The sequence below is a fragment of the Amphiura filiformis genome, chromosome 19 (assembly GCF_039555335.1).
Source record: "Amphiura filiformis chromosome 19, Afil_fr2py, whole genome shotgun sequence".
NCBI lineage: Eukaryota > Metazoa > Echinodermata > Ophiuroidea > Amphilepidida > Amphiuridae > Amphiura > Amphiura filiformis.
In genome coordinates, this window is record NC_092646.1 from 14,390,696 (window position 1) to 14,462,784 (window position 72,089).

At 36.9% G+C, this 72,089-nt stretch overlaps 1 protein-coding gene across 1 annotated transcript; it reads left to right on the plus strand.

The window, feature by feature from the left end:
* The first annotated feature begins 21,378 nt into the window (after positions 1–21,378).
* On the plus strand, positions 21,379–43,822 carry LOC140140961 (AFG1-like ATPase). The gene is made up of 10 exons (XM_072162728.1): positions 21,379–21,550; positions 30,181–30,437; positions 30,712–30,871; positions 32,371–32,501; positions 33,332–33,490; positions 35,388–35,541; positions 36,159–36,259; positions 36,728–36,868; positions 40,423–40,539; positions 42,783–43,822. The coding sequence occupies exons 1-10, from the start codon at positions 21,385–21,387 to the stop codon at positions 42,936–42,938; spliced, it is 1,542 nt and encodes a 513-aa protein (XP_072018829.1). The 5' UTR covers positions 21,379–21,384; the 3' UTR covers positions 42,939–43,822.
* Positions 43,823–72,089: the final 28,267 nt, after the last annotated feature.

Here is a 72,089-nt window from a genome sequence, read left to right on the forward strand (position 1 = left end):
TGGAGGGTTTTGGTAAATTGATCATAGCGATTCATCCTTTGGACATTCACTGCATGGGTTGGTTCTCACAGAATGAAGACTTCTTAGGGATACATTAGACTATTCATATCATTTTTTATGTGTGCCGAATATGTTTTGATGACCTGAATAATATTATTTACAAAGTTATACCCATACTTATTCTTTATGTTCAAGTTTTACTATTTTTGCAATTTAAGGGAAAATGGGTCAAACATGCAACTTTGCACGTTTTCTTTAGATATAATCAGGTGCATGGTGATGGATGCCAAACCCAGGGTGCATTACATAGTGATGGATGTTGATCGCAAATTGATCAAAAAAAGGGTATTGGGTAAACGTTGAGTAGGTAAATGGTATTGGGAATAGATTGCCATTAATGTTCAGCAATTCGCGTGTCTATTAAAAGTAGACCCTTGAAATATATTTTCAAAGCGTTAAAACGAAGTAAAATCGTACATCTCATGTAATAGATTGCCAAAGTTATCCGTCACTATGTCTTGCGCAATTATTTTTAGAGCTCAACATCCGTCACTATGGATTTTACCGTAAAATGTAGATCCGTCACTATGCATCCGACGATAGGTTATGAGAAAACTGCGAACAACAGATAATTTGGACATTCCACTGGAGGAAGGGAGATGATTTGACATCCTGGGTTCATCTGAGACTCTGTGTCTGAGACTCATCTGACTGGTTTTGGAACAAAGATGAGACCGAGTCCCGCCAAGTGAAAGGCCTCACTCGCAGAGGATGTTCACGAGGCCTGTCATCATGGTCATCAAAGACGGAAGGCGCCATGCTTAACAACCCATCATCGCGTAATAAAAACACATATGGCGCACTAAATAAAATAGTTAAGTACTAAGTACAGAGGTGAAAGAAGATGCTACTTGAACGACAAGTAGCTCATGCAAAAAAACCAAGTCATGATCTCTTTTTAGGTGAAAAAAGCTAGCAAAAGAGACCAATAATCAGGTGGCAGCTAATGCAATGCAGATAAGGCATTCCCTGGGAGGAATATTTCATAGTGGAAGAAGTTGTTTTTCTGAGTAGTAATATGCCCACAGTAGATGGATGTTGAACGACGCATCAGCTGTGCATTTGGAAGCAAGATATCTCAAGGTCACTCAAAGTGACGATCCACAGAGCACTTACTCTCCCTATTACCACCTATCGCCACTTAGCCGAATCGTGGGCATTGCGTAAATCAGACCAAAGCAAGATCGGAGTATTTGAGATGAAATATCCTCGGTCTATCCTGGTCACGGTTCGACTAATGGACAAGATAAGTAATGCGGATATTAATCAATTCCGCCACGTATTTAAAAAACATCTTATGCAAAGTTACTATTAATTCTTATTGTATCTGGTTTATATGATTACATTGGATATTTATATTTTATATTACTTATTTGTGTTGTGCATTTTCTTATTTACTATTGTTTACTGTTATTTTTCATGTATTTAGGTTAATTCATATCAAGATATGACAGCTTACTGTTACTTGTTCATTGAAATGACAATCTGCTGCGATGTCAAATGCTGAATTAACCAATCAAGGGATCACAGACTTTCAGGCCTCTTCTTGGCCTTTCCTGTGATTCCTTCACTCTGTATATGATTTTGTATGTTTTCTAGTTTTTTGCTATTTGATGAGTGAAAATAATAAATGAATGAATGAATGAATGAAAAAAAGAAGAAAAAAAATGAGGCGCAGGCAGAACATAACAAAGACCATATCTGAATAAATATCAGAACGACGGATGGTTTGGTCATGTTCTCCGGATGCCCAACCACCGTCTTCCTCTATACAAAAGTAGAAGCTTATTATTCTCTTCAACATTAGGATTAATGATTGGTTTAAAAGGTGTTTGACTGACACTAGCAAAATGAGAAACACTTAGCACCAACTTGAGGTACATAACCTTTATGCGCATTTTCCCCTGTAACTCAGAATACAATTTGCCGACTTTACGAGCGGTTTGTGTTGGACGGTCACATATAGGGATACCACTACAAGATACTGAATAGCGGACATACATCAGACATGTCTTCTGCAGAAGTGGAGAAGGCTAACTCAGAATACAATTTGCCGACTTTACGAGCGGTTTGTGTTGGACGGTCACATATAGGGATACCACTACAAGATACTGAACAGCGGACATACATCAGACATGTCTTCTGCAGAAGTGGAGAAGGCTATCTCGTTTGAGGTCTATGGGCCACACCTGCAGCCTAAGGACATTAGCCAATTTAAGAGATTCATCATTATATTCATCATCATTCTGTCAGAACATTGCTTGTTCTATAAGTTTATTATTACCGTGATTTTTTTATGTTACCGAAAATATAGTTAATTGAACAACTTCAATTTAAGAGGAAATTCATTTTTTTTGTGGCAGAAGTGATGGGTATGATAAAAGAATGTCCGGATTCAAGTTCTCTTTTACATACGACAGTTTTCAGGCAAAACGATATTTGCTTCTGTCTCTAAACTCTAATTACTTTTCAAAATAGTGAATGACCAGCCCAGCGGGTCAGTTGCCTGCTGAAGTGTGTTGGTCTCAGACGCAACGCAGCAAGTTGCAAAAAATGTAAGTTCCAGTATTTGATTTAGTTCAAAACTTTGTGATTCTAATCACTTTTCCCACTTCTTCAAACATTGTTTCTTGGATTTATTTAGACAATGTAAGAAGCAAACACTTCATTCAAAGATTAGCAATTATATTCTGTGTGAATTAATTACGGATGGTACCTTTACGCCTTTACACAATTCGCTCTATAAATGTTGTTTAGTTTTAAAACTTTCAGCCTGGGTGGGAAATAGTGTTAATCACATAAATCAACTAAGCTTCTCTTTGTAAGAGAGATTTAAATATTGTTCACCCTTTTGATTGTTGATGGAACCTTACGGCAAAAGTCATTGGTGCTTAAGGATTTACATTATTTACTTGTACAAAAACAATTTCCCTTATCTACTTAATTGATCAGAATCTCTTCCTTAGCTGTACCTCGTTTAATCGTATTCACAGAGGAATTAATGCGCAAAATAAACGTTTTGTTTTTAAACAATTGCATTAAAACAATGAATGTTGAATTAAAATATATTACACTTATGAAATTTATCTTACAAGCGTTGTACATAAATTTGTTTTACAATAATTGGCTTAGTAAAATAATAATGTTATTAAAAGTACATTTAAATGCTATCATTAATTTATAGTTTTTAGGGATGCATAATGCTTGCAGGTTTATTTGATTATTTAATGACATATTTTTATTTATCGAGGGTAACCTTGATTCAGTGCACACATTGCACTGCTTTTCACAGAGGCCCAACAAATGGTCAAACAAATGCCCAACTATACAACAAAAACAAAATCAGACACCAAAATGGCACCACACAGTACTGTATGTAAAGCCAAATTAAAGCTTTCAAAACTGTAATTTCTTTATAATACCTCGCGGCAAAGTCATTGAGTTGTTTGTTTTCAAATTTAATCATAAACTTTCTATAGCATATAAATTTCAGCCTTTTTGTTTCAGTTGATTAAAGTACATGAATAACCTTTCGCCTTTTGGACAAGAGTCATGTTTATTTAATACTTTCCTATACGATTTGAGGTGTAAGCATATACCGCGGGTATGGGAAGTAGGCTACATATTGGGTCTATTGTGTTTTGATTATTGTAGCTATTGTTGTAGTTAAATTATTATCCTATAAATTAATTGCAGTTAAATAAACAGCCTTTGGCTGTTATAAATTTCACATTGTTTTAAACTTTCTCAATTTTATGGGAACATAATTTCCATGTTTAATGAAGGATCAATCAGAAGCCGATTTGGTTTATCTCTTTTACAGACCAGTAACGTAAGCATTTCACTTATTTCTTTCACAAGGGGGAGGGCACGCACTAAAAATTGGTGACGGGGATGTGGGCCATATTGACCCTCATTTTCCAACTCCCTCTCACTGAATGACCCTCTTTTTGTTTCACTCAGTTTAGTGTCACCAAAAGCCCCCTCTAAGAATTTTAAACAAATTTCTGATAATCTCTCACCGAATAACCCGTTTTTTCTCTAAAATTGTCAAAATTTGATTATTTTTCTTCAAACTGTTCAAAACTGTTTTCATGACTTTTTGAAAATTTAATTTTAAATTTGGTCAACTTTCATATTTTGTCACAAATTTTTCCCAGACTCATGGAATGACTTCGTTTTTTGGTCAAATTTCCACAGTCTCACGTAAAGACACCCTGTTTTGGTAAAATTTTCCCCGGTGTGACGGAAAATCCCCCTTTTCGGGGTCTTCGCACCAACTGACCCCTGGTGTAAAGTCTCTGACTGTAACACCCCTACATATCCATGTCACTTCCAAAGTCGAGTTCCCCCGGTCTTTCACCTTTCTATGTTCAACTTTCAATGAATTCAATAATTAATCCATGTACCTTTGCTAAATACCGTATAACTAAAGATTTTCATTGTTATAAACCTGTTGCTAGGGGCTTTACATCAAAATATATGATTGTTGTGGGTCATTCCTTTTAATTTTATCTTTAAATAAACATAATTATCAACTCATGAAATCTCGCCATGTTTTCAGAACATTATGACTTTTATCTGTGTCCGTAGGCCTTCTTTCGCTACGTATAATTCCTTCTATTAGCAGTTCTATTGGTCCAATGTCACTTATATTTACATAATGCGCTCAGTTGAAGAAATGTTCCATTTATTTTATTCCAGCTGCACGTTTTTCAAACCAATACTTGATATTCATCTCTATCCCTCAGGATCTTCCGTTTGGATATACATTTAATGCAAGGATTTGCCGATTTCTGACCCTTTCTGACCAACAGATCTTGCGGCAAAATATCCGTCAGAATTTATGACATTGGTTCCACCACAAATACAATTTGATTTGTATTATATCGCGAATTTCAAAAAATCTAAATTATTTGATATCAGAAGGACATTCCTCGTATTCAGAATGCAATTGGGTATATGTCTGATGTGCTCTCGGGTCCCGCAAAAATACTGTACAAATCGAAACAAAAGAAAACCATGCATCCCTAAACTTTTCCACATTTATCGACTTTATGAAGGCTTTTGATTCAATCGACAGCAGTGTCGTGTTTTAATACTTCGTTGCAGTTATGGAGCATGGCAACATCTCAGAACCATTCAGGTATCCACTCGGCTATTCCATTTGTAATCCATACACACCCTATGGACAAATGATGAAAGACATCACCTAAACCTTCCACACAGGGGGTGTAAACTTCAAATGGAGTCACTCATCAGATAACCCATATGACATTCACACTCCCTGTGTAGAAGATTAATGTCATACATGTCTTCCATAGGGGGTGCGTGGATTTCAATTGGGGTACTGCATGGGGATGTTTTGGCCCATTAACTGTTCACCGTTAAAATGCAACTGACTCAGGTGTAATATTTACTATAAATTATCTGGATTTTGCTGACGACACAGCTTTGCTTGAATCTTCCATCTCACGAGCACAGAGCCAGGCACAACTGACCAGAACAGCAGGTGCAGCCAAACATCTACATGATATATCTATGTCTCATGCGTCCCAAAAACTGAGAACATGGCAGTCAACTGCAACATAAAAACAAGTACCGAGTATAATAAATGGTTAGTTTATATTTTCAGTTCGTCTTATCTTTGGCCAAAATTTTTCCGTCCCCATTTTTTCTCTGCCCACCGTCCCTTACTATCAAGAACATCATTTGTTGCTTGAAAATAACTTAAGTTAGCTTTACTAGTATATAATTAGTTCGATCTTAAAGTATATACAGCTGCCGCAGAAGCAGCACACATTGGTTCGGTTTGTTCGTTTCCCATGGTGACTTAAGAATCACTCGAGTCAACTTGGAAAGTGATATATCCGACACAGATTCAAGAATGCATCGATGCACTTAAGTGTTATGTGTAATTATGTTTATCTGTAAACTTGCCATACGTTTATGATATAGCAAAAGGTAAATCTATATAATATAATAAATCTACTATTAATATTATCATTCTTCATTGAAGGTATATTTTGAAACTGTTCAACAACACTCACTTTTTGAAGAGAAACCGTCATCAGCGGTGTGCTGTTGGTAGACTGACTGATGATTCGCAAGTGTTTCTAGATGTTGTTGACAATGTCCTTTTTGTCCTTTATTCAAAAAGTGTCAGTATTGTTGACCAGTTTAAAATATACCTTTGATGTCTATTCCCAACACGTATTCTCTTGTATATAACGATAAAATGTCTAAAAATACAAAAGAAAATCGTAGATCATTGGGAGTGATATATTAAAAGTAAGCATTTTAGTCATTTTCTGACAATAAATATGCCCGCTCCTGTCATGAAGTCCCACGGATGTGGTGATGAAATATCAAAGTAAGTCACTATTTTGTTGAGAGAACTGTTTAAAACATTCAGTTTACCAACTATACCTGGTGCTAGAGCCAGGGAAGTGCCACTCCGAAATGTTCTCTTATTCTTCTTCAAAAAGTCTATGACTCACACAAAAATGAATGAGTGATAGGTTGAAGTGATGTTTCATCTACCTTGTGTAGATCGCAATTAGATACTGTATATTTTGCCATGCATAGTTTTAGATAAATTATATAATTGTCACTTCAAACCCAACTGCTCGGAGTACGGTGATACAAGTTGAATGCATGGGTTCGAGCCCTAACTATGCTAACGATACCTCTCGTTTTTGTTTTTGTGGGTTATTTTAGTTCAATGGCTAAAAGTCAAAAAAATATGGCTCTTGTCATCCCACTCACCTTAAACGGAATAAAATGCATATTCATATATTTAGAGTTAATGATATGTTACAGACAGCCTGTCATCCACATTAATTTTTATAAAGCATTGAAACATCTGCATTGTCATACAGTTGTAATGTGACTTTTCATATCTCACATGACCCATAATTAAAGATTATTAAAAATGTGTCTCAATTCAAATTAAGATTGATCGATTAACAATTAAAAGAAATAATATAATCATTTCGCACTAAAACGTACTACATTCAGTTCGCATTTTAGCATTGGTATAATTTCAAACTTTATAATACGTTTCTCTCTTTGTCATGAAGTATATTGCATAAATTGTTTGCTTTGCCATGGCGTAGTTGGGTGAGTTTTTAAGTGTGCAATCCTTCCCCTATCATTTAGCGTGACAACATACATACACCTATAGTCCATGACCCAGAAAAACGCGTCTGTGGCCGAAGTGAACAGAAACTTGTGTATAAAAAAGAAACTTGGGAAAAGCCAAGCAAGTCAAAGAAGAGAAAGAACAATTGAATGCGATTGGGTTACCTTTTAAAATTTAAACCTATGCACACTGTATAAACTAATGAATTTACATCAAAGATATCAAAAAAAGTTACAGAAATCAATTTTTGGGCGGTTTCAAGAACCGCTGAGCCAATACCAGGCGTGTTGGTGCATTTGAATGCATTTTGCATTTAGAGATCAAATATGTGATTTTTGGTGTGAATATTTATTATTTTTACTAGGCTACCACATTCGACACCTAAGCAGACGACGGAAGGATAATGTCTCCCGCTTTTTAGTGGTGTAAAGTTTGACAGAATAAGCAAGTCCCTGTGAAGCTTTGCCCGGGGAGGACACTCGCTAAAATGGGTGAAGGGGATGTGCGGTCACATTGACCATGTTGACCCCCATTTTTCAACTCCATCTCATCCAATGATCCCCTTTTTTTGTTTGACTGAACTCACTCTCACAAAAATATGCACCCCCTTTTTTCTGTCACCAAAAGACCTCCCCTTTTCAAGAATTTTGGACAAATTTCTGGTAATCTCTCACCGAATGACCCCGGGTTGCTTTTTTTTCTTCATCACAACAAAAAAAAAATCAAAATTTGATGACCTTTTGAAAATTTGTATCAACTTTTATATTTTGACCCAAAATTTTACGCAGTCTTACCGAAAGACCCCCTTTTTGAGAGCCTTCTCACCAAAAGACCCGTGTCTCGTCTTTCACTGAAAGACCCCAAATTCGAACTGGTGTCTGCACATCGTCACTTCCAAAGTCGAGCGCACCCCCGGAAAGCTTTGCTGTGACACAAAAACTGTGAAGAGAGAGCAAGCGAGCGTTTGACATGAACACAACAGGGAGACCAAAGTGAAGCCATACAATCGGCTAGTTTACTTTCCATAAAGCAGTTGAAAAGGTGCGCAAATGACCACCTTAGGCTTTGTGACTTTACCGGGATTTTCAATGCAAAATGCCAGTACGTTTAATGCAGGTATTTCGATGTGACATAAGGTAGCATGTAATGATAAGAAAATTGATATCATGCTGTAAGTGTGGGAAAAACTAGTTGAGTCAGTCTGGTTGATTCATACGTGATGACGCATAAACAACTCGCGTGCTTGCAATGGGTTTTCACCTGCATTGGGCTATTCCATGTAAAATCCACACTACCCCTGTGGAAGATTTTGGAAATGGAATGAACCCCGGGAATTAACACATTGGCAGCTCCATTTAAATCTACCCCTCCCTCTGTGGAAGATTCATATTCATATTGAATCTTTCTCAGAGGGTGTATGAAATTCAAATGGAGCTGCCTAATGTATTCATTCCATTTGAAATTTAAACTACCCCTATGGAAGATATACCGGTATTCAAAATCTTCCAGAGGTGAGTGTGCATTTTAAATGGAATGGCCCATTGCTACGTTTTTCGATTTCGACTGACATGCCCTTTTGCGCAAGATTAGATTTTTAAACATTTGACAGGTTGACTCCAATCACTCCATATTCTGATAAATCATTATTTGTTCTACCACTCAATGTGACATTCCTTTGTCTTTTAGTAACCAACGCTCTAGAGGTATGTTTTATTTGCCTAGATTATTAATGACTAATTTGGGGTATAGATCGTTGACATCCGTCATAAAACTGCTTTGGTGTAGCAGTCTCAATTTTAAAAATGGAAGACCAAAGTTACTGATCAAACTATCAGTCAAATTGTATCAGGTAAGGTACCTGAGATAAATTATACCACATTAGCACCAGCTGCCATCTGATGTCCTCTGAGACCAACTACCCAATCCTGGATTTCATTAGTATAATGGTCGCATTTTGATGTGCTGTCAATTCAACAAATTGGCTTAATGAAATAAATCAATTCAATTTGTTAAAATCCAGTGTCTTTCTTGGCATTTATTGTTGTCGTTATCGGCGTCGTTGTTATTGTTGTTGTTGTTGTTATTGCTGCCGAAGTGCCCAGATATTGATATTTTAACTTTACCTCAAAAGACAAACCAAGGTCTCTTGCAATGTCAGATTTTAGACTTCAGAAGACAAACCAAGGTCTCTTGCAATGTCAGATTTCAACACGCAATGGGCTTCAGAAGACAAACCAAGGTCTCATGCAATGTCAGAATTTAACACGCAATAGGCTTCAAAAGACAAACCAAGGTCTCATGCAATGTCAGATTTCAACCCGGGATTTCAACACGCAATAGTCTTCAGAAGACAAAGCAGGGTCTCGTACAATGTCAGATTTCAACACGCAATAGGCCTCAGAAGACAAACCAAGGTCTCATGCAATGTCAGATTTCGACACGCAATAGGCTTCAGAAGACAAACCACGGTCTCATGCAATGTCAGATTTTAACACACAATTGGATTCAGAAGACAAACCAAGGTCTCGTGCAATGTCAGATTTCAACACCCAATTGGCTTCAGAAGACAAACCAAGGTCACATGCAATGTCCGATTTCAACACACAATAGGATTCAGAAGACAAACCAAGGTCTCAAGCAATGTCAGATTCAACACACAATAGGATTCAGAAGACAAACCAAGGACAAGGTCTCATGCAATGTCAGATTTCAACACGCAATAGGCCTCAGAAGACAAACCAAGGTCTCATGCAATGTCAGATTTCAACACAATAGGATTCAGAAGACAACCCAAGGTCTCATGCAATGTCAGATTTCAACACACAATAGGCTTCAGAAACTAAACTTGACATGAACAAGATTCTAGGCAACTGAATAACATTAATTAATGTTGTTATCTGTATGTGTGAGAATAATTGTAGAAAAAGAAAACGAAAACATTTCTAAAAGTACCCAGAGTCTTGTTCACGTCAACTTTAGCTTCTAAAGCATATTTCGGGTTGAAATCTGACATTAATATTTAATTTGATAACATCTTTCTGGGCATTTACTGTTGTTTTTATCATCGTCGTATAGAGTTGTTGTCGAGGTGCTGACAATGACGAGACCTTGGTTTGTCTTTTGCGTGTTGAAATTTGACATTGCATGAGACCTTGGGTTGTCTTCTGAAGCCTATTTCGTGTTGAAATCTGACATTGCCTGAGACCTTGGCTCCTTAACAGTCAAGGAGATGAGTGACATACGTGGAACATGAGTATTACGTAATACTACCGTCCTGGGACAATGGTTACGCTGGGTTAATCTCATTATCTCCCCATGGCTGGACCATGAAAGCAAAAAGTTCAGCAGTATGCACATATATCCAGTACATGTGCCCTATCCTTTGCTGTGGGAGATAAATTTCTTGTTTGTTCAATTTCAAATGGATACGATCAAAGAGTAGAACTAACTCTAGTCATGTATGTGGTCGTTGCCTTTCTGAAAGAAAATTTGATTTCTTGATCGTTACACTCAGTCTACTCTGAAGTATAAAGTACAGACGCGGACGCACACGTTGTGCCGACTTTGAAGGCACGCATACCTGCAGCAGAGATGCATCACTACGCACTGTTAACGCGTTGTATACGCGAGCGTTGTCACTTTGTACTTCAGAGTGGATAAACTGTAGGCTACAGTTTCCCATTAGATCACCTGACCACAGAGTATGGTCAAAGTTTCCATATTTGGCGTGATTGTGGCCAACGCAAAAAAAAAATGGTATAGTCCATGGGATGAGGAGGAGGAGCAGGAGGAGGAGGAGCAGGTAATATGTGTGGTTAATCTAGGATGCCAAATTTATCGATAAACAAACTTTATCTCACATTTTGCAACCCGGGAATATTATGTCAATCAATACAGCTCTCGATCTCCAAGATTGTGCCGACATTTGGCGCATTGCCTTCATTTGTGTGTTTAGATTTGAGTTAAGGTTGAATGTCGTTTATGATCACCTATATAGACATTTTATAATCCTTTCAAATATCGTTTTTGGATTTTGAACTCCTGACCGAGAACCCTGGGACGGGGATTGAGTATACAAAGCTCCTAAACCAAAACATTATTGAAAAATCAAATTCAGCTGTGTTTGTTTACGCTGAAAACCCACAAAATTCATACCATAAATAATTTATTTGCCAAGTTTCAAACAAACTGGAAAGTGATATCTACTTATTTTGTTGTATAAACATTAGAAGGAAAGAAAATTTCTTGTGCGGCTGGCAGGGTTTACCTTATTCACCGATCACAGTCCCCACGACATGATTTTATTCTGCTTTACAAATTTGAAAATAAGTCAATAACCGAGTTGGCATGAATGCCGCGAGTTGCGCCGAATCGACCGTTGCATGAACTCGAAGTAACAAAAGACTCAGTCTAAAAATGAGGTCAATTGGTTCTAAATTATAGACTATTGAAGATCATTGACAAGTGGTGTGTATGAAGTAATAGTAGTTATTGGTTTGAAAACCCACCCATATAGTTGATGAATTTAGAAGAAGTGTAAAATTGAGCGGAAAATGAGTCAAGTTCAGAATTGCTGCCCTGAGTCAGTGAGTCTTCAAGTATGAATTGGCGAGTTTTTCATCAAGCTTCACCATATCAGAACACACCATATCTCAGAACCTGAGAAAAAAAAAACCGAGAGAAAACGGAAAGATGTAAACAAAAGAGAAAGAGGTAGAACGAACGAAAGAAGGGGGAAGGAAAAAAAGAAAACGGAGATAGATAGGTGGGACATAGACATAAACAAATTGACTCTGGTCACGACGTCGGCATTCAGGACCACATTTTCTGAAGAAAAGACACACACTACTCATCAGATGTGTTTGAAGACTAAGTAGTAAATTGAGAAAAACTACGGGGTCCCAATCCCATTGAACTGTTATGTTAGCTTCCCAGTCTTTTAGTGTGGGTTACAGATATCATGGATATGGTGAAGTTTTATGACATTTTCAATAATTTGAAATGGAGCTTTCTAATTAAAAAGCGAATACTATGGGAACACATTTGTTATTCTTTTACCCCAGTTTGCATTTTCAATCCACTTGCTGATGTCAGTAACATGTAGGGTACGAGCAAAATTTAGGAATCATCACTGCGTGACTAGAATCTTTCAATCAAGTTTGGTTTGTGATGTACTCTGAGTATTTTACTTTAACCATTTACTTTGTTTACGTTTAAAACTATTTCAGAGATGGGAAGTCCATCTCATGTCACCAAGTGGATACAATAGCAAAGTCAGTCAGATCTGTTTTTATCTTGGGATTTCCCAGATAACACAACTTAGTCATTGCATTGCATCATATGGAAAACCTTGTTGCTAAATGTAATTGCAAAAGAAGAAGGTATCTATTATAAGATGTGACTTCACTGTTTACTATAAAGCGCTACAGCGAAGAAGAGAAGTATGAGATTGTCGGGGCAGATATATAAACATGATGAAAGTGCGTGTTGTACTAGGCTGTTAAATGTGATTACAGCTACGTGCCTGCAAAGAAGGATACTTGCGAACTGTTCATTTGTTTTGCATAACCAATGTGCTATGAATCCAACTGGAATGAAAGAGTTTTGGAGTATGCCAAAGTGCGCATCTTTTCCTAAAAGGGGATATACTATAATTGAATACCGAATTAAAAAAGACTAGTTTGCGTCCGACGTCAGGGCAAAGGCGCGGCGTGATTGGTTGTTGACTTGCGCAGTATAGTACGGCATTTTTGATCTAGTAGACAGGACGTCACACGCAAACATGACAAACTATAGTCTTTTTAATTCGATCTTCAATTATATTCGGTCGACATACTGAAGTCTGGTTTATGACACAACGTCTGTCAATGTAGTTAGAACAGAGAGGATGAATAACTGTTCCTGAAAAAGTTGAATGAATGGAAATTGTCATATGTGTAAGGATTTTGTATGCAAAGGATAATGAAAGTGTACAGTGGTCTTCGTGGACTTAAGTTGCATTAGTTTGGATAATGCTTCAGAGAAACTGATCAGCAACAGGAACAAGAAGTTGGAATTAGGATCATTATAAATATTTCCACCAGACATTTGACAAGTGTTCTTGTTCAGTCATACTATCACCAGATTTTCTGGTGAAATTGTTGCGAGTGTAGATCATCAGTAAAATACATTTGGTGGGTATTGTATTATTTTACAAGTTAAACACAAACAAGTCGGTGATAATGTTAATAAAGCACCCTGCGCTTAGCTGAAAATTTATAAATTATATGCATAATACAAAAACCCGTTCTATCTAACATTTAAGTAAACGTCATAAAGCAGCTATCTACCAAATTTCTATATCAATTAATACCAAAACCCGTGACAACTTGACTTGATCGATGATCCATGACGACATTCTGATAGATGAGTAGCCCTGGGCATTTCGATACAGAATACGCTAGAAAACTCCTTGAGTCATTCTAAAGAAAATCTTAACTTTGCAGAACAACCGGTGGTTCACAAACACGTGTGTTTTTAGTCATGGTTTGCTGGTTTTCTTACAAATTGTGCATAGAGTCAACGACCAATCAATTCTGACCAGCTCGTGCATTTTATATGACTGTAGAAATCAATTTAAATTGAAATGAAATAATTATTTTATTTGAGTTGGGTTTAAGTGGTTTTCGTAAAAAAAGCTGAACTAGAATGAACACGAATTCGTTTGTTTGGCCCATTTCAATTATTTTGCAGCGTGTATCATGCGGTTGATAAAGAAAACCCGATTTTGTTCCTCCAAACAAAAGCAGTTGATTTTCCCACAAGTAATTAGTAAAACCAGTAAGAAACACAGTGTGGAAGATTTTGGAAAATAACTTCCACAGGGGGAGTACGACTTCCAAATGGAATGAACACATTTTTAGCTCCATCTGAAATGCACCCTCCCTCAGTGGAAGATTCAGGTTGAATCTTTCTCAGAGGGTGTATGAAATTCAAATGAAGCTTCAAATGTGTTCATTCCATTTGAAATTCATACCCCTCCTGTGGAAAATATTTCTAAAATCTTCCACAGGGGCAGTGTGGATTTTAAATGGAATAGCCCAATAGTCGAAAAAACACCACACGCTTGAAAAGCAGAGAAGTTGGAGGTAAACCCATCCATCTACCAATTTTCCAAAAAATTTAGACCCATCGCTATTGCAAAAGTCACAATATTCGGCCAATTTAATGCAAATTACCAAAGTTTTTACAACATTTTACCGACAGTTTTGGCAAATTTTGAACATTTTTGTTACGTTGGGCAAGATCTGGCAATATTTTTGGAAGAAATGAGAAAATATTGAAAAATATTGAAAAAATTATCCATTCATCTATAATAATTGGCTTAGAAAAGGGGGTCATTGATAAACAAAGTGGCCGTAAATGCGACCCATATTTGCGGTACATCCCATGGTCGTTTGCCTGACATACGTACCTGTAGCGTCCCTTGGTGTATCGAGTTACCTCATAATGGTATGCTAAATACACCCTAATGCTAAATACACTGTTTGACCTCTTTCAATTTCCCCGTTTTGACATCTTTAAATTTGAGAAATAATCCATTAATATTTTTATGATTTCTAAAGAGACTACAAAATAGCATTATTACACCTTTTCGGCAAGACTATTATTAGGTATTATTGTAACAAATTGGTTAATTTGTTACGGGATAAACCGTGGTAAAATAGAGGTCAAAAGAATCAATGAAAGTATCTTAATTTCGTATCCAGGCAAAGATTAGAAATAAGACGGTCATGAGAATTTACATCCATGCACACCTGCAAAAACTGATGAGGACCATAGGATCATTGAGGATTCGGGCAAGATTATAAAAACCTGCCTTAAGGTGATAGCCGACATTGATGGTACTGAGATGATTCTGGTTCATGTCATGAGTTATCACTGATCAATGAAATCAAAAGCTTTTTGCAATTCTAACATTTCGAAGTTACTTTATTACTCTTTTCAGCGACAATGGTGCTTCAGTTGAACACCTAATTATAATCAGGAGAGGGGTATAAAATGTTTTAATCCGCGAGCACTTCACTAGTAAAAGTTTGGTTAGCCCAGCAATTGTGCGTTGCATTCATGGTACGCAATCCCATCACTTTTGAGCGCAGTCCTTATTTACGTTACGGTAATATACGCACACATCGTTACAAACACGCAGCTTGTTTTCACCGACACCCGAATTGTTTTCACCGGCGTTCGGAAGTTGAGACGTTGTTCCACGCAGTTGTTGAATAAATAGTGAGTTACATCATGCAATTAAGAAATACTTTCAACTGATGAAATACCGGTTCACTGACTAATGTAAGATAATATGTTTTAGTTTTGACTATTTTTTTTGTACAAAAACCAACTTAAGGTCAAAAGTTTGAACTAAAATTATAGGAGTTATTAGACTTTACATTGAAATGAGATCATTAAGCTTTATGGATGAAGATTGATCATGGAATCCAAACGAATACACCTGAAGACATGCTATCAAGTGTGTATGCACAGATTGAATTGTAGTGGTCAACAATGGTCAAGATGACCACTAGCGACTTCTAAACATCCGATACTTGAATACCCTCTTGACAGAACGTGAAGTGGCTGACCAGAGCACCATCGGGAAAGAAACTCTATTATCGTCACACTTTTTGTGTTCTTCATACTCTTGAAAAAGTTGATAATCGATTGGTTTTAAATCTGTCATAAATTGCCTCAAGCACATTATGGTGTATGTGGGAAGAGTTTAACCATGGAAGAAAGAGATTCTTCCATGGTTTAACTTATAGCTGTATACATAATGCCCGCTATGTCAAAGGTCCGCTATGTTGGTATTTTCCTACACACCGGAGGGCTCGTTCCGTTGTGTTGTGCAGTTGGGCAAGGCGCTTTACCTCACTTACCCCTCTCTACTCAGGGTTGAAATGGGGAGCTGTTATGAATTTTTTCTATTAAGCGCCACCCAAGTGTATAAGCATGCTTTGGACATTGTATGGCAGCTGATATATTCTAACGACAGCGGATAAAGCTTTGATACACGTGAGACTGAGGCGCTGTATATGACAACATTTATTTATATTGTCTAATTATTATTATTTTTTTAAATTTCATCATACCGTGTACAGTTTTTTGGATTGTAAGAATTAAACAAGACATACACACTAGGATCCACAACGTGCTCATCTATCAGGGGCACAGTTCGTAAACCCCAAATACATTTGTACATTCATTGAATGACCTTTGAAAATTTGGGCACAAAACTCATACTCTGCAATTTGAGGTCAAATGTCGCACTATGATTATGTAATTGAGGTTATTGGAATATGTCATTGGGATGAGGCTATTGTGGTCCATAGTGACATTCGTCACTCAATCACAACCACCCCTACTGTACAATGGTCAATTGATTGTGTGCATTTGCATAACTGTCACTTATTCACTTTAAAGGGCTTTTTTGCTCTAAATTATAGATCTATTTGCTAAAACATCTTGAACGCAACTCGCGGATCATACTCAACTGGCACACCTGACACATAATCGAGAATTTACAAATCCGTGCAAGTACTTCATAATATATTGACACACTCATGATTACGCTTTTAATTGTTCAAGATATGTTACAGCCACGAAAGTGACAACTCCTTCAGATGTTCCGTATTTGACAAATGACATACTTAATCATGTAAAGTAGCTTTCTCTTTTCTTCGAGTGTACACCCGACAAGAAATGACAAAAATATTGGGGTGTCACTTATGGTATTCAATAATAAGATTGGTAAATATGCCTTAGTGATTGGGTGAAATCGCTTCAAGAAGTGTGTACCTCACTCCCTCTCGAAGTTTGGACCATTCAAGGGTGAGTTGTAGCCGGTAATTGATCAACGCGGAGTGTATCGATAAGAGTATTTCACGACGTATTGCTAACATGGCGGTGTAAACACTTGAGTGTTTGACTCTCTTGAAACTCACTATAGAGTCAGTCCGTTAGGTAAATACAGGTGTTTAACTCGGTTTACACATTTCAGATTCATTATTGGCATAATTGCACAGGCTTACAACCCGGCTTACAACTCTACATGTACTATGTCTATGTATCATCTTGTAGTGACATCCGTGTGTGTGCTTTTGTAATAACATCATGAATAATATGAAAACTTTAAAATTTTGGAAAATTCATAAAAATAGCAAGTTTATTTTTCAGCTCAACGATTAAACTATTGAAGTATTGTCTGATTGGTATACCGTAGTACATAAACCCCTATATGGAAGACATGCATGATCTTAATCTACCAGACAAGGAGTGTGCATTTCAAATGGAAGCCCCCCATTTAGGTAACCCAATTACCTACAAAGTGACGAGATATGTATGTAAGCATGGTAAGACTGATGCTTTTTTACCGAATATTCTGCTTAATGGGCTATTCCATTTAAAATCCACACTACCCCTGTGGAAGATTTTGGCGGGGATTTTTGGAAATATCTTCTACAGGAGATCGAGAGGAGGAGTATGAATTTCAAATTGAATAAACATAATAAGGCACCTCCATTTGTATATCCTGTGTGTGTGCGCAACGGATGGGTCTACAATTAGCTTAGGATATTTGGCATGTGCGCGCCCTACACCAAATGATCTGAGTTAATCGTAGATCCATCTTTTGCGCATATTTAAATAATAAAAATTGCAGGGTGAAAACCCTTTATTAATCATTTTGACGCAGCCTGTATTAGATGATATGGACACATGACATAACTATAACTTATTAAAGTTCAAGTTGAGTTTATTGCTGACAATCTATTGCTATTGGTTTGCTTCGTATTATCAGTTAAAGTCTACAACATAACCAAAACACTTGTATTATAACACCATCTCGTAGAGTGGCGCGTATAGGATAATTTAATAGAGAAACAAAATAGTTTCACGCAAGAGAGAGGGAATGCTTAATGCAATCTCAACTGTCATGCATAGGCAAATCGTCGTATGTGAACTCTTAAAGAAAATGAAATTACTGAAAGTATCATAAAATAATATTTGGCCGTAATGGAAATTCATTGATGAAAACAAGATTTGACCAGTTCCAAAAATATAACGTTGAATTTCATGTTAAAACATTGCAGGAACCATGAATGCATGTTTTTCTTTAACCGGCCATCGTGACTATGTGTTGCCTTAAGCATCATTCAAAAGCACAATACAAACTTTTCTTTAACAAGAAAGAAAAAAGCGAAACTAAGCTTAGGGCACTTCAAAGACTTCTTAACACTTGGAATACGTTGTGTGGAATAGTTGCTTAAAGAAGCGATGAGGTTACAGCATGGATTATTAAGCTGCGGGGAACCCTTTGACGCGATCACAATCGCGTCCATACAGTCTAGCCACGTCAAACTTCGCGCCTTTGAAAATCCCACATCATTTTCATGGTTACTATGGTAACCCTGTGAAAAGGTCGTCTGCCAGAGTTTCCCAAGGGTCAAACTTTGGAGATTTGATTTCTTGCGTGGAGTAACTTTACGCCGGTGAGACCAGTAAAATTAGGTCGCAAGCCAAAAAGTTTTGAAGGCATGTGACTGAGTTGACAATAGTTTACCCCCTTCACAATACTTTTACCCCCTTAGGTGTTAGACTAGAGTTATCCAAAACCTACAGCTGGCGAACCGGTAAACAAAACAGCAACGTTTTGAAATCTCCGCCCCAAGTTTGCTTCTCTTTCTTGTGTACTGTTATCATGAGCACAGCATACTACACAAACTTTTCATACAAATATAATACAAGCTAATGCTTCTCATGAGTTGTTAGTTTTGTCATAAAACAACAAGTAAAGGTTAAAATCATCCAGGTTTATCTCGTATTAAGAACCACTGGACATATACTAGTCATGTTTACACTCACTTAATGTAATTAAAATAAATGTAAAATTCTCCCTTCAAAATGTAAAATCCTGAAGTTTCGTAAGTTTTTGCAACTTTTAAGCCATTATATTAGTGGTTGATCTCGGTGCTGACAGGGTTAGATACAAAGAACTAATTGAATTGGCGAATAACATGAATAAGGACGAAAGTAAAGTTAGAACAAGGTTGTTTTGAAAAGGTTGGTAACAGAGGTGTATTTATCACGAGGCCCACACAAGGGTATCATGTACATCACAGAGCCACCTGGTCACTCAATGGTCACGTATGTACACCTTGGGAGTGGGAAAAAGTGGACCGTATTCATGGTATACAGTCTCTGTTAAGTTACTATTCTGTAATTGGCCGCCGGCCTTTTCTGTTTGAAGTTAATTGGCCTATCACAGATTAGTTTCTAGGCATACAATGCCTAAACTTTGGTTCACCTCAAGTTTGGTAATGACGTAGATGCGTATTGCGCTGGTCACAGCCTAAATCTCGCGCGTCAAGTAAATCTCGCAAGCGTACTAGTGGCACTCAAGTATCACTACAATTAAGATTCCGCCTGCACAGGTATACCAAGGTACCAGGCTGGTAAGCCTACACACAGAGTACTTACACAGTACCAATGTAGCACTTACTCAGTGCGTACGGTATAAGAGACCATGACATTACCATGACAAGCCCTCTCTGACATTACAAAATATTTCGGCTCTAAAGCGCTTCATTGGCCTTTGCGCGCTTCACGAACACCCCACATCCCCCCTATATATTCTCCACATGCCCCACCAGCAGTGGTACTGCACTCAGTACTCCCCTGGTATTGCACAGTACCAGCCAAGTACCATAGCACAGGTGTAGTAATTGGCTGAGTTATATTTTAGGCTGTCAACCACTTCTGCAACTTTTGGTCCTTCGAGGCTGATCGACTTCGAATTAAAGGACGCATTGAAATTTGAATTATACACCATCTGATTAGCACATTGGGGCAACTATCGTTCTTCGTTTTACTATGTCGCCCTTATGTACGATGGCAGTTCATATTTGATGGAAATGAAATTGATATGAAATTGGTAAAGCCTGAAGTATGAAAGTTTCTAGGGATGGACATTCAATTCTGGGTGAGAAGTAGGCATTGGACGGTCATTGGATGAGAACATAATTTTTACACGAAAAATATCAGGGAGTTCATCAATGAACAACGCTGCTACCGATGTCATGCAATTTGTCAGTGCTCATGCACTGAATCAATTTGATCAGGTATAGCTCGTCAATGCTCACATCTAGTATAATTTTAAACTAGAAACTTGTCAAATTATATAATGCTATCTACTGAAGATAGCATGCCATGTGTGTTGATTACAATCATACACTACCAACTGAATATAGTACGACACATACATTGATTATAGTGCTACTGAAGGTAGCATTTCACGTGTGTTGATTATAATCATGCACTACCAACTAAATATCGGTGAAAATATATCACAGCAGTACAGCACACATAGGCCTATATTGATTATATAATGCTATCTACTGAAGATAGCATTATGTCATTATGTTAGTTGATCTATACTATTAGGCCCTATACAATATACATGCACTCTCAACTGAATATAGTATCATTGGCGCACGCATTGGATGACATTTAACGATTGGAATGGATATTTTTGGTAACTCTAGCTTATTTTTTAAAACTATTTGAACAAATAAATGGCTACAATTGGATTTAGCTCCTTTTGGAACACAAAAATAAATAATAGTATTTTATATTTATTATTTTAATTCTTCTTCGCACGCGGGTGATTTAAGAGATTATTTTTTTTAAAGATTAACATATTTATTGTTAAAGCCATAATGTTCGACCTTATAATGCATGTAACATTTTGCCACGAGCATAAGAAACACGCAGATTCTAAGTGAGGACAAATTATTACAGATATAATGCGGGAACGCGGGAGTCGTGTTTTAGGCAAATCATGATTTGAACACAGAATTGGCAAGAAAGAAAATCATTTGATCGAACTCTCAGGCAGGCACCCTTTTTACATAAATCGTTCAAGGCCATGACTGTTCCCTAGTACAGTAAGTCATAGGCCTACAATGTACATAGAATATTTTCTCAATACCACCCAAATATAAAAATCGTATAGATCCCTGTTGTAACTGTTCCCGCTATCTTCAGTAGATAGCATTTTGTAATCCATGCGTGGCTGGATGGTGCTCCTGTAGAAAAGTGGGATTTACAATAATACCTCTTATATGACGTCACAGGGAATTCCTAAAATGGCGACTTGCAGGTTATTTCGAGCTGGAACCTGGGCACAGAAGCCAACTTTTGGCTCATTCTGCCGCTGTAGATTCGCAAATGACCACGTGCTTCATGCTCAGTATATATTAGGGGTAGCTGGCTCAGGTGGACGATTTGAATCAACCGTACCTCAAAAGGATCGTAAGTAATAACAGTAAATTTGTTGGCCTAAAAATGATCGAGGAGCAGAATTCGGAAGGCTCGGTACAATATGTACAGCTCTTGTCGAGATACTTGTGCTTCTGCTTGTATTTACTTGTGCTTTTACTCCTCAACGCTACAATTGTAAACAGCCGTAGCTAGGGAGCTCTAAGGGTGGGCGACTCACCCACCCTGGGAAAAAATCTGGGGGGAAATTTTGGAGGGACAAGTTGAAAAAACAAGTCAAAGGCAAAGGACGCCCGGGCGCCCGCACCAAGGCAAGGAAAGGAAAGGGGAAAGATAAAAGAAAAGAAGGGAAAAAGAAAGGAAAAAAGAAAGAAGGGTAAAGGAAAGTAGAGAAAAGGAAGATGTTACGTTCACTGCCGGCTTATCTTCTTAATAAAACTATGAAATCACACCATCAGGCTAAGTTTTACTATAATTCTTAGACTTGGGAGTCCTTTTATTCCTCTCTCCATCCTCTCTCTCTCTTTTCTTCCCATTCCATAGTTTTACGACATCGCGGTCGGACATTACATTCAAAAGTGAATTACAATAATAAAATACATTACGCAATCATGGCGCTTCACGCAAATCTCTGCGGACATATAGCGCGCCACGCCAGGCATACTAGTTTGAGCGCATATTGCAATTAATCGCGCATTGATAACATTACCACATGACACTCCCGAACTCCTATATGATTGTGTCAATCATCTCAAAAATGCACATTTAAATCGCGTTAAATTTACATCTTTTTATGTGAATAAATATAATTTCATGCAATTTGTTTTTAATCCACTTTCTAATTCATTATATAAAATATTCTCCAAACGTACATTTGCCATAAATACAAATAAAATTTATGTGATAAATTTCTTCTCCAATGATAATCTCACACAAGTTTCCATTTCTCCAGAACATAATGAATTAAGTTATACATGTCCATGTTTATATGGAAATGTCGCTTGACTAATTGTGCACTAGCTGCAATACCAAACGCTTGTCCAGAAATTTAAATTCATCATGAAATCCTGATCAATACGCACATTTTGTGATAAAATCTTATTTTAAACACAACAGTTTTTTGACGACCATATTATAATACTTTATCCCTTCATTTCAATTTTTAAAGAAATGTCGACTCGATTGACTTGCGCACTACTGCTGCAATCCCAAACGCTTCGTCGCTTATTACAACAATCCAATAAAAATCTTACACACATTTTTGTACTCTGGCTGGAGTTTTTGCATGTGAAATAATGCACACATTTGTCCATGTGCATGATAATACTAAATTAAAACAATATAATGTTTCATTGCTGTTTATCTTTGTTTTTAAACGCAATTATGCTTTACACAACAAAACATTTTTGAATGCCACAAAGATTGACGTGCATTATGTAAGCTTAGGTTAGGCCTACATTTCTACTACGCATGATGTATACAACATTTAATTTTGATATGTGCATACACATTTCGTTGTAATGCATTACCTTTCATTTGTGCACGTACATTTGCAATATTTATAATACTTACTTCACTATCGCACAATCCTCGTTTAAATTTTATAATATATTACTGATCATTTTCATCTGTGAAAATATAAACATCTCTTGATTTGTCTTCAAGTAAAAAGGCCAACAGTCAAAATATCATACCAAATGTCTGGTCATTTAGCAAGGAATCCAAGCAGGCTAGAACCTGAAGACAGCCTCTCGTAATCCATTTTCCACATCAATCTGCCACACCGATGCGTAGATCATGTAGACAACACTGCCACTGATGAAAACACGATTCACCTGTCTTTTTCCAGAAGAACACAAATCAGCAATATATTCCAACGATGAAAATGCATCAAATCTCACAATTCTGGTATTTGAACGGAATTGAATTGATGATGATACAGTCACGAAGCTATCTGTTTTCTTCTCTTCTTTCTTCTGTAGCGAAGCTATCTGGTACTGTGACGCTCTCTTCTTTCTTCCAATCCGGGCTTCCAATACAACAGTTAATCAGTTCTGCGTCCTCTTCTTTCTTCTTATGGCTAGCTCACTGAAGGTTTCTTCTTCAAAGCTGAACTAGTCTTTAAGCTTCTTTATCGACTTTGATACCTTCTTTGTCGATTTTCAAGTATCGTTCTTGAAAACTTTGTTGATGTTTTCTTTGGTAATTTTCCAGTTTCTTTCTTCTAAAACTTCGTTGACGTTTTTCTTTGTGATTTCTTTGAGTCTTTCTTAGGCTATTTCTTGGAAATGGTGTACCTGTAGATTTACTTTTTCCGCTGCCACCATGTTACGTTCACTGCCGGCTTATCTTCTTAATAAAACTATGAAATCACACCATCAGGCGAAGTTTTACTATAATTCTTAGACTTGGGAGTCCTTTTATTCCTCTCTCCATCCTCTCTCCTCTTTTCTTCCCATTCCATAGTTTTACGACATCGCGGTCGGACATTACATTCAAAAGTGAATTACAATATAAAATACATTCGCAATCATGGCGCTACGCAAATCTGCGGACATAGCGCGCCACGCCGCGTACTAGTTTGAGCGCATATTGCAATTAATCGCGCATTGATAACATTACCACATGACAGAAGACTACAAGCCTATAACGAGTCGAGGGAAGGAAAAGTAAACACAGCCACAGTCACAGGACACAATCAAACTTGCACCATTGGCACTGTACAAATAATTAAGAGAACACACCAGGTACCACCGCCATGATGATCAATTGCACAGTTGGGAAACCACCAACCAACAGTACACACAGAGCTGCTCACATTACAACCCCATGCACTCGACTGACCAATCAGGTGCATGGATTTTCAAGAAAATTTGTTCTGGACTATGAAAAATGGTCATGCATATTACGTTTGTCCATCAACATTTGGATGTCTCCACTTGTACTTCCTACACAAGTAGCTTGAATAAACCTTAAACTTCCGTAGAAAAACTTTGAAAATCTCTGAAAAACTTGTAATTTTTTACAAAAAGGCCTTGAAATTTGAGTAATGTTGGTTCCACTTACATCAGTTACATGTATTTCAATGGGATGTAATTTGAGCTGGTGATGTCATTGGGTTATAATGAGCTGTGGTTGATTCATTTGCATAAGTTGAATTTGTACAGAAGTTTGCTTGTGCAGGACAGACGATTTTTGATGAGCCTGAAGTAGAAATACAAGTAAATTTTCCTTATGGCCTTATTTCAGTAACACCTCAAGACACCTTCAGTCCTTCATACCAAATATGAGCAAAATCTAAGGTATGGTACCAAAATTATTGAATTGGGCAGGATCTCTGGATCAAGGTACATGGATCGAATCCATGGGTTCCTACAGTCACCCATGGAAAACAGGGTACTGAAAACCAGTACACCATGTTCATATGGGCCATGAGTTAGTTTGTTTACATTACAGTAATTCCCTCAGAATAGTCAATACAGATTCCAAACAGATACAACTTACCTCAAATCAGTTTTAGTTGCTCTTAATAACTCTAAATTGACATGACATTGATATTTATTTGCTCAATTTCATACCAAAATCAAGGAAAACATGGTTTTGTTATTGCAAAATAACATAGAAATCACACAGGGTTATATCTGGTCACTCCAGTAGGCCACTTGAAGTAATCAATATTGCCACTTGAATGGCGTGACTCAGTGATTTCTGCCCATTGTAAGACAGATAGTGTTGTAAACTTGATTGCATAACATTACAATTGCCAACTGATATCCTTTGTATTTGAGTTGTCAATGATGGTTTTAGAACTGTCATAATGGATGTAAACATTAAAAAATGTCAACAAAACATGATGCAGCAGAACTCTATGCATGTGTGTGTGTGTCTGAGGGCCGATGACTGGGCCGATGACACACATTCGATGGGTGTAGGATCAAGGTACCCCACCAAAAGACTGGTTGTTAGCAAATGTGTCTCCTATATACAAAAAAGGCGACAAAACTTCGCCGGTCAATTATCGTCCGGTTTCACTAACTAGTAATCGTATGCAAAATGTTTGAACATATACTGCATACACAGATTATGGCCCACCTAGACAGATTTAAAGTCATAATGTACGATCTTATAATATGAATTTGGTTAATTTTGTTCAAACCTGATTTTTTGGCATAATTGTAATGTTTACACATGTCACAACTTGCACCTAAATGGAATCAGCCAAATTTGTTGTGTTTGTACATGTAGGTAAACAGAGCAAAGTTCGACATAAAGTCATAACAATAAATTATGACTTTATGTCCGCCCATAGAACTGCGTGTTAAACGGCCAAAATAACAAGCAGTGTTTCTTTCACGTTACCTCGTTATGGGTTGTTTTACAATCAGGGTACATTTGGGCTGAGCACCATATTGTGCCCTGTTTCAAATATTAGATTAACTTATGATTAAAAGTTGCCATGCCTAATTATTGGCCCCTCTTAGTTCCACCTACAGCCACAAAGAAACTGTTTGAAATGTTTAGCAAATGATGAAAATATACATTTCTGTATGATTTTGGGACAAAATAGCCGTCTCATTTGACCTTTGTGAACTTTGCAAATGATATATCACTGCCAGCAATAACATAAAAACATATTTTGACAGTTCAGAAGTAATGTTTGAAACATGATTGTTCAAAATTGAAAACCATGTAAGATTGCGACTGTTTCATTAATTGTACCATTTCTTCAAATTTATGTTGAAAATTCCGTCAAAAAATGTCCTCTCCGAATACGAGCTTGTAATCCATAGTCAAAATTGACCCAAGACTAAAATTATATTTTCTTGAAAAACACTTATATATATCCTACAAACTCATAATAAACACTTTGTCCATTTACAATTAGTTTCCATGTATCACATGTTTGAAAGTTGGACGTCAGGTTTCCGTCAAAATGTGTCCTCTCCGAAAAATTGGGTATACAGAAACATGTGCATCAAAAACATGTTTCTGGCATAACTTGAAACTCTGAACACTTGACGCCTAACAATTTTACAGATTTCCTATTTGACCCATCTACAACACAAAAACAAATAAATTGAGGAAAAACTAGACACTACATTTTTCACCCCCAATGAGACAATCAGGGGTTCAAATTCGCAATCAATTGCGGGAACCAGTTTAGGTTCTCAAAATGGCTTTTTATGAGAACCTTTGTTCTCATCAGAACCAGGCTTTCGATTCCCATAAAATATTGAGAAAAAAAAAATTTGTAAAATCATAATACCCTATAAATAGGTGGGAATTTGTATGCAACTTACTATAACATTATTAATAACAAAACCAAGTTGTTTCAACTTTGAATCCTGAAAGTAATTTTAGTTTACCGAAATACTGACTACACTGTACACAGCAAGCTCAGCAAGTTTCTTAAAAGCTTATTAAACTTCGACTATCGCTGTGACTTACCTATCATGCATTAATGAGACCTCAACATAACATTCATGTATTAAATATAGTGCAGTTTAAAAGGTTTTACACCCGTATGAGTTCTATTTTTGGAGAATTTGAGGCCATGGATGACCCAATCTCCTACTGCTAGCTACTGCGATGAAGAGATGTCAAAACATGAAAATATACCATATACATAATACCCTAATTTCACTTGATTTATTCATACCTAAATTTATTACAAATTTCCTTAAATGTTCGCTGAAAATTGCTTAAAATAGCTTTTGTATGTACTGTTATATGATTCGCAATTTTAAACCATATCTTTTCAAATGAAATGCAAATTCAATTAAATTTATTCCACGTATTATTTTGTACATCGGGTAAAGGGTGAGCACGTGTGTAATAAAATGACGACGTCATTTGCCGATTAATTATTCATGTTACGATTAATTATTCATGTTTACCAGACACTTTCGTAAGAAAGAGATGCCGTGATTGGTGGAAATAGGCAAGGTGAAAATGATACAAACCAATGAAGGATACTTTCATTACTAGCGAGGTCACGGCTATTATTACGGGGGTGATCGTTTGTAAACACTAAAATTACATGGGTCATGGATTTCATGCTCACTGTGCTTTCTGTTCGTGATTGTACAATAAATTGACAGCTAAAATGATGAAATCTTTGCCTTTTCCCCCAAACATTTCAGAATTATATATTTTTTTAATGCACTAATGATGTTATTAAGGTGAGCACATGCGTGTAATAATTATATAATAAGCTTTAAATTGACGATGCCATTTAACAATTAATTATTCATGTCATGATTAATTATTCATATGACCCGACTCTTTGGTAAGAAAGAGTTGCTGTGATTGGTGGAAATACGCGAGATGAAGACCAATGACATAGACGCTTTTATTACTAGCGAGGTCATATCTATTATCATGCTATTATTATGGGATGGTGGTTGTAAACACAGGCCAGGGCGAAACTTTCACGCTCTGTACGTGATCGTACAATATAAAGTAATCGACAGCTAAAATGATGAAAACTTTGCCTTTTTCCTCCAACATTTCAGAATTATATATTCATGGATTAATGAGATTATTAAATCACATTTCCGTTGCAGTAAAAAAAGGTAAAAATAACACAAAATGTGATCTTAGACTTCCAAGCTTGTGCGCGAACCAATTTTGGTTCGCCCAGTTGCAACCCGGCGAGAACCTTCATGCGAACCGGTTCGCGGGTTCGCGTCGGATTTGAAACCCTGACAATCCGTGTAAAACAACCCTTATTTCAGCTCAAAATGGACAGAAATCATTCCCGATCATTTTTACTAGTATTATTTCAGCATTTTGAGTATATAATGACAAATTTAAAATTTGAAGGAAATCGTACATTAAGCCTTTAACATATTAACAGACAAACAACACAGGTTCAGAGCACGCCATTCGTGCGAAACCCAACTGGTCCAAACGGTCCATGACCTTGCGCACTCACTTGAAAACAAGCAACAAACTGACCTCATTGTGATGGATTGCTCAAAAGCCTTTGATACGGTCCCGCACCAAAGACTTTTGAGAAAACTATCACAATGCGGCATCACAGGTCACATACATGCATGGCTTGATAAATTTCTTACACAAAGAAGTCAGAGAGTAGTAGTAGGGGGAGAGAACTCAAACTGGGTGAAAGTACTCTCGGGGGTTCCGCAAGGGACGGTGTTGGGACCACTGTTATTCTTGATTTACTTGAATGACCTTCCAAATAACCTGTCGTCCCCTATCCGTCTCTTTGTGGACGATTATGTAGTTTACAGAGAAATAAAATGCAGGGCAGATGCTGAGAAGCTTCAAAATGACATGCTAATGTTAGATAAGTGGCAACATACCTGGCAAATGGCATTTAATGCCGACAAGTGTTTCCTGTTACGTATTACGCACACACATAATCCAATCATTACTGATTACACAATTGGAAGTAGTAAACTACAACAAGCCCAGAGTCACAACTATCTGGGAGTTGAACTCACACATGACCTAAAATGGAACTCACACGTACACAACATCACAGCCAAGGCCAATAGGCAACTTGGTTTTAATATAAGAAGAAACCTCATATCATGTCCGCAAGAGCTTAAACTAGAGTATTCCTCTACAGTATGGGACACAAACAACGGAGAGCTGATCAAAATGATTGAATCAGTACAAAGACGGGCGGCAAGATTCGTGAAGAGGACTACAGTAGATACAGTAGTCCTTCCAGCATGTTGACATCCCTTGGATCGGATAAACTTGAGCTTCGTAGGAAGGTCAACAGAGTCACACTCATGCATAAAATTGCAAACGGTCAGGCAGCCATCCCAGAGCAAAAGTATCTGCAGCCGGTGAAATGCCTCACACGAAAGAACAACAACAAAGTCTACCAAAGACCATCAGGGAGAAAGGACTGTTGGGTCAACTCGTTTTTCCCAAACACAATCAAGGATTGGAACATTATCCCACAAAACATAATAACCATTGAAGAAACCAAGTCATTTAAGCAAGAGGTCCTGAACCACTATCAAAGTCAACAAGCATAACATCTTTATCGCATTGCGCACAACTTCCTCCTCGCCTGGTTACAATTGTAGCGTTGAGGAGTATACAAGCAGAAGCAGAGGCTGGAATGATCGACATTTGTCCTGCTGTACTCTACTGAGGAAATAAATTGATAAAGATTCACCTGAAACAGTGGAACAGATCGCAAAGGTAATACGTGGTGATGTAAGTTATCCACACTGTTAGTGTCAACCGTCAACCACCTTATGAGCTGTTAAATAGTAACCGATACATGGTGACATTCCCAGTACAAAAAGTATGACTTAACCTGTGACAGCAATCCTTCCAAATCTGACCTGAAGCAGCTGGGAGGCAGTGGCGGTGCCAGGAATTTTTTTTTCGGGGGGCATTGAGGGGGCAAAGTGAATTTCAGGGGGGGCAAAATCAACAAAATTTTTTACTGGGGGGGGGGGCACCAGGGGGCAAGAGTCCTGCTTGGTGGTACAAAAAAGGTTTTCTGGACTTCCAGTCTCCCCATTCATGCCCATTGATATGTGGGGAGTGAATCTACCCTGCATAAGTGCAGTAGAAATGACCCGGTTCACGTTGATAAGCATGGCTCAGTATAAAGACGCTCGATGAGAGTGGAAGCTAAAAATGTGTTTCTCTGTATTTTCCTCCCTCAGAATCAGTTGGATCGTTCCCAGGAGCCATGCCAGATAATGTAAACCTTGCATTGAAGCCAGAAGAATCATCAGACCCACAGAGTCGCCAGCACAGAGTGAAAAGGCAAGCTTATGGTCCGATTGATAATTATGATGCTCTTATTGAATGTGGGGTGTATCATGATGATCCTTATCAAAGAACTATAGTAGACAGTCTACAAAAACTTCACGACAGGTTGGATGGTTACAAGCCAGCTGAATTGGGTTTCTTTCAGAAGGTGAGTGTTTTTTTTTGTCTTGTGTGGACTTTGTTCAGAAAGCATCATATGTGCTCAGGAAGAGACATATATCGTCGGCCGTATCACATAATGACGTATTTGCAAAATACGCATTTCGAAAAAGTCGTATTTGAAAATTTAGCGATTTTCATTTGCTGCATAATCTTGATTAAAACCTTATTATCGATCATACATCACTATGTGAAACGGTAAATTCTTCAAATTGCAGATACGGCATACTGCGCTTCCTGATTATTCCTTTTCAAATTTTCAGGTAGCAGGTTACAGTACATCACCTGGTCCCCAAGGTCTTTATCTATGTGGCAGTGTAGGATCTGGTAAAACAATGCTTATGGATCTGTTCTATGAAGATGTTAATGTTGCAAGAAAGAAGCGGACCCATTTCAACTCATTTATGCTAGATGTACATGCAAGTAAGTTATCAGGAAATTTCTATTTGCAGCCTGACTTCAATTACATGCTTCTACTTGGATAATACTACTGTCATACTGCTTGCCCCTGAGCGGCATGATGCTGCTTCATTGCACCGCTTGCACTTTTCTACAAGCAGTTGTCACCAGCGTTGGAATTAAGCATTTTTTTATGCGTAGCAAAATCTACTTTTACACTCACATCACATACTTCAGTGTGTAAGTCTATGGCATAAAAATGCTACTCAACTCCAAAATTGTGTAGCATTTTGCAACACGATACCAGCTATTTCCAACGCTGGTAGTCACCCAGCGGCACGCCGCTGAGCGGCAGTGGCATGACTCTGAAAGCCAATGTTGCTGCTCAGTGCTCATTGGCCAAAAATCATATCTGGTTTTTGTATGTCAGAGCGGCACCGCTCCCAAATTGACTTGAATTCAACTCCTAGCTATCTGCCACTATATATCTATCGGCTTGTCGCTGGTCACCACCAGCGTTTCTAGTGTGACTGTGTAGTGAAACAAAATCATCGTCAGAGTGGCAAAGGGGCAAGTGTCAGGAATGTAGGAAATTCTGAAGGCTCACTATTCCCAATGTGGAATAAAGGTCTGATATTAGGAACCAATTGATGTTGACCTTTGGATTACATTGTAGTTTACCTTCATATAGCGAGTAGTCTATTGGTATGTACTTGGGCTTGCTGGCTTGCATGAATAAAGAATGTAGAATTCAAAAGTAGTTTTGAAAACTGGTCAACCACACTCACTTTCTTAACAGAATTTAGAAAGACCATCACAATGGAAACAATTTATATGTCAATATCCAATGATGCGTGTACACATGAGCGGACATTCACAAGACATGTTAGCAAGCACTCAATCGGTGAACTCTGCATAAAACCGCAGATCTCCGGATTTAATTTAAAAAGTAGGAATTCAAGAAAAATTGAGGGCATCGCTGTGGAGTCGATCATACATTATGGCTTTAAGTTCATCGTTGGCTGTTACACTCATGCAAAAAGTAGAAATTCAAGAAAAAAGTTGAGTGCATCGATGTGAGCAAATCGCACATTATGGCTGTAATTCATTGAGAAAAGTTGCCAAAAAGAGCTTTGAAATGCTGCATGTGCACACATTATGGAGCAAATTTATCTGGTCTGTTCTTTAGTTACAAAACAAATATCTCTGTAAATTTTGACTACAAGACATGTTCAGCTGACAGTGGGCTATTCCAGTTGAAAATCATACACCCCCTATGGAAGACATGACCTTAATCTTTCACACTGGGAGTGTAGATTTCAAATGGAGTCACCCATTTATGTAACCCCATTTGAAATTTATACTCCCTGTGTGGGAGATTAAGGTCATGTCTTCCACAGGGGGTGTATGAATTTCAACTTGAATAGCCCATTTCTAACATTTGAATGCTTATTAGAATCACTAAACTGACTTGAAAACTTCCATGTAAATCAAAATGTCTACCTTTCTACTTTTTGCTACAGGAATACATGAAGTGAAGCGGAACATACCTAAGACAATTCATAGCGCCAAGCCTAAACCATATGATCCTATAGCACCTGTTGCCAAGGATATCAGCTCACAAATTTGGCTCTTATGTTTTGATGAATTTCAGGTAAAGAATTTTATGTCTTTTGGGGGAAAAAGTGTAGGCCTATCTTCGATACGAAAGGTCAAAATATGTAAATGATTGTCGGCTTTTCCTCCCAGCTACATACACTTTAAGTACATATCATTAGATTTACATTTAAAATAGACTTGGTGATTTATTAAAGCATTATTTACAATATTGTTTCATGCAAGCCAGCCGAAGCCGACCTACACTCGTCAGAATATGCTTGGTTGAGCACTTTACTGTGGATGATTTACCTTACTTGGATTTATTTATTTATCATTAGATTTATAAAGTTTACTCCAAGGACGTTAAATATAAAAAATATAAATTTTTAATAATTTGCCATAAAATTTGTTTCATATCACAAATTAAAAAAAATACAAAAAAAGGACATCCCTCATATTCAGAATGCAATTCGATATGTCTGATGTGCTCTCATGTCCTAGAAAAAATACTGTGCAAACGTTGCCATCCGAGCCCTTAAGAGACTGTTTTTTAAGTAACATCTTTTTTGAAGTGCAACCCCACAACAACTTGATTTATCACTTAACGTTGGCCTACTTTTCGCCGTAATGGTAACAGCCTAATAATTCCCGCCGATTACGAGCTTATCAAAGTATAGTGGAATTCCAAACTTGTTAAGGGGATAGTTTGAAAACAGTTGGTCAATGTATGACTGCCCTCTACCATGGGAGATGCATACATTTCAAATGAAATATTCAAATTGGAGTGAGGATGGCCGCAGATCGTTGATTACTTGCAGTCAAGAGTCATGACATGACATTCACCGTCAATTTGATTTGTTCACTCTTTCTCCTTCTCTCTTTCAGGTGACTGATATAGCAGATGCAATGATCTTAAAGAGACTATTTACAGAGTTATTTAATAATGGTGTTGTGGTTGTTGCAACGTCCAATAGAGCACCCGATGATTTGTATAAAAATGGTCTACAAAGGAGTAACTTTGTACCGTTTATTAAAATACTTAAGGTATGTATTATGTGAAACTAACAGGGAGTGTGGATTTCAAATGGGATTACCTGAATGGGTGACTACATTTGAAATCTACACCCCTGTGTAGGAGATTAAGGTCATGTCTTCCACAGGGGTGTATGAATTCAACTGGAATAGCCCAATTATTTTTCTGTGCTAAAGTCACCAAGTTGATTAATTTGTACCACAGCTAAGATGAAATCACACACATTCTTAGCCAAATTTAAATTAATAAATGGTAGCTAAAAGAATAGGACCGAACACATGGGGAAAAAGGAGCATCTACACTCCCTGTGTATAAGGAGATTATGGTTGTGTGACATGTCGTCTATAGGGTGTGTATGGATTTCAAATGAACCAGCCCAATGAGATTCTGTCAGCAACGACTGACCCAAAAATCTGAAAAAGTAGGCTCTTTTTTATTTTTATTTGTATTTTCATACAAAATTGGTATTATATTCATTCTCAAAATGTTTTGCCTATTAACTCTGTCAGGCAAAAAAAAAAGTTGCTTGCTTAATATCCTCATACAGTCCCGACTGTATAACTTACATTTTTTTGTGTGCAATTTTCTCAAAAATTTCATTAACTTTTCATCTGAATAACTGATGATAAGAAACAATGTAAAATACCATTTACTTCATGTTTACCGTGTCCAGTTATACCTGGTTGAAGATTCCGATATTTTGTATTGTCATCCTTCCTTAGCGCCTGTCTACACTTGCATGTAAAACATTGTTGGGCTTAAAAATGCAGTATTTTAAACCTGTCATCAGACATGTACATGTCAAATTAAGTAGGTTTGAATTAGTCTTTGGTGTGAATTTCTGTGATCAGTGAGTGTTTAACATACAAACAAGTACTTCATATTTTTACTTTTGGTACCTGAAAAAAAAGGAAAAAACTTTTCCCGACTGACCGACCCAACTTCTGAAAGTGATCTATAGACAAGCAAACAATTTTTTTTTTGGCCTTATATTTAAAAAAATGAGTGAACCTCATTGGCCTTGATGAGTATACACTTCAGCACATTTTCATGCATGGTTAAGCACCGAATGAATGATTGAGGACACGGTGGCTCAGTGGTTACGGCCTAGGACTCATAATCTGAGAGCTTGCTCGACGTGCGTGGGTTCGAGTTCCCGTCCCACCACTGTGTTGCGCCCTTAGGCAAGGCGCTTTACCTCGCTTGCCTCACCCCACCCAGGTGCAATGGGAAGCTGTTAGGGGTAGTCACAGTCGTTGTACTGATGAACCCTGCGCCATTTGTAGGCAGCAAACGTGGTTCCGACATATTCTAATGACGGCGGAATAAATGTAAAGCGCTTTGAGGCTGTTTACGGCATAAAGCGCTATATAAAATATCTACATTTATTTATTTGATATGAGTTGTTATGATTGCGCATTCATGCGTTTCAGAGTCCCAGTCAGCTGGACTCTGAAACACATAAGGGATAAGATAAAAAAGTGGTAAAGTATTTTTGCAAAGGTCCTGCGTAACCTCAAAATGTTCATCTTTTACCATATTTGCACATTAATCCTAGTGGTAGAGACTTGCAATGCTGTTCGAAGACAGATGACTGAAGTTGTAGTTGCCAGAGCTGTGTCAATGGTTGAGGATGGAAAAATCGTCTGCTAGATTACTATATTTTAATGATGTGGATTCTTCCATGTCCAGATGAGTTCTCAACACTGTTTTTATTATAAAATCTTCTCCTGCCCTCACTTTTGATATTACCTTTTGTGCTGGCAGGCAGAGGGCAGCAGTCATTGTAATTTTGTAGACAATTGACCTATACAAACTCATGATGGCAGGCTCTTATTAATACCTGGCTGGCACAGAAAGTATGCATACAGTTTGATGATGATATTATTTCAATTTATTTGCTTGCAGGATCGTTGTAATGTTCTTCCACTTGACTCAGGGGTAGACTATCGGAGAGGTCGGCTCCCACTTGGGGGCGAGGTCTACTTTTTAAAGTATGAGGGTCATGCTAATGAGAGAATGGATCAACTTTTCCAAAATATCACTAGGTTTGAAGATGGAGGTAAGGATTAGAGATACAACATGCAGTGGTGGTGCAAGGGGGGGGGGGGAGGGCCTCCCATCCAGTTCGGACAAAACAATCACTGAAATTACACTATTTTGGCCATAATCACCAATAAGTTTCAGTAAATTTTCAGATTTTTACCCCCTCCCTCCCCCAAATAAATTGCTCCCCAGAATTTCTTTCTGATGCCACTACTGATAATAAGGCACTTGTTATTATCATGATTAACCATAGAACTTGGATACATGGGGTATAATATCTGTGGCCAAAGCCCTAAATGATGCCGGAATTGAACTTAAAAAAAGTTTTTGGCATATTCAGGCCCATAGCCAAGATATTTGTGGGGGGGCAAAATTTCCTAAATGTTGACTTTACATGAAAAGGCATGTTTGTGGGCATTATCTGTATGCTAATATCAGCAAGATGTTTGCAAGGTAAAAGGTTCTGGAAACATAATAATGATACAATTGGATGGATTTTTAACGCAATACATAAATATATTAGTCTCAACATGTCAGAGCTTTAAAAAGATTTTGTAAAAATTCAATAGCCCAACCAATAATTTTGTGCATTGTACTTAATGTCAATTTTATTTTTCTCTCCCTATCCTGCAGTCATTGAGTCTAGGACATTGCATTTCTTAGGCAGGAAACTTCATGTACCTGTTGCATGTGGACGTATTGCATATTTTTCATTTGAAGACCTGTGTGTTAAGGTTAGTGTACTATTTTTCAATAGTTTTTATTTTCGCAATTTTCGTGGTTAATTTCAGAACCGCAAATTTAAAAGCCCGCAAACATATTTGTACCCATAGGCTTTAATGTGTAACTATTTGTGATCACTAAATAATAAATAAGAAACCACAAAACTGCTCAAAACAGTTTCGAAAAATTACAATGATAATTCCCATTATAAAAATTACTAGTACAGTTCTGTCTGTAGTGCTGCGTTGCTCCACAAATAGTAAGGAATTCTTCTCTGTAAACATGGTCAATAATATGATGGCTGCGTACATGGATAGCGTGAAATCGGTTGTTTGAAAATATAGGTACTGTATGGTATTTTGACAGTATGTATTGTTTGAAAAAAATGCTGTGGACTTAGAGGGGATATTTAATTAGAGCGAATACAGTATATACCCTTTTCCCTTCTAATTTTTCCCTGTTTGCTTTGTTTGTACTAGCCACTAGGAGCAGCTGACTATGTGAGACTGACTCGTGAGTTTGATACCATCTTCATTAGAGATATACCACAGATGTCACTTAATAAGAAAACTGAAGCAAGGAGATTCATCACAATGATAGATAACTTCTATGATCAAAAGGTAAACTTTTTGGTTTTTTTTACATTTGGAATGTTAGTTTCAACTGAAAATTCTGTAAATAAATTCATCAGGTTTGCAGAAAAAGCAGTTTACAAAGTTCATTTCTCAAAACCAATATGTCACTAACCTGACAGTTTCCTGACGAATTTCGGCCTGAGGGTGAGGGTGTGATGAGTTGGTTTAAGATGTTGTTAAGTGTGTAGGCCCCCTCATCCATCCCCTCTACAGGCCGAAATTTGTTAGGGAAGGTGTTGGGACATAGTTCAACACTCTGAAGAAGAACGTCGATCATGAATTTAGAAACTGTCAGGTTAGTGAACAAATCTACTTGGTTTTGAAAAATGAACTATGTAAACTCAACTGAAAATTGTTGTTCTTTGTGAATAATTCTAGGTAAAATGATGGTATTACCAGGCTGTAAACCCATTACATCTGACTGTTTTCTTTTGTAGGCTACAGGAACTACCATAGTGGGTGTGAAGAGTTGGTCAAAGATGTTGTTAAGTGTGTAGGCCCCCCTCATCCTTGTTTATAGCATTCTATCAATCCTATCTATGAATTGGGAGGACTCAAAAGTCATTGATCGTAAAACTGACAAGACTACAAGGCCAAGTGGCTCAAAGAAGCCATTTGGATCTGCAGAAAGGGACATGACACTATAAACAATGATGATGTGGCCTATGTACTTTTAACAACATCTTTGAGCAACTCATAAATGCCCTCTATGCCAGTTCCTGTTGCCTAAATGGAAAGTCAGATGTGATGGGTTGCAAGTCATATGAAACCACTAGTGTAGTGATGAAACATCACTGAAGTGTGATGTTATCCAAAACAGGGCTGCACGTATAATTTGTAATGCTAAATGCATGGACACATCTAGTAATATCGTTCTTGATCAACTGGGTTGGAAACCAGTTTCTAATAGGCAGCAGTACAATTGTTCTGTTTTAACATATAAGATTTTGAATAACTTGTCACCTCCGTATTAACTCACATATTTTCAATTCCAGAGAATCATTACAACTTTCGCCAGAGTAAATTTAATGTTAAGATCCCTCAACCGAGGACAGATTATAAGAAACGTAGTTTATCATATAGAGGTGGAATCATCTGGAACAATTTAGATGAAACTATTCAAAAATCCATGACCTTACATATTTTCAAAAATAATGCTAAAAGTGTATATTTTTAACTGTTGTTTAAATCTATCAATTTATGATGATGTACATTTTATTTGTACTTTGTTTATTAATATTTTGTATGTTATGTTATGTCCACGGCCCCAAGGAAGAACAACTTTGTTGATTTGGGCCTCCGTGGTGAAATAAAGCTTCCTATCCTATCCTATCCTATCCTAGTAAAACATCTTCAGTTTTCTTGGAATTATTCAAAAAGAACAAAATGATCTGTTACTGGATTACTCGTAAATAGTTACTAGTAATGTAAGGCCACAAATATTAGTATAACTCAGAGTGTGCAAGGATTTTAAAATCCAAAGCGGCATGCAGTCTCGCCCTTTTTCTCCTCGACTGATTTGGAAACATGCCGCAAAATAAGAACATAAGGCCTATAATAGTGTGTCAAACATAATCCTTGAACATGACAATGTCCCAAGTAATTGAATAACGTCTACATCCAGCGATACTGAGGTCTACATCAGTGCTCTGGCCCCAGTTCTGCAAAATAGAAATACTCAGAGGCTTGTGAACTGTGAAAGATAATCATGAAAACAGGCATGAACTGCCCTTGTAATGTAATTATGTAAGATAGAGTAGTAAGTTTTCAGTGTTCTAAAGGATCAAATTCCAGTGTTTTTTTCTGTGTTCTAAAAAATCCCTAAAATTGACCAATTCTAGGGAATTTTGTCAACTTTCTAAAAACAAGACAAAAATTGGCCTTGTAATATATGATTTAATCATGTGCTATGTGGAATTTTCTGAAATGTCTTCTGTTGTTCTTCCTTGCATGATGCAACATTGGTGCACTATCAGAAGGTACTTGCTTTCTTTATCTCCTTTTTCTGTTGGTTTAATTACAAACAACACTTTTCTGTAACTTCAAAACCTGAAGTATATTTCACACTTATTTCTCTATAAACCTAAAATGTGTTTGATTTAAAGCATTCTTAATATTGGTACATCAGATATCTTAAGGTTAGGCCAGCAAATTCTCTCAGAGAACTATGATATCTACTTCCAGATATCCTGATTTGAAATTAGCTTGCTATTGTTTCTTGGTTATAGAAAAGTGTAATAATTGAAGTGAACTTATAACACCAAGTAATATGATATAAAGTTGCATGACAAGTTGTAGTGGCGATGTTCTCTTTCCTGTGGCGTTTGGGCATCAAGTTTCAGGCCGGGTTACTATGAGCTTATATTAGGCTGATCCTATTGCAGTTGAAATCCAAATACCCCCTATGGAAGACATGACTGTAATCTTCTACAGGAAGTGTGATTTTCTTATAGGGTTACCTGAATGGGTGACTCCATTTGAAATCTACACTCCCTGTGTGGCAGATTAAGGTCATGTCTTCCATGAGGGATGGACTTCAAATGAATTTAGCCCATTCAGATTTTGACCTGTAAATAGCCATCGCATTTGTGACATTGCTGTGTTGTAACCAACTAAACGACTTCTAAAAAAGTGGGACAGCTATAATAAATTACAGTGTCCTTGTATAAAGTGTGCATGCATCAATACAGCATGATCTTTTCACCTTGTTGATATTTTATTTTAGTACATTTCTTGCTGATTTTACTCACACACAGATTTGGCTTTATTTGAAAAAAAAAAATTATGTTCCCAGTTCCCACACTTAACACTTCCTTTGTTCACAGCGCATAACAAAAACATCCCATTCCCTGCTCACGGCACATAAATGCACCAATGGCACAAGCCCATAGTGGCCATCATGGATATGCGAATGAGGGAAAACATACTACAATTCATAAACATTTCAAATAATTATTCCTGATGAACAGTTTTTATATTAACTTTTACTACACATCCAAGATGGCTGCTCATACCATGGTGGCCATCTAGGATGTGCAGGAAGAGAATATTCCCATTTACGGGTTGTGCATAGGAAGTGTTAATGATCTCAAAGTTGCAGTATTTTGTCAAAAAATGTGTTAAATTGTAGAAAATGTTAACATAGAGCTAATGAGTGGACAAGCGTATAGTGTATTCAAAATGACATAGCATATCAAACAACAGCATGCTTCATTTACTCATCCCCACCCCCTGAACTGAGTGTCAACTTTATGAAAAGGCATGACAACATTAAAGATATGCATGAAAGCAGAAGATCACAAAAGTGTAGTGTTTGCAATATTTACAAAATTGTTGCTTCATTACTGATCAATTTTGAAATTGTTATTAAAATGTTATTGCAAAATATTTTTGGCAAACATCTCGCAAAATATTTTGTCTACACTTAATAACAACGACATTAATTAGCAACATTACGATTGATAGCAACCAGAATTTCAACCTTTAATCAACATGCAGAGACTATACACGATACTTATTTCACTGATCTTTTTTTTCAGATACGGGTAATCTGTTCAGCTGATGTTGAACCAGATCGGCTATTTGCTACGGGAAAACTAACAGATCAGGATTTCGATGAGAATAGAAAACTATTAGATGACTTGTATATATCATCGGTAAGTAGTAGTGGGGGTTGTGTGTTCTTCTTCTTCAGCCTATTTCTCTCCACTACAGGTGGAAGCCTCTTCACCAAAGCAAAAAGAAATCCTATTTTTGGTAAATTTTGATGCCTCACTCATAAAAGTCCAAAATGTGTTGCCACAGTGACCCATTGAATGAAAAAGATTCAAAAGTTGTACATGAACCTATGGAAAATGTTGTTTTTGTTGCTAGAGTGCCTGGTCAATCACTGGTCATCGCAGTTCATCCTTGACCAGTCATGTAGAGAATGTAATGGTACACTGGCTTCATTAGCTTTTCAGTGCAACTGTTGACTTGAATCTGCTTCTTTTTTCATTCAAAGAATCACTTTGACTATAAATGTGAGCTATCCAGACAAATGTGGTATCCAAATTTGCAGAACTAAATGGGGTTCCTTTTGCTATTTCATTTTTAAAATATGAAGCAGAGTTTTGAGTTATTATGAAGGGGGTGGGGGGGGTGGTTAATTACTTTTTTCGATGTATTTATATCCTTTACCTATGTGTCAGTGTTTTTCATAATGGTATATTTGTCTTGTTTTGATCCTGAAAAAACTCATCAACAAAATGACCAACTCTTTCCAAACTTGGTTCTTTACTGGCAGGCTGGGGTGAGTGAAGTGTATTTGGATTGCTGTGTTCTAAGGCAGAATCTTGTAATGCATCGCTCGTTGACTTTGCTAATATACTAATCACAGTGATCGCAATTGCAGACAACAATTAAAATATACAGAAGGCCACAAAACACATTTTTAGAACATCCATTGCTGTCAGTAATTATTCTTTAGAATGAATTAATTCATCTCTGGAAGTTGATGATTGAGAAAGGTAAATAGCAAAATAATAGATCCAGTTGGTAGGAAATGATTGGTTGTTGTTTTCTTGTGATAAGGGACATCGCTTGCGATAAGGCAACATTGTTTTCACAAAAGGGATGGGTATCGATCAATCGGCTCAAAGCTTTGAAAACGGAAGTAGACAGCAGGCATGCGTGAGAATCAATTTTCTGCAAAAACAATGGGCTATTCCATTTCAAACCCACACTACCCCTGTGGAAGATTTAGCTAAACTCTTCCACACAGGGAGCATGTGTTTCAAATAGAATAGACAGTTGGGTAAATTCCATTTGAAATACTCACTCCAGTTGTGGAAGATAGGTAAAGCCGTAATACAGGGGGAGTGTAGGTTTCAAAATGATTAACCCTGACCAATTACATTGGAAAAAGCGTCCCTGTGGAAAATATTTGAAAATCTTCCACAGGGGTAGTGTGGATTTCAACGGAATAGTCCAGTTCAGATTGTCTGCTATGATAATAACAGAGGATTGGAATGCATTGTCTGTGTTTGCTATGATATAACAGAGGAATGAATATCAACAAACTTGCACCAATGAGTTATTGTAAAGCAAATGCATCTTTTATGATTTAATGTTTATTACATTTTAGCATGATTTGCTGTATGATGATTGTCAGAATTTGGACTTGTATTGATTGCTGTGTCTTCCCTATGTTAACATAGGGAAACTATTAGACCATCTTTACAGACATTTTGCAACAGATTGATTTTTTTGGTAATCACTGAACATGATGTGGCAATTCTTAAATTTTCGTTATTGACTGCATTGTACATCATCCCTACAACTAAGACAAACTACTGAAATCAGCAGCATTGCATGTCTGACATTTTGAGATATCTGACATTTTGAGAGTTTATTTTTTCCATCTCAATTGTCAGATAATTGACTTTTTTCATGATATGTTGCTTGTACAAAGTGGGTTGCTATGGCTCATGGGGAAGTAAGGCGACTTAGTACACATCAGTGTAAGCAGTGGTATTCCAGGTCAAAATAACAACTGTACTACATGTACAGGATTCCCATAAGAGTAGCAGCACTGGCTACAACTTGCGCATGTACTGCTATGCTACTCTCATGAGAATCCTGTAGTGTATAATAAAACCAGCTGGCTGATATATCATATTGGGAAGGAAGGAGTATTTTGTATTTTTTATCGGATTTGTGTGACTCGAGTTAGAACGCTAGCAACTGCAAGACTCTATTCAAGTGAAGTCTGTGTGCTTTGGACTCAAGTCAAGTCATTGTAACAAATTAAAGAATGTGACTCAAGTTAGGTCGAGTCATTTGCCCACACGTACTCGAATCATTTCAAGTCATTGACTATAGTCATCTCAACACTGATTTTCAACTCTTTCTCCTACAGGATACAGACATCAAGCAGGCATCCATCTTCACTGGAGAGGAGGAGTTGTTTGCCTTTGAGAGAACCATCTCTAGACTGAGTGAAATGCAGACACAGGAATACTGGCAAAATAGCAATAAGATGAAGAAGCAGATGGAGACGGAATTAATGTTATGATGGTAGTACAGGATAGTATTACAGTATTACACTGTATCATTAAAGCAATTACCGTCTTCATTCCAATAAGCGCCCAGGGCGCTTAACAAAGTCATTTTGGGTGGGCGCTTATTTTTACATGGTTTGCCTAATTTTTTCTTAACAGGCTTTTATTAGAGATGAATTTATGTACGTTATAAAAGGGTCCTGAGACGTTCTAGTAGCTTTTCTGATGCAGAAAATGTATTTCAAGTTTGCACAGGACTTCCAATCCCCCAGCTATTTTACTGTATCGATGTCTATCCATCACTTCAACATTAATGGTACCCTTTAGCAAATTGAAAATACCCTGGGTGGGCGCTTATTGGGACATGGGTGCTTATTGGAACAAATACGGTATGTGTGATTCACTCGCTCAAAAGGACGTCCTCAATTTTTAAAATTTCTATATTTTGAACGATTGTAATTAGAGAATAAAGGTATTGTTTTTAGCTGCTGTTGTGCATCTATCATCTCATATAACACGTGACATCATTATTTTAAGTAAAACAATGTGGCGAAGCAAAGTTGTTTTACACCAAAAATAATGATGTCGCATGTTATATGAGACGATAGATGCATGACAGCAACTAAAAACAATACCTTTATTCTCATTCTTAAACACTTTTATATAGAAATATTAATCATAAGTAGACCTGTGCCAAATTTTAATCAAACTAAATCCTACATTACAAGAAATTACCTAGAATCGATTAGTCATGTTCCTATGCATCCCGATTGGTTCAAATAATGTGTATAAGTATTGCGTCGACTCACACACGCTGAACCGTAATGTTGTCATATCACACGGCTAAGAACCAATAAGATTGCAGGAACTTTCTCTCAAGTGTTTAAGAATACCCAATAGTAAGAATACCCAATAGTAGGCTATTTAAAAATAGCCTGATGAAAGACTAAGCCTGAAGTGCTTTAGTTATTTTCTTTAATTTTACCTGACTTAAAATAATCAGAAAACCTCCTTGACTAACATTATGTAATAATTTGTGCCAAGAATAACAAAATTAAAACTTGAATGAAATCATACACTATGGCTTTAAGTTACAAAGTTCAGCTATGTGAAATATGTGCAATCAGAGGTCTTCATAATCTGTTAATTCATTAATTAGTATTGAAAAGAACTAACCGAGGGTTTACAGTCTTCTTGGCTGCCTACTTTTAAAATTACTGCCTCCATTTCACTGCGGTTGTAATATATTTTGTAATCTGTGATTTGGAATTTGATTTGATTTGGACTTGATTTGAATTTGATTTGCTGGTGAGACGGGAAATCATGGACAAAAAAGATAACAGACCGCGTACAAGCAGTCAAAGTCTCAGCATCATACGATAATGAGGGCCGATTGTTCCATGAAATGTGACAGGCAAAACTGCCACACACTTGTTGTATATTTTTACAGTCTATAGCGTAATCGCGAAGGCATGCAACGCAAAGGCACGCAATGCTGGCGTGATTGTTAGACATGGCACAATCGAACAATCGGCCCTCATGAATATGCGAGAATTCACAGCATACAATGCACAGGAAATTTGACTGTTGATACATGGTCTGTAGTTGTCTGCAGGAAATACTGTCAGTTGCCTGGAAATATCTGGGGAATAGCATAAAGGCAAAATGGGCTATTCCAATTGAATCCATACAGCCCCCTGTATATGGAATACATGACCTGATCTTTCACACAGGGAGTGTGAATTTTCAAATAGGGGTTACCTGAATGGATGACTCCATTGGGGTGTATGAATTTCAAGTGGAATAGCCCATTACAGTTGGCAAGCCCAAAGGAATCATCATTGAATTGTGTACTTTATATTAAAGTAATAAGCTTATAATGTCTTTTAAAAAAGTTTTTAAGACTAAATTTTGCTTTTAATAGCGGTATAATACTTACAAGATTATTCTTTGTAAACATCATCAAACTTCCTAGTTGAGGGATATTTTTCTGTTAATTTTAATTTTTTTATTTATAGTTGGAAGTTATTTTTTTCAATAATGTAAAATAATCTTAAATTGAAATGAGAGTATATTCCCTGGCTTTTCCCAGTTCAGCGAATTAAAGAAATAGTATGTGATTTGCTCATAGCGATGCCCTCAATTTTTCTTAAATTTCTACTTTTTGTATGATTGTAATGCCTAATGGTGTACTAAAATACCTTGTGAAAGTCCTTACAGTAATTATTACAGTAAAATTAGTTTTTAATAAAACCCAGGTATCCCCTGGTTTTATTCACCATGTTTACTGGTATCATAGATCAAAATATTAGTCAAACATGATGGCTGAAATGTCTCATTGCTTGCACGAATCATTGATGTATAAACTGCGTATATCATTATACGTCTTTATGTGAAGTTTCATTTATTAATTAATGATCAGCGAGCTGATACAGGCATTGATGATAATTACAGCGATTATCGTAGTTTTACCTTGAATTTGTTCGGCTCAGCAGTTTGTAGAAAACAAGTAAAAATCAATATTTTATGGAAATGGCACATTATTGCTTAATTGATGGTCAGCATGTGGGTTGGCTTGTCAAAGCTCTATTTGATTGTTTTCTGTGTGTTGGGCTATTCCAGTTAAAACCCATACACCTCTTAAGGAAGACTCCATTTGAAATCTATACCCCCCATGTGGGAGATTAAGGATCATGTTTTCCATAGGGGTATATGGATTTAGACCGGAATATCCCATTTTTTGCAAAGTCCCTTCATACTCTCTGATTTGGCGCAGTTTACATCATAAATATGCAGTGGGATTCTGATTGGCTAATTAAATCGTGGATTCTGATTGGCTAATCAAATCTTGTCACCATCATATCGGCACATCATTCTTCGAACAAGCTGCGTAGCATCGCATGACATAGACTTGACCAGGTTCTTTTTATGCGATGATTAGGACAAGTGGTCGGCCAATATGAAAGGTCGTTGCAATGCAAAATACTGTAAACAGTGTGGTGGGCTTATCATAGACAGACCATGCTTGTGGAGGTACGATGATTATGCAGGCATAAGATTTTCCAGTGGAAACACTGGAACCAGACTTTTGTGATGTCCACAATTTTATTTATTTTCAGCCCTTTTTCAGGTGTTTTTGAACAATTTTACACGCTTTTTCAGCTTTTTTTGATAATTTTCAGACTTTTTCATGAATGTGTAGTCTCATGCATGATTATGGTAGGACATTATTAGAGTCAAGCGGTAGCCTGACCAGCAAGTTTTAAAAAAAACGACTGATAAAGAAGAATAAACAGATGCTACCATGAGACTATATTTACACGGAACAAAAACGCTATTGTTCTATGATATTTTTCGCTGGGTAGAAAATAGATCTAAAACCATGCTAAATCGTATTTACTGTCCAAAGTGTCATATTTTAACAACTCTTTATTTCAAAAAGTTACACCAATCTTACAGTCAATCCGATTGTTTGATAATAAACAAACATTCTTGCTTTATTTCACGCGGTATTTCATAGCCAAAATTAGTGGCAAATCATAGCTAATCATACTGATATCCACAATCTTTAAGTCACTGCTACAGCCATACATGGCTGTCACTGTCGCACTAATTTTTCAGATTCACTTTCAAATATACCCAGGCATTTTCCTGGATACCCTACATACAAATTCTGGACCCCATTAAGCCAAAAAAAAATCAAGTTTTTCACAATTCTTTTATTCTTTCCGGACCACAGCATATATCCATATTAATAAATACTCCACTTTCACACAGCGTAATAACGGGACGTCCCGTGGCGAAGTGGTTAAGGCCATGGACTTCTAATCTATTCATGAATTTTTGCTCAAGTTCAAACTTCCCACCACTTTTTTTAATGTTTTATTAATCAATTTACTGTCGTAGTAAATCAAGAATAACACCATTTCGAACATCCATTGCTATTGTGATATTATATTTTTTTCATCAAACAAACATGTTTGATTTTTTATTCACATTTAGTCCTAGGCCTAGGGCCTACTTTCACCATCCAGATGCTATCACCATGCCTGACCATCATGGCATGGCATCTTCGTCATTTAAAACACATTTATCAGTGGCTCTGTTCACAGCTCAGACTGAAATTATATTTGATATAAATATTATAAATTAAAATCACAAACCGCGAAAGATCGCCAACAACTGCCGCTGAATATTGATATCCAACTAGATTTCCCCACAGGGCTATAAAGAACCACAATCCTTGAAATTTGAATATCCAACTACATTGCCTTGCAGGGCTACAAAGAATCACACTCCACGAAATATGGATATCCAACAAGCTTAAACTATAAATTAAGCTCCCGATACAGGGCAGGACTTAATAAGGGGAATTAAAATCACAAACCGCGAAAGATCGCCGACAACCGCCGCTTAATAGGGGTATCCAACTAGATTGCCCCGCAGGGCTACAAACCGCGAAATTTGGATATCCAACCAGATTGCCCGCAGGCCCATTGATTATAAAGAACCACAAACCGCGAAATATGGATATCCAACAAATTAAGACCACAAACCGCGAAAGATCGCCAACAACTGCCGCTCAATATTGATATCCAAGTAGATTGCCCCGCAGGGCTATAAAGAACCACAAACCGCGAAATTTGGATATGGAACTATTGCCCCACAGCGCTTCAAAGAACCACAAACCACGAAATATGGATATCCAACAAGCTTAAACTACAAATTAGCTCCCGATAGAGAGCAGGACTTGATGAGGGAAATTAAAACCACAAAACACGAAAGATTACAAAGAACCACAAACCGCGAAAGACTAGATTGCCCTCAAGCCTATTGCTTATAAAGTATCACAAACCACGAAATACGGATATCCAACAAGCTTAGACTATAAATTAGCTCCCGATAGAGGGAAATTAAAACCACAAACCACGATATTCAACTATATTGCCCCGCTGGGCTACAAAGAGCCACAAACCGCGAAATTTGGATATCCAACAACAACTGCCGCTCAATATTGATACCAACTAGATTGCCCCGCAGGGCTATAAAGAGCCACAAACCGCGAAATTTGGATATGCAACTAGATTGCCCCACAGGGCTACAAAGAACCACAAACCACGAAATATGGATATTCAACAAGCTTAAACTATAAATTAGCTCCGATAGAGTGCAGGGCTTGATGAAAACCACAAACCACGAAAGATCGCCGACAACCGCCGCTTAATAGGAATATTCAACTAGGTTGCCCCGAAGGGCTACAAAGAACCACAAACCTCGAAATTCAGATAGCCAAGTAGATTGCCCCACAGGGCTACAAAGAACCACAAACATTAAAACACGATTATCTGGGGCATTTAGACGCTTCCGTAGTATAGGCTTAAATATATGCGCATTTACCAGTTCCGACATGAAGTAGGCCTAAATCGGATTTACTCTATGTGTGTCTCTCTGGCATTGTCAACATTGGGTGTGTGTTGTTCATATTTACATTTTCTTTACATATTTACGTAGCCTTGAATAATTAAAGTATATTAACATGTTTATTGATCATTGTGTACGCCTCTGAACATTACAGTCACGCGTGACGAGCAAGTTTTAAAAATAAACGACTGATAACGTTTTGTTTAATTATTTATTGTCATGAATCAAGAATAGCAACTTCAAACATCCATTTTTCGTTTTATTCGTTTTATGGTGCACTTCGTAACCTGATGACTTTCCAAGCTTGGAGCTGCTTGGCTACATTCATAAAAAGAAAAGAAATCTACCAAAAAACGTTGACAACGTAAAGAAATCAGCAAGTTTAAAAAACCCACCTCGGCTCACTTTTTGAAACTTGGTCCCATTTGTAAAAGTTACTGATTTAAACTTTATCATATTTATATAAATTTAAAACATTTCCAGAAGTGTTAGGTAACTTTAATGTGCAGATGCGATATTAATTTGTAAGCTTTCTGGAACGACCTGAAAGGTTATTATCTTGTTCTTGCATGGTAAGCCAATATCCTATTGTGTTTTGTTTTATAATAATCATGATTAACATGATTAATGATTGAATTAAACGAATAACAAGTAGGCTTGTAATCTTGTTGGAAACGCTGTATTCTGTTGAAATAAAATAAAAAACACTGATTTGCTGTTGGTGTTCAAAATGGGACCAAGTTTCAAAAAGTGAGCCGAGGTGGGTTTTTTTAAACTTGCTGATTTCTTTACGTTGTCAACGTTTTTTTGGTATTGCTACTGTTGGGCTGTATCATTTTGAGAAAAACTTGTTGTATTAAGAGTAGACCTTTATGGCAGCATCTCAGTCTGTGTGTGTGTGTGTGTCAACAATATGCAAATATGCAAAACCTATTGCAACCATTATTATTAAAATCTCATATGATATTATGTTCAAATCCTATTGCAACCATTATTATGTTTTGATGAATCCAAGTGTGTGAAAGTATTGGATCCAAAACATAATAATGATCAAATTCGGTGCTTTATGCCCAATATGGGCTCAACCGATCCAATTTCATATCAAAACTTGCACTATGGGAACCATAGTATTGGTGGTGTTCAAGGTCACATACTGAGGTCAAAAGTCATTTGAGTTCAACTTGTAAAAGTACCATTGTAAGACTTGAATTTAATCTCATATGAACGATTCAGATCCAAACTTTGGTCATGGTGCAGTTACCATCCAAACAACTGATGTGCAGTTAGCAACCTATAAGCAATTAGTATATCAATCGTCCATCCTCATTATGAATTTGTCTTTACAGGCTATTTTGTTGTCCAATTTTACGCATTTTTTTAGCTCATTTTATGCCTGAATTCACATGCTTTTTCATGCTATTTTCAAAATCTGCCACAGCCATGTGGATAATTTAAGAAACATCTTCCACAGAGGGAGTATGTTTTTCAAATGGAATTGGCTATGGTTAATTTGAAACGCATACTCCCTCTGTATATAGCTTAATCTTATATCTTCCACAATGGGAGTGAGTATTTCAATTGGAAGCTACCCAATTGCATATTCTATTTGAAACCCATACTTCCTTTGTGGAAGACTTTAGCTGTACCTTCAACAAGGAGAGTATGGATTTCGAATGGAATAGCCCATTGGTGTTTTAGGAAAGTTTACATGCAACTCTGGCACCTTGGAGTGTGGTATTCAGGCATGAGAATTTACAGGCTTTAGCCTTAATTCAGGCAATTCAGGCAATTTTGTTGTCCAAATTTACACATATTTTTAGCTTATTTTATGCCTGAATTCACACGCTTTTTCAGGCTTTTCTTTTAAAAAGCCATTATCATACCTGGGTATTACACTTCATAATTTATAATTTATTTTTAATCCAAAGATGCACCAGACCTATTATATTGTTTTATTTTCTCTCATCTTTTTAGCCAGAAAGCAAATCAAACTTTTACGCTACTAAAATTTGGTACCGGAGCAATTTCAGTGGCTGAACCGGCATCTTCAGAGGATGTTATTGTTCTGAAGATTTGTTGTTACTAGTGATGTTAGGTACCTCATCATCTTATTGTCACCTGTTTCACCTTGTTTGATGAAAGCGCTCCAGTGAGTGTTCCAAATTTTAGTAGCGTAGAAGCTGAATTTGCTTTCTATTTACTGCTATGTATGAATGTACATCATTATATCTTTTATGCTGTTTCCAAATTAGATACTCTAAATATTTTCAACAAAAACAAGGCTGAATTGGTATGCCTAAAAAGTATCTGAGCAATGGTAGTTTTGTGATTTCAGGAGTATAATATACAGAAATTATTTATTAAACGTGTATATATAAAGATGTGATATTAAAACAAATTTATTATTTTATTACAAACCTAAATTCTTTGTAGTATTTTGTATTTATTATTGCATATTTAGCACAATATTATAAGGGGAGGGGCTCATCAGATATTGTACTTGCAGTTATATACTGCACCAAAAAAGTATCCTTACACTTGGAAGAAAAATCCTGATTTTTAAAACTAAACTATATTTGGGTAATTTTTTTTAATAGATGCACTATCTAATCCGGCACATTATGACACCCCATGGAATCCAATGTGATTTCAAGAAGCAAAGTTACAAGCATTTTAAAAGTGACAAACTGGTCTATTCAAAACTCCACGGACTGGTTTGCTCTGTTAATAAGCAAAAATGGTCTCAAGTTCTTGTTCTTGACACAATGAATCAAAAAGGTGAAGTTGAAAAGTTTTGCAATGGTAATACAGGACAGGGTGTATCCAAATGATTGGTATCCATCAATTTTGATGTTTATTGAAAAGCCTGCCTTTTACAAATACAAGAGTGGATACTCTTGAAATGTCCAGAATGTGCAAGTTATGACTTGTTTTACAATTAATCTGCAAATGTTGATCTTATTTAGAATTTTGATGACCATTATCAATGAAAACTGATGGGTACCAATCATTTTGATACAGCTTGTAGGTTACATACCACTAATAGGCCTGGGCGATACATGGAAATACGACAAGTAACTATTTGTTTACAGGTAATTTGAAAAGACTGCATTAAAATCGCTGAAATTGATCAAGTTATATAGCCAAAAAAGTACCTTTTAGGGTTTGATGCTTCAAAATGGTATATTTTCTCTCATTATATGACATTTTTGTTGTAATAGTACCAAAATTCATACGCATGGCTTCGGTTTTTAGTAAATATTTGCCCTACCATATTGTAACTTTCAGCTTTGAGGGCGCACTGCCATTTTAAGGTGTTTACGGTTCAGTGCGTTAAAACAAGAAAAGTCTCAGGTCAACCTATGTTGAGTTTTTGATCATTTGGCATCTAAATCATAGTTTCACCTGATATTAGTGGCATTTAACTGTGAGAGTTCTGAATATGAGAAAATTCCACCCGAAATAAGCCATTTTCCCATTGAAACCCGTGTAATACATAATTAGTGGTATTAACCTTGTATGGTAATAGAACAGGTCAAACATGAGCGTGTGTAACCTTGTCCAATTATATCACCTAGCATTGACAGTAAATAGCAATGCAAGCTAAATAATTTTGAGACCATGTTTGTTTCAATCGGAATTTTAAATCGTAGAGATATGCAATAATTGAATTTGTTTTATTCCTTATTATGTGGAAGAGTTTGATACATTTTACAATTTGATCGGACCCTGTTACTACCTGATGTCGGCACAAGATGTTGGTATTGATAAACTACCTGATATCAGCCGTAGATATGAGCATTGATAAACTACCTGGTATCAGCTGTAGATGTGAGCATTGATAAACTACCCGATATTAGCAGTAGTAGATGTGAGCATTGATAAACTACCCGATATCAGCAGTAGATGTGAGCATTGATACACTACCTGATATCAGCAGTAGATGTGAGCATTGATAAACTTCCCGATATCAGCAGTAGATGTTGGCATTGATAAACTACCTGATACCAGCAGTAGATGTGAGCATTGATAAACTTCCCGATACCAGAAGTAAATGTTAGCATTGATAAACTACCTAATACCAGCAGTAGATGTTGGCATTGATAAACTACCTGATATCAGCAGTAGATGTGAGCATTGATAAACTACCTGATACCAGCAGTAAATGTGAGCATTGGTAAACTACCCGATATCAGCAGTAGATGTTAGCATTGATAAACTACCTGATACCAGCAGTAGATGTGGGCATTGATAAACTACCTGATATCAGCAGTAGATGTGAGCATTGATAAACTACCCGATATCAGCAGTAGATGTGGGCATTGATAAACTACCTGATATCAGCAGTAGATGTGAGCATTGATAAACTACCCGATATCAGCAGTAGATGTGGGCATTGATAAACTACCTGATATCAGCAGTAGATGTGAGCATTGATAAACTACCTGATACCAGCAGTAAATGTGAGCATTGGTAAACTACCCGATATCAGCAGTAGATGTTAGCATTGATAAACTATACCTGATACCAGCAGTAGATGTGGGTATTGATAAACTACCTGATACCAGCAGTAAATGTGAGCATTGGTAAACTTTCCGATATCAGCAGTAGATGTTAGCAATGATAAACTATACCTGATACCAACAGTAGATGTGGGCATTGATAAACTACCTGATATCAGCAGTAGATGTGAGCATTGATAAACTACCCGATATCAGCAGTAGATGTGGGCATTGATAAACTACCTGATATCAGCAGTAGATGTGAGCATTGATAAACTACCCGATATCAGCAGTAGATGTGAGCATTGATAAACTACCTGATATCAGCAGTAGATGTGAGCATTGATAAACTACCTGATACCAGCAGTAGATGTGAGCATTGATAAACTACCTGATACCAGCAGTAGATGTGAGCATTGATAATCTACCTGATATCAGTCGTAGATATGAACATTAATAAACTACCTGATATCAGCAGTAGATGTGGGCATTGATAAACTACCTGATATCAGCAGTAGATGTGAGCATTGATAAACTACCCGATATCAGCAGTAGATGTGGGCATTGAAAAACTACCTGATATCAGCAGTAGATGTGAGCATTGATAAACTACCTGATACCAGCAGTAAATGTGAGCATTGGTAAACTACCCGATATCAGCAGTAGATGTTAGCATTGATAAACTATACCTGATACCAGCAGTAGATGTGGGTATTGATAAACTACCTGATACCAGCAGTAAATGTGAGCATTGGTAAACTTTCCGATATCAGCAGTAGATGTTAGCAATGATAAACTACCTGATACCAACAGTAGATGTGGGCATTGATAAACTACCTGATATCAGCAGTAGATGTGAGCATTGATAAACTACCCGATATCAGCAGTAGATGTGGGCATTGATAAACTACCTGATATCAGCAGTAGATGTGAGCATTGATAAACTACCCGATATCAGCAGTAGATGTGAGCATTGATAAACTACCTGATATCAGCAGTAGATGTGAGCATTGATAAACTACCTGATACCAGCAGTAGATGTGAGCATTGATAAACTACCTGATACCAGCAGTAGATGTGAGCATTGATAATCTACCTGATATCAGTCGTAGATATGAACATTAATAAACTACCTGATATCAGCAGTAGAATTGGACATTGATAAACTACCTGATATCAGCAGTAGATGTGGACATTGATGAACTACATGATATCAGCCGTAGATATGAGCATTGATAAACTATTTGATATCAGGAGTAGATGTGAGCATTGATAAACTACCTGATATCAGGAGTAGATGTGAGCATTGATAAACTACCTGATATCGGCAGTATATGTACTGATAAACTACTTGGTATTAGTAGATGGGGCATTGATGAACTGCCTGATATCAGCACTGATATCATTAGTAGATGTGGACATTGATAAGCTACGAATATCAGCAGTAGATATGGCATTAATAAGAAAAGATAAGCTGCCTGATATCAGCAGTAGATGCCAGCATTGGTACATGATATCAACAGTAGATGTTTAATATCAGCAGCGCTTTAGTAGATGTGAGCAGTAATAAACTACCTGATATCATTCAGCAGTAGATGTGAGTATTGATGAACTACATGATATTTACAGTGGACGTGGGCATTGATGAACTACCTGGTATCAACAGTATAATGTGGGCATTGATAAACTACCTGATATCAGCAGTAGATGTGAGGATTGATAAACTACCTGATATCAGCAGTAGATGTAGGCATTGATAAACTACCTGATATCAGCAGTAGATGTGAGGATTGATAAACTACCCGATATCAGCAGTAGATGTGGGCATTGATAAACTACCCGATATCATCAGTAGATGTTAGCATTGATAAACGACCTGATACCAGCAGTAAATGTGGGCATTGATAAACTACTTGATATCAGCAGTAGACGGGGCATTGATGAACTGCCTGATATCAGCACTTATATCATTAGTACATGTGGACATTGATAAGCTACGAATATTAGCAGTAGATATGGCATTAATACGAAAAGATAAGCTGCCTGATATCAGCAGTAGATGTCATCATTGGTACATGATATCAGCATTGGTAAATGATATCAGCAGTAGATGTTATCAGCAGCGCTTTAGTAGACGTGAGCAGTAATAAACTACCTGATATCATTCAGCAGTAGATGTGAGTATTGATGAACTACATGATATTTACAGTGGACGTGGGCATTGATGAACTACCTGGTATCAATAGTATAATTTGTGGGCATTGATAAACTACCCGATATCAGCAGTAGATGTGAGCATTGATAAACTTCCCGATATCAGCAGTAGATGTGGGCATTGATAAACTACCTGATATCAGCAGTAGATGTGAGGATTGATAAACTACCTGATATCAGCAGTAGATGTGAGCATTGATAAACTACCTGATACCAGCAGTAAATGTGAGCATTGGTAAACTACCCGATATCAGCAGTAGATGTTAGCATTGATAAACTATACCTGATACCAGCAGTAGATGTGGGTATTGATAAACTACCTGATATCAGCAGTAGATGTGAGGATTGATAAACTACCCGATATCAGCAGTAGATGTAGGCATTGATAAACTACCTGATATCAGCAGTAGATGTGAGCATTGATAAACTACCTGATATCAGCAGTAGATGTGAGGATTGATAAACTACCCGATATCAGCAGTAGATGTGGGCATTGATAAACTACCCGATATCATCAGTAGATGTTAGCATTGATAAACGACCTGATACCAGCAGTAAATGTGGGCATTGATAAACTACTTGATATCAGCAGTAGACGGGGCATTGATGAACTGCCTGATATCAGCACTTATATCATTAGTACATGTGGACATTGATAAGCTACGAATATTAGCAGTAGATATGGCATTAATACGAAAAGATAAGCTGCCTGATATCAGCAGTAGATGTCATCATTGGTACATGATATCAGCATTGGTAAATGATATCAGCAGTAGATGTTATCAGCAGCGCTTTAGTAGACGTGAGCAGTAATAAACTACCTGATATCATTCAGCAGTAGATGTGAGTATTGATGAACTACATGATATTTACAGTGGACGTGGGCATTGATGAACTACCTGGTATCAATAGTATAATTTGTGGGCATTGATAAACTACCCGATATCAGCAGTGGATGTGAGCATTGATAAACTTCCCGATATCAGCAGTAGATGTGGGCATTGATAAACTACCTGATATCAGCAGTAGATGTGAGCATTGATAAACTACCCGATATCAGTAGTAGATGTGAGCATTGGTAAACTACCCGATATCATCAGTAGATGTTAGCATTGATAAACGACCTGATACCAGCAGTAAATGTGGGCATTGATAAACTACCTGATATCAGCAGTAGATGGGGCATTGATGAACTGCCTGATATCAGCACTTATATCATTAGTACATGTGGACATTGATAAGCTACGAATATTAGCAGTAGATATGGCATTAATAAGAAAAGATAAGCTGCCTGATATCAGCAGTAGATGTCATCATTGGTACATGATATCAGCATTGGTAAATGATATCAGCAGTAGATGTTATCAGCAGCGCTTTAGTAGACGTGAGCGCTTTGATAAACTACCTGATATCAACAGTAGATGTGAGCATTGATAAACTACCTGATATCAGCAGTAGATGTGAGCATTGATAAACTACCTGATATCAGCAGTAGATGTGAGCATTGATGGCAGTAGATGTGGGCATTGATAAACTACCTCATATCAGTAGTATGTGTAGGCATTGCTCGACTACCTGATATGCACAGTAGATATGAGGCTACTGAAAAAACTAGAGACTTTTATGAATAATGCGTTCAACATATTTTGTTAAGACTGAGAGAACTGAAACGGCGGTAATTATTACATTCTTATGAATTGGAACAACTCTGGCGATTTTGAGCTGGTCAGACACAATACCACTACTTATTGACAAATCAAATACATGAACTAAAGGTACTTTAATGCAATCAATTACAGCTTTGACAAATCATTATACCCACAAGTAGTGCCTGATTTAAACAAGGAATAAATATCAATCATTTCATCACTATCACAAGGAGACAAAAAGAATGAGTTCAATCAACGGAGATGGAATACTACTCCCTATTCCAGAAAAATACAGCACTAATATTTTGGGATTAAAAAAATATTATCAAGTTCTGCCAAATGAAACATACCTCAATCCTAATCATTCATTTAGTACTAACTGGAGATAAAAGAAAAAAAATCACTAGTTTATAAATTTATTGAAAAAAGAGCCAAAAACTTGCATTTTCGGCATGTTTTTTGACAATCAAGTCACAAAAATCAAAGACTTGGAACAAGTCTAAGCATTGAAAATCTTGAGTGTATGCCAAAGTTTTGGGCTAATTTGTACATTTTTGTGTTAGTTTAATTAAATGATTAGTTATAAGAATGAAACATGTCTTTTCCAAAAACAGAATGCATAAATTAGTCTTAGTACAATTAAGTCTTCGGGCTTGATTGTCACAGCATCCGCAAAACACCCTAAAACTGCATGTTTTTGGCCCTTATTTCCAAAAATTGGCCAAATATTAAAATTTGAACTTATTACTAGTTAGAACTAACTAAAGGATTAGGATTTAGCTGTTTCATTTGGAAAAAGAGGATAATGTTTTTTAATAAAAACAAAATAGTGATGTATTTTTCTGGAAGAGGGTATAGAGAGAAAATCTCTAAAATTAGCTTGAGTAGTAGGAATATTGCTAGCTAGATTATGACCATTATTGATAAAATAATTGTTTAAGCCATCAGCAATGACTTGAGAATCAGAATTGCATTTTCCATTCATATCAAATGAGTCGGGCAAAGGCTTTCTCTGATTGTTAGCGATCTTTAAAGACTTTTTCCAAGTTTGCTTTAGGTTACACTTATATTCATCAAGTAAGTCATAATAATAACGCTTCTTAGCAGCTCGTATAAGAGTTGTCAAAGTGTTCTTATAAATCAGACAAAGCAAGCTTGTTGGAAGCACTCTGAAGCAGTCGGTGATGATCTGTGCTTACGATAAAGTTGTCTTTATGATGAATATTAAGAATGGCTTTTGTAATCCAAGGTTTATAGGGAATGCGATGAGCATTAGCTTTGATGGTTCGTTTACGGCGGTGAGGAAAACAGCGATTATATAAGTCATTAAACTTATCAAAGAATTTGATATACGCAACTTGAGGGGAATGCTCGCTCTAACAATTAACATGATCCCAATTAGCGAGTTGAATATGTAGGCAATGGGCATTGATAAACTACCTGACTTTAGCAGTATATTTGGGCATGATGAACTACCTGATATCAGCTGTAGATGTGAGCATTGATAAACTACCTGAATTCAGCAGTATATTTGGGCATGATGAACTACCTGATATCAGTATCGATGCGGGTATTGATGAAAAACCTGACATCAGCAGTAGATGTGAGCAATAAACTACCTGATATTAGTAGTACATATGAGTATTGTTGAATACATAAGTATTCAGCAGTAGATGTGGGCATTGATAAACTACCTGATATCAGCAGTAGATGTGAGCTTGATGAACTACCTGATATCAGCAATAGACGTGGGTATTTATGAACTACCTGATATGCACAGTAGACGTGGACATTGATCAAATATCTGATATCAGCAGTAGGTGTAAGTATTACTCATTTGTTGAGTTGTGACCTATATAAGCTCAATGTTGAGTAATTTTTTACTCAACTGTTGAGTTGTGACCTTTTTACTCAATGTTGAGGAAAATATCTTTTGCAGTGTAATAAATAAGTAGATTGGTGAAATTAACAAATCAGATTTTTTCATCATATCAAATATTTTTATTATTATTAAAAAGACTTAACTTTCACGTCTTCTTAGTCTTCATTTCCGTCGTTTATTTTTTAAACTTTGGGTTAAACCTGATTGACATTCTCATCCCCCACTTTACCCAATCGAAATACAGATTTGGTATCAGGTGAAAGCTCATATTTTTTACATTAACATATTGAAATTAGGCGTTCCAACACCGTGTTTTTCCGAAGAAATACTAAAAACTGTTGAATTAGTCTTAACTGTGGTACACCGCGTTTGAAACTAATTCAACAGTTTTTTGATGATATCTTCGGAAATAACCGATTTAGAACTCCTAATTTCAATATGTTAATGAGAAAAATAGGATCGGATCTCTCATTTGATATCAATTTATTACATGAATAGGCTTATCATTAATAAAAACACTGTAGAATATATTATCATGATTATCACGCTGTATAAATATCAGTAGGCCATAACTCCATCGGGGGGGGGGGCACTTCAATATGAAATGGATATAGGTGTAGGGCTGGCACTTTCGCACTAAGGGGCATTCGGTGAGAGCAAAATGTAAAAAATATGGGGTCATTGGGTGAGAGCATGATTTTTGGCATTCGGTGAGAGCAAAATGTAAAAAATATGGGGTCATTGGGTGAGAACATGACCTTTTTTTTAATTGAAATTTTTGGGTGAGAGCCGAAACAGCACCACAAAAACCTCGAAAATCGAATTTCTAGTACGAAATGGCTTCAAATTTCATTGTTTTTCAAAATAAGTAACAAAATCAGTGATGAATGAAAGTTGCTGTTCAAATTGAACTTGTAAGGGTCTTTGGGTGACAGATCAAATGGAAAAATAGGGGGTCTTCGGGTGACAGAGCATGTGTTCGTAAAAAAATATGGGGTCGTTGGGTGACAGCGATGCTGAAAAGGGGGTCTTAACAGCCCTACATACGCGTCACCTCCAAAGTTGGAGTGCCCCGGAACTCCGTAAGAAATTAGTCCCATTTACAAAAAACATTTAGGTGTTCTTTTTGCACGAATGCTCGAAAGAGACGACATTCTATGTTATACGTCAATGTTAAAGTTGTCCATTTTCCAAATAAATTATATCAGGTCACCTTACTTTAATATGAAATCTGCAAATAATTAGACTAATTAAAACATGTTACTGTTACGTGAAATATCATGAGAATAAACCTTAACATCTTTAACATTAATTTCGTATCGACTTATAAATCCAATGGGGCAATAGTGTACTTTAGTCGATTGCACAACTACAGCGATGTCCTATGATGCTGCGTGGTCAAAAACCTATGGTCATTGCACCTCATGTAATTCACAACACGACCGGTGACTTAAAACACTAAAAAAGTCGACAGCCCACCGAAAAACTACTAAAAGCTAACTGGACAATTGGATGCAGTCGTAAAATCCCTTCATCAAGTTGACGATGGATTGGTTGGCCGGCCCCGTGCTCGCCTCAGGGAGGGATAATTACATGTCTACCGCAGCGGATTGTGAGTAATCGGTCCACTCATCGCTGCAAATTCAAGACTTAAGCAGTGAAATCAACCCAAAAATAATTATTTCCACTGTGATCAGGTACTCTGAATGAAAGACAGTTATTTTTTTTGGATGAAATGCATTTGACGCCTCAGTTGCTTAAGGTTCTATAATATAAATTATATTACATCAGAAAGTGTAAAACATAAATGCATCACAAAAGTAATTCAGTCATTATAAATGCGCCTATGCTCACATCTACTGCTGATGTCAGGTAGTTTATAAATGCCCACTTCTACTGCTGATATCAGGTAGTTTATCAATGCCCACATCTACTGCTGATATCGGGTAGTTTTCAATGCTCACATCTACTGCTGATATTAGGTAGTTAATCAATGCTCACATCTACTGCTGATATCAGATAGTTTATCAATGCTCACATCTACTGCTGATATCAGGTAGTTTATCAATGCCCACATCTAATGCTGATATCAGGTAGTTTATCAATGCCCACATCTAATGCTGATATCAGGTAGTTTATCAATGCCCACATCTACTGCTGATATCAGGTAGTTTATCAATGCCCACATCTACTGGTGATATCAGGTAGTTTATCAATGCCCACATCTAATGCTGATATCAGGTAGTTTATCAATGCCCACATCTAATGCTGATATCAGGTAGTTTATCAATGCCCACATCTACTGCTGATATCAGGTAGTTTATCAATGCCCACATCTACTGGTGATATCAATCAATGGCTCACATTTACTGCTTATTCCAGGTAGTTTATCAATGCTCACATTTACTGCTGATGTCAACTAGTTTTTTTAAAATCAATACCCACACATATCAGGTAGCTCATCAATGCTCATATCTATTGCTGATGTCAGGTATTTCATCAATGCCAACACCAACTGCTTGTGTCAGGTAGTTTATCAATGTTCATATCTATACTGCTTATATCAGGTAGTTCTCACATCAACTTCTGATATAAAGTAGTTTATTAATGAACCATATCTACTGCTGATATGAGGTAGTTCAATTCTCACATCTACTCAGATATCAGGTAGTATATAAATGCTCATATCTAGACCTACTGATAATATCAGGTAGTTTATCGATGTTCACATCTACTGCTGATATCGAATAGTTTATCAATGCTCACATCTACTGCTGATATCAGGTAGTTTATAAATGCCCACATCTACAGCTGATATCAGATAATCTATCAATGTTCATATCTACAGCTAATATCAGAAAATTTTCTCAATGGCTCACATCTACTGCTGATATCACGTGGTTTATCAATGCCTCACATATACTGCTGATGCCAGGTAGTTTTTTTTTATCAATGCCTACACCTACTGGTGATGTCAGGTAATTCATCAATGCTCATATCTACAGGTATTTCGTCAATGACAACATCCAATGCTTGTATCAGGTAGTTTATCAATAATATTTTCATATCTACTGCTGATATCAGGTAGTGTATTAATGCTCACATCTACTGCTGATATCAGGTAGCTTATCAATGCCTCACATATACTATTGATTAGTTTATCAATGCCCACCTCTTCTGCTGATATCGAATAGTTTATCAATGCTCACATCTACTGCTGATGCCAGGTAGTTTATCAATGCTCACATCTACTGCTGATATCAGGTAGTTTATCAATGCTCACATCTACTGCTGATATCGGGTAGTTTATCAATGCTCACATCTACTGCTGATATCAGGTAGTTTATCAATGCCTCACATATACTACCGATACCAGGTAGTTTATCAATGCCCATATCTACTGCTTATTCCAGGCATTTTATCAGTACTCACATTTACTGTTGATGTCAGGTGGTTTTTATCAATGCCAACACATATCAGGTAGCTCATCAATGCTCATATCTATTGCTGATGTCAAGTATTTCATCAATGCCAACTCCCACTGCTTGTATCGTTTTTCAACCGTATCGTTCCCCTGTGGAATCAACTTCCTCTCACAAATAGATCCACTGTCAACATGTCCTCTTTTAAGAGCCAGCAGTGGTACAAGAACAAAATAGAGGAGAGTTTTGATCCTTACAACACATGTTCATGGGTTACATTTTGCAAGTAACCTGGTTGTAGGCTTGTGTAGGTTTTTTTTCAAATATTTTATTTATTTATTTATTTTATTTTTTCAAATTTTTATGAGGGGAGGGGTGTCCTCATTGTTTTGATCTTTGGTGGGACTGTCCTAGAGGTGCTTTGCACCTGTTAGTCCTTGCCTTTCACTGGTGCAACATTTTATCTATACTTCTTTTTTTGTATGTACTTTTGAATATTCATGTGCAATATATTTTGATGTTATTTTATAATTATTGTATATACCAGTGATAAAGTGTAATAAATAAATAAATAAAATAGCAGGTAGTTTATCAACGTTCATATCTATACTGCTTATATCAGGTAGTTTGTTAATTCTTACATCAACTGCTGATATAAAGTAGTTTATTAATGAACCATATCTACTGCTGATATGAGGTAGTTCAATGCTCACATCTACTCAGATATCAGGTAGTATATAAATGCTCATATCTAAACCTACTGATAATATCAGGTAGATTATCAATGCCTCACATATACTAAGCCTACTGATACCAGCTTATCAATGCCCACATCTTATGCTGATATCTATCAATGGCTCACATCTACTGCTGATATCAGGTAGTTTATCAATGCCCTACATCTACTGTTGATATCAGGTAGTTTATCAATGCTCACATCTACTGCTGATGTCAGGTAGTTTATCAATGCCTCACATCTACTGCTGAAATCAGGTAGTTTATCAATGCCTCACATCTACTGCTGATATCAGGTAGTTTTGTTATCAATGCCCACACCTACTCGTGATATCAGGTAGCTCATCAATGCTCATATCTACTGCTGATGTCAGATATTTCATCAATACCAACATCCACTGCTTGTATCAGGTAGCAGCTAGTTTGTTATGCTCACATCAACTGCAGATATAAAGTAGTTTATCAGTGCCCATATCTACTGCTGATATCAGGTAGTTTGTTATGCTAACATCTACTGCTGATATCAGGTAGTTTGTTATGCTAACATCTACTGCTGATATCAGGTAGTTTGTTATGCTCACATCTACTGCTGATATCATGTATATTATCAATGCTCATATTTGCTGATTAAGAATAATTCAATAAACATGTTAACCAAACAGCTCGTTAGACCAACATTCTCATTATTTTTGTGATTTTTCTTGTCATTGTTGAACCTAGTTACAGCTCAATGAAAGTACACACATGGTTCACTAACTTAATATTATTATGCTTAAAAAACGTTAATCAGTAATAATAATGGACATAGCCCGGAGGACGCAGGTGCCTACAAGTTCATAAAATTACAATCTTTGTAAAATGTTATTAAATCAGAAAATAAAATGTTTAGAGTTATTTAGACGGGTATGTTTTCATTTAAAATGCAAATCCCTTTAATTGACTTGTTATTATTTTACTTTTATTTTCATTTAAAAGTTACAACTATTTACCTAGATGCAGTTTGAGGAAAGTACACAGCTGGTTTATTGACATTAAATTAAATTGTATTATGTTTATAAATGTTAATACAAATGCAAACTCTGCAAAGTTGTATAAAATACACATATTATATCGCTCTGCCCCCACGCCTGTTGTGCATCCGCGCGTCCATGTCGTCCCAAGGCTTTCCCCCACGAGTGATCGAAAATTTGGGGACAAAGAGCAATATTTGCTTGAATGTTTTTGCAAAATTTAATGTTTGAATGATTACCACAAATTAAGCCTTTTTGTGTAGGATTTTTCTTGACTCGATTAGTCTTACGTCGTGGATGAACTTCTTTAATTTCCCGGTCATTAGTGTGGTTGAAACTTGTATAGTATAAAAATATTTGAATCACGGATTTTTAATTCTCACTGAACGGATTTTTATTACCACTGCACGCACGTGCCGTTAAAATAGCCTATGCGATCACATCTACTGCTGATATCAGGTACTAGGTAGCTCATCACGGGTCACATCTACTGCTTGTATCAAGTAGTTTATGAATGATACTGCTGACTAGTTTATCAATGTTCATATCTACTGCTGATGCCAGGTAGTTTATCATATCTACTACTGATATCAGGTAGTTTTTTCAATGCCCACATCAGCTGCTGATATCAGGTAGTTTATCAATGCTCATATCTACTGCTGATGTCAGGTAGTTTACCAATGCTCATATCTACTGCTTATGTCAGGTAGTTCATCAATATCCACATCTACTGCTGATATCGGGTAGTTTATCAATGCTCATATCTTCTGCCGACTAGTTTATCAATGTTCATATCTACTGCTGATATCAGGTAGTTTATCAATGCTCATATCTTCTTCTGACTAGATTATCAATGCTCATATCTACTGCTGATGTCAGGTAGTTTATCAATGCTCATATCTTCTGCTGACTAGTTTATCAATGCTCATATCTACTGCTGATGTCAGGTAGTTTATCAATGCTCATATCTACTGCTGATATCAGGTAGCTTAACAATGCTCATATCTACTGATGATGTCAGGTAGTTTATCAATGCTCATATCTACTGCTGATATCAGGTAGTTTATCAATGCTCACATCTACTGCTGATGTCAGGTAGTTTATCAATGCTCATATCTACTGCTGATGTCAGGTAGTTTATCAATGCTCATATCTACTGCTGATATCAGGTAGTTTATCAATGCTCATATCTACTGCTGATATCAGGTAGCTTAACAATGCTCATATCTACTGATGATGTCAGGTAGTTTATCAATGCTCCTATCTACTGCTGATGTCAGGTAGTTTATCAATGTTCATATCTACTGCTGCTGTCAGGTAGTTTATCAATGTTCATATCTACTGCTGATGTCAGGTAGTTTATCAATGTTCATATCTACTGCTGATGTCAGGTAGTTTATCAATGCTCACATCTACTGCTGGTATCAGGCAGTTTATCAATGCTTACATCTACTGCTGATATCAGGTAACTTAACAATGCTAATATCTACTGCTGATGCCAGGTAGTTTATCATATCTACTACTGATATCAGGTAGTTTTTCAATGCCCACATCAGCTGCTGATATCAGGTAGTTTATCAATGCTCATATCTACTGCTGATGTCAGGTAGTTTATCAATGCTCATATCTACTGCTGATGTCAGGTAGTTTATCAATGCTCACATCTACTGCTGATATCAGGCAGTTTATCAATGCTTACATCTACTGCTGATATCAGGTAACTTAACAATGCTAATATCTACTGCTGATGCCAGGTAGTTTATCATATCTACTACTGATATCAGGTAGTTTTTCAATGCCCACATCAGCTGCTGATATCAGGTAGTTTATCAATGCTCATATCTACTGCTGATGTCAGGTAGTTTATCAATGCTCATATCTACTGCTGATGTCAGGTAGTTTATCAATGCTCATATCTACTGCTAATGTCAGGTAGTTTATCAATGCTCATATCTACTGCTGATGTCAGGTAGTTTATCAATGCTCATATCTACTGCTGATGTCAGGTAGTTTATCAATGCTCATATCTACTGCTGATGTCAGGTAGTTTATCAATGCTCATATCTACTGCTGATGTCAGGTAGTTTATCAATGCTCATATCTACTGCTGATGCCAGGTAGTTTATCATATCTACTACTGATATCAGGTAGTTTTTTCAATGCCCACATCAGCTGCTGATATCAGGTAGTTTATCAATGCTCATATCTACTGCTGATGTCAGGTAGTTTATCAATGCTCCTATCTACTGCTGATGTCAGGTAGTTTATCAATGCTCACATCTACTGCTGATATCAGGTAGCTTAACAATGCTCCTATCTACTGCTGATGTCAGGTAGTTTATCAATGCTCATATCTACTGCTGATGTCAGGTAGTTTATCAATGCTCATATCTACTGCTGATGTCAGGTAATTTATCAATGCTCATATCTACTGCTGCTGTCAGGTAGTTTATCAATGCTCATATCTTCTGCTGATGTCAGGTAGTTTATCAATGTTCACATCTACTGCTGATATCAGGTAGTTTATCAATGTTCATATCTACTGCTGATGTCAGGTAGTTTATCAATGCTCCTATCTACTGCTGATGTCAGGTAGTTTATCAATGGTCATATCTATTGCTGATATCAGGTAGTTTATCAATGCTCATATCTACTGCTGATATCAGGTAGCTTAACAATGCTCCTATCTACTGCTGATGTCAGGTAGTTTATCAATGCTCCTATCTACTGCTGATGTCAGGTAGTTTATCAATGGTCATATCTACTGCTAATGTCAGGTAGTTTATCAATGTTCATATCTACTGCTGATGTCAGGTAATTTATCAATGCTCATATCTACTGCTGATGTCAGGTAGTTTATCAATGTTCATATCTACTGCTGATGTCAGGTAGTTTATCAATGCTCATATCTACTGCTGATGTCAGGTAGTTTATCAATGCTCATATCTACTGCTGATGTCATGTAATTTATCAATGTTCATATCTACTGCTGATATCAGGTAGTTTATCAATGTTCATATCTACTGCTGATGTCAGGTAGTTTATCAATGCTCATATCTACTGCTGATGTCAGGTAGTTGATCAATGCTCATATCTACTGCTGATATCAGGTAGTTTATCAATGCTCACATCTACTGCTGATATCAGGTAGCTTAACAATGCTCCTATCTACTGCTGATGTCAGGTAGTTTATCAATGCTCCTATCTACTGCTGATGTCAGGTAGTTTATCAATGGTCATATCTATTGCTGATGTCAGGTAGTTTATCAATGCTCATATCTACTGCTGATGTCAGGTAGTTTATCAATGCTCATATCTACTGCTGATGTCAGGTAGTTTATCAATGCTCACATCTACTGCTGATATCAGGCAGTTTATCAATGCTTACATCTACTGCTGATATCAGGTAACTTAACAATGCTAATATCTACTGCTGATGCCAGGTAGTTTATCATATCTACTACTGATATCAGGTAGTTTTTGCAATGCCCACATCAGCTGCTGATATCAGGTAGTTTATCAATGCTCATATCTACTGCTGATGTCAGGTAGTTTATCAATGCTCCTATCTACTGCTGATGTCAGGTAGTTTATCAATGCTCACATCTACTGCTGATATCAGGTAGCTTAACAATGCTCCTATCTACTGCTGATGTCAGGTAGTTTATCAATGCTCATATCTACTGCTGATGTCAGGTAGTTTATCAATGCTCATATCTACTGCTGATGTCAGGTAATTTATCAATGCTCATATCTACTGCTGCTGTCAGGTAGTTTATCAATGCTCATATCTTCTGCTGATGTCAGGTAGTTTATCAATGTTCACATCTACTGCTGATATCAGGTAGTTTATCAATGTTCATATCTACTGCTGATGTCAGGTAGTTTATCAATGCTCCTATCTACTGCTGATGTCAGGTAGTTTATCAATGGTCATATCTATTGCTGATATCAGGTAGTTTATCAATGCTCATATCTACTGCTGATATCAGGTAGCTTAACAATGCTCCTATCTACTGCTGATGTCAGGTAGTTTATCAATGCTCCTATCTACTGCTGATGTCAGGTAGTTTATCAATGGTCATATCTACTGCTAATGTCAGGTAGTTTATCAATGTTCATATCTACTGCTGATGTCAGGTAATTTATCAATGCTCATATCTACTGCTGATGTCAGGTAGTTTATCAATGTTCATATCTACTGCTGATGTCAGGTAGTTTATCAATGCTCATATCTACTGCTGATGTCAGGTAGTTTATCAATGCTCATATCTACTGCTGATGTCATGTAATTTATCAATGTTCATATCTACTGCTGATATCAGGTAGTTTATCAATGTTCATATCTACTGCTGATGTCAGGTAGTTTATCAATGCTCATATCTACTGCTGATGTCAGGTAGTTGATCAATGCTCATATCTACTGCTGATATCAGGTAGTTTATCAATGCTCACATCTACTGCTGATATCAGGTAGCTTAACAATGCTCCTATCTACTGCTGATGTCAGGTAGTTTATCAATGCTCCTATCTACTGCTGATGTCAGGTAGTTTATCAATGGTCATATCTATTGCTGATGTCAGGTAGTTTATCAATGCTCATATCTACTGCTGATGTCAGGTAGTTTATCAATGCTCATATCTACTGCTGATGTCAGGTAGTTTATCAATGCTCACATCTACTGCTGATATCAGGCAGTTTATCAATGCTTACATCTACTGCTGATATCAGGTAACTTAACAATGCTAATATCTACTGCTGATGCCAGGTAGTTTATCATATCTACTACTGATATCAGGTAGTTTTTTCAATGCCCACATCAGCTGCTGATATCAGGTAGTTTATCAATGCTCATATCTACTGCTGATGTCAGGTAGTTTATCAATGCTCATATCTACTGCTGATGTCAGGTAGTTTATCAATGCTCATATCTACTGCTAATGTCAGGTAGTTTATCAATGCTCATATCTACTGCTGATGTCAGGTAGTTTATCAATGCTCATATCTACTGCTGATGTCAGGTAGTTTATCAATGCTCATATCTACTGCTGATGTCAGGTAGTTTATCAATGCTCATATCTACTGCTGATGTCAGGTAGTTTATCAATGCTCATATCTACTGCTGATGCCAGGTAGTTTATCATATCTACTACTGATATCAGGTAGTTTTTCAATGCCCACATCAGCTGCTGATATCAGGTAGTTTATCAATGCTCATATCTACTGCTGATGTCAGGTAGTTTATCAATGCTCCTATCTACTGCTGATGTCAGGTAGTTTATCAATGCTCACATCTACTGCTGATATCAGGTAGCTTAACAATGCTCCTATCTACTGCTGATGTCAGGTAGTTTATCAATGCTCATATCTACTGCTGATGTCAGGTAGTTTATCAATGCTCATATCTACTGCTGATGTCAGGTAATTTATCAATGCTCATATCTACTGCTGCTGTCAGGTAGTTTATCAATGCTCATATCTTCTGCTGATGTCAGGTAGTTTATCAATGTTCACATCTACTGCTGATATCAGGTAGTTTATCAATGTTCATATCTACTGCTGATGTCAGGTAGTTTATCAATGCTCCTATCTACTGCTGATGTCAGGTAGTTTATCAATGGTCATATCTATTGCTGATATCAGGTAGTTTATCAATGCTCATATCTACTGCTGATATCAGGTAGCTTAACAATGCTCCTATCTACTGCTGATGTCAGGTAGTTTATCAATGCTCCTATCTACTGCTGATGTCAGGTAGTTTATCAATGGTCATATCTACTGCTAATGTCAGGTAGTTTATCAATGTTCATATCTACTGCTGATGTCAGGTAATTTATCAATGCTCATATCTACTGCTGATGTCAGGTAGTTTATCAATGTTCATATCTACTGCTGATGTCAGGTAGTTTATCAATGCTCATATCTACTGCTGATGTCAGGTAGTTTATCAATGCTCATATCTACTGCTGATGTCAGGTAATTTATCAATGTTCATATCTACTGCTGATATCAGGTAGTTTATCAATGTTCATATCTACTGCTGATGTCAGGTAGTTTATCAATGCTCATATCTACTGCTGATGTCAGGTAGTTGATCAATGCTCATATCTACTGCTGATATCAGGTAGTTTATCAATGCTCACATCTACTGCTGATATCAGGTAGCTTAACAATGCTCCTATCTACTGCTGATGTCAGGTAGTTTATCAATGCTCCTATCTACTGCTGATGTCAGGTAGTTTATCAATGGTCATATCTATTGCTGATGTCAGGTAGTTTATCAATGCTCATATCTACTGCTAATGTCAGGTAGTTTATCAATGTTCATATCTACTGCTGATGTCAGGTAATTTATCAATGCTCATATCTACTGCTGATATCAGGTAGTTTATCAATGCTCATACCTACTGCTGATGTCAGGTAATTTATCAATGCCCATACCTACTGCTGATGCCAGGTAGTTTATCAATGCTCATATCTACTGCTGATGTCAGGTAGTTTATCAATGCTCCTATCTACTGCTGATGTCAGGTAGTTTATCAATGCTCATATCTACTGCTGATGTCAGGTAGTTTATCAATGCTCATATCTACTGCTGATATCAGGTAGTTTATCAATGCTCACATCTACTGCTGATATCAGGTAGCTTAACAATGCTCCTATCTACTGCTGATGTCAGGTAGTTTATCAATGCTCCTATCTACTGCTGATGTCAGGTAGTTTATCAATGGTCATATCTATTGCTGATGTCAGGTAGTTTATCAATGCTCATATCTACTGCTAATGTCAGGTAGTTTATCAATGTTCTTATCTACTGCTGATGTCAGGTAATTTATCAATGCTCATATCTACTGCTGATATCAGGTAGTTTATCAATGCTCATACCTACTGCTGATGTCAGGTAATTTATCAATGCCCATACCTACTGCTGATGCCAGGTAGTTTATCAATGCTCATATCTACTGCTGATGTCAGGTAGTTTATCAATGCTCCTATCTACTGCTGATGTCAGGTAGTTTATCAATGCTCATATCTACTGCTGATGTCAGGTAGTTTATCAATGCTCATATCTACTGCTGATATCAGGTAGTTTATCAATGCTCACATCTACTGCTGATATCAGGTAGCTTAACAATGCTCCTATCTACTGCTGATGTCAGGTAGTTTATCAATGCTCCTATCTACTGCTGATGTCAGGTAGTTTATCAATGGTCATATCTATTGCTGATGTCAGGTAGTTTATCAATGCTCATATCTACTGCTAATGTCAGGTAGTTCATCAATACCTATACATCTACTGCTGATATCGGGTTGTTCATCTACTCCTGATATCAGCTATATATTTTATTAACTTTTTTTTAATCAAAGTTCTCCAAGTTTTGTCCATGGATCAAAATTGTCACGATAAGTCTGTATTTGGACACATAATTGGCTCCACATGGCACCACACACCTAAAAAATTAAACCCTAATAAAGATTATACACTGGCTCGAGTCTTTTGACTCGCCTCGACTGGAGACATTGCTAGAAATGACTCGACTCGTCCACGAAATGTACTGACTCCTTACAACCTCGTATACATACACACCTCCACAAGTCCCTTAGTGTAACAACAATCTGAATAAGTACAACGCTAAAGCCCCTCACTAATAAACCGATAAATAATATAGATAGACTATGACAGAATATGTCACATATCAAAATATTTACTTCGCCAATGATGGTCATGTTAATCGTACATCACAGTGGAGTCTGTCACAATCTATTTAATACTGCATGTAAAACATACTATTACGACTATTAATTAAAGCCGTATTGTACGATTTCCGTCCAATTTTAATATGGTTATTATTTACCAAAATGCTAAATTAATTTCATTAGTAATAACTGCCGGGAAGACTATCAGTCCAATTTAAGCTTAAATAATAAGGGAAAGTGAACGAAACCCCACTGGCTATTTTGGTCTTTAACATGGAGTTCTATGGCGGACCTAAAGTCATGTCAAAACAAAGATGTTTTAGTAGACTTCTTTGTGTCAAAATTGCTCTGTTGACCTACAGACACATTTGGCTGATTCATTTTAGGTGTAAGTTGGGACATGTCTAAACATTACAAAATATGCCAAACAAATCAGGTTGAAAAAAATACACTATTTCATATCATCAGATCGTATGGCTTTAATTCTAACTTGATTTTTAATGTAAGTTTTGGCATGTTAACGAGACAGAATAATGACTGACAAAATATATTTAACAGCTTGATGACTTAAGACATATTTTTCTTTATACACCTTTAGTGAATTTATTTGATTAATCGTATGTGGTATATA

Bases quoted from the DNA above. Each gene is read 5' to 3' on its own strand.
- LOC140140961 (XM_072162728.1), top strand. From the start codon at position 21,385: ATGGCGACTTGCAGGTTATTTCGAGCTGGAACCTGGGCACAGAAGCCA. The intron at 30,872-32,370 runs GTAAGTTATCAG...TTTTTGCTACAG, and splicing joins TATGCTAGATGTACATGCAA to GAATACATGAAGTGAAGCGG. The intron at 36,260-36,727 runs GTTAGTGTACTA...TGTTTGTACTAG, and splicing joins TTGAAGACCTGTGTGTTAAG to CCACTAGGAGCAGCTGACTA.